The following is a 72,089-nucleotide window of genomic DNA, read 5'->3' as shown; positions in this document are numbered from 1 at the left end:
AAAATCTATACAATTCCACAATTTATTTACAATCCCACAAATATGCATAAAGGAATTGGAACAGTTGCAATAGTTAAGCACCAAGCAATTACCACACTCATGTGAGATAGAAAAGTTAATAGGTATTTTTTTTTTTTTTAACTTCATTTATCATATTAACTTTTACATTTTAAAGGTATGTGGGTGATAATTGCATAATACAATAGCTCACCTGATTTCAATCTGACAATCAGTGTAAAGGCAGCATATTCTTTGCAGCTTTGACAGAACTCCAATGGGCCACTTTGTTAACCGATCCAATTTTACAAGTTTATTAAGCCGTCATTTTGCTTTGAGTAAGCCTGGTTAAATCGTCATTAAATTTGATTGGATTAGTGTATTTCCCTAAGCCCAACTCATCTGCAGCCCAAGTTAAGTCGGCTAAGCCTGGTTAGTCTAAGCCCAATTTTACTTCATCATGCAGTGTTGTAAAAATGTATTTAAAAAAAAAAAAACAAAGGATACTTTTTACACATATACACTTAAATTTGGTTAGAGTATAATTTCTATCTTATATAAAATATAAAAAAAAGGTTTATCATATCATATATAGTACTAATTTTTTATTCTATTTTTTTATAATAATTGTACTCAAACTTTTTAATTGTTATAAAACTTATAATTGACACAAAATTATATCCACTCATGTTCCTTTTTTTTTTTTTTTATGTGTTGGTCATGACTCATGAACCCGATATTGCTCCATGCAGCCCTATATGAAGTCCCCCCCCCCCCCCTTCCACAACGTGACAACAAAACAATTATAATTGCTCTAGAAAAGTGAAAAAAAAAAAAAAAAAAACCAAGTATTATATTTGTTTATGTGCTTTAGGTTTAGTTAGCTAATTTCCTTAGGGAAAATTATGTCATGCAATGATAATATGCGTCGTCAACATCTTTCACAATGTAAACCCTACAATTACAATTTACGAGTGTAAAGTTGTGATTTCCAACTAACTTATGTTGGCTTTAATTCCGTACCAAATTTGATTGTAATTTCTTCAATTATTTTCCTTGTATGTATGTGGATTTATTTGTAAGGGATGAGTGTGAGAGACCGGTGAAGAGTCAAGCTTCAAAAGGTGAATCAATGGAAGTCGCAACTAGCTCGCGAGTAGTTCGCGAGAAGCAACCAATGAAAAGGTCACGTGTGAAGCACATGACTGGAAGCTGAAGAGTCATGCCAAGCTGTCAAGTTCGTGAGTGTTTCGCGAGAAGGGCCATCCTGCGAAGTACTCGTGAAACTTTTTGTTTGGCAAAAAGTTAAGTTACTTTACCAAATTCTTTACCCACACTATATATACCCTCGTTACCCACGAATTGTAAGGAGTGTTTTTCAAAGAGAAAATTCTAGTAAATACACTTGAGAATTAGAAATTGTTATACCCACAATCATCTACACATTCCCTTATGGTTTTCCTCAAATCCTACCTCTCCATCTGTAGATCATTGAGAGGTTGTTCGCCCAAACACTTACCACACCAATTCTGAATGTTAAGTGAGATTTTAGTGTTGTTGGGAAGTATTGGAAGGAGTCATTCGTTGGCGAATGCAATCAGGCTAAATTGCGGGATCCGAAAAGTTAGAGAAGACAAGACTCCAAGAAGTCCGTTGGTAGCAGGAGCTTGGAGGGCTCAAGTACATGGAGTAGACTAGGCTTAAAAGGTCTTTTGTTATTCGTGTACTCCAACTTTATTCTCTAGTGGATCTATTTCGACTTGGAGGGTCGCAGAGAGGTTTTTTGCCGAGTTCTTCGATTTTCTCTTTAATAACACGTCTTGATGTTATCTTGTGTTTACATCTCTTTTCCCTACTTTTTAAACTTTCATTTTATTGTTGATGATGGATGAATATGGCTTAGGGAAGTGTTATCAGTTCATTGCGCACATGTACTCTTCTTCCGCACTTTGTTTAAATTAGAGTAAAAACAACCTAACCATAATTTTTAATTGGAGGTTTGAACAAATTCTTGTATTTTAGCACAAATCCGAGCTTTCAACAAGTATATGAACCTTGTAGCATATGCAATGTTGAATGGATAATAACCATTGTTTGAGATACATTCCCCTTTGAGGCCCTAAGGTTATGTTCGGTTACAGTTTTTGTTTTCTATTTTCAAAAACTTGTTTTTGGAAATATAAAGAAAAGACAAATTTCTTGTATTTTTGAAATAAAAAACATGTTTGGTTAGTTGAAATTAAAAAAAAAAAAAAGTTTTTTGAAGAAAAAAATAAAAATACTAAATATGTTGTTACTAGAATTGAACTTTAATATTAATTCATTAAATGAGACAGATTCATTAAATTAAATGCATATTTTCATTGATTTTTGAAAATTAGAAATTGAAAACAGTCTTTTGCATGTTTTCAATTTCATTCACAAATTGAATTTTGAAAATAGTTTTTATTTTCTGTCAATTTTGGATTGCCAAACAAGTTTTTTAGTTTAAAAAATAAATAAAAAAATTGAAAATAAAAAATAAGGGGAAAAAACAGTTACTAAACATACCCTAATTTTTTGGTCTAGTTTCCATTGATCTGCAATTGCCTTGGTACCGTTGGAAAACTAGGTGACAGAGATGACACTATTTTTTATTTCCATGAGCTATAAATAAGCACAGTTAGATTTGATAATATTAGAGTCACATTATGGGGTAATTGACTGTCAACGATAGATCAACTTTTTGAAAATTGTATTGATGCTACTTGCAGCATATGTGAATCTTTTGTTAGTTTTGCAGTTTTAGAACTTATGTGGAGTCTCATGCAATGTACTTCATTCCATAGTGTGGTACCAGAGAGTGGTTCATTTTTAATGTTGACAAGTATATGTGTTCGTAAATACATGTATACATACATTAAGAAAAACTATTGTGTGTTGAGTTTTCACTAGAGTTTTCAAGTTTTCTGCTTTCCAATTTTTTTTTTTTTTTTTTTTTTTGAGTACTGAATGTCATGGGGGGTTCCACGTTTTTCTTCATTGAATCCAAAACTTTTGAGTTTTCCGTTGAGGAGGGGGGTTCTTTTTTCTCTTTACGGATTTTTGAGAGAGGTCATTCTTCAATGCGCTCTGTTTTTATGGGGAAGGAAAGTGCAAACCTTTTATTGCTCCACTTGGAGGATTTACTATCAAAGAAATCACCTGGTCAATATGCAAGAACGTTTAGAGATGGTAACATGGTGTTCATCCTTCAACTGGGGTCAAACGCACATGGTAAGTTTTTAATGGTATCTGAAATTCTGCATGGTTGACGGAAAGGTACTATTGTGATACCTGAAGGAAGGTTGGGAGGTGGCTGGCACTATTTTAGCATAAACCTGAGGAAGATTTTGAAACCAGCCTCTCTATTCAGCCAGGGTTCTTCGCAGAGAAATCAGGGTGCTATAGCGGTGGAGGCGGCGGTGGTGGGTGACAGCAATCATCTCCAAGGCGGTGCGAAAAACATAGGGAAACCAAACACAGGTGCTCCCATTACAGTTGTCTCATCTTCCTATGCGTCGGTGGTGGTGGGGCATCAGAAAAATACCACTGGCAGAGGGGTTGAAGGGAAGAAGAAATCTGCCTTGGGAGGGGTGAAGATTTTGTCAGAGAGGAAAGGCCGCAATTTCGGCAAGAAAAGGGTCCTAGGACGGAGGGAGCGGAGTTGGAGAGAAGCTTTGTGTCAAATCCAAGTTGTGCTTACCGTGTTTCACTGCAAGGCAAGTACCCTTGGTCGAAGGAGCTTCTCGGGGCGAAGGATATGTCAACGGGAAGGAAAGCTGAAACTCGATGGGATGAAATCGAACTTTCCTTGGACCTTTTTATGCGCTTGGAACGTGGGCTTGATGGGAAATGGGCTATTGTGTGGAGGTAAATGAAGTGGGCCCAACTTTAAAACCCTCAAAGCCCATTATTCATAACCTTATTCCACTCCCGGCCCCATCGTTCCGGTAAGCCAAGCCGAGAAGAGTATGGAGGCCATGCCAAACCCCGGGAACGTTAAACTCGGCCCACCCGAGCTGCAATCTTGAAGCCCACGCTCTGGGAGCCAGAGTTCAGGTGCCGATGGAGGTCCAGGTTCCGAGAGTGGGACAAGTGGGCTCGAGCTCATGGGATGAAGAGGTGAGGTCGGTGTCTGCTCGCGGTGATGACCCAGTGACCGGAAACGATGGAGATGCTTCTTGCAGCGCCGATAATGATATTATCGACGCCGGCAAGGCTCTGGCTGGGTTTTCGAGCCCCGACACCAAGATGCAGCATCGGCTTGGGTTTTGGGACTTGGGTGACACCGGGGACTTGATGGTTGGCTCGGATTTGGCACGGAATGGGCTGGGGATGTATAACGGATTGGTTCCTAGTTTAGACTTGGGTAAAGTGTTGGAGGTTGAGTTTGGGGAAGGGGATGCACATGCAGAAGTGGTGGATTCAGTTGGGGCTACTCAGTCAGAATTTGGGCTCTGTATTCTTCCTCGGGAGTCCAGTGGGGTGGTGGACAGTGGTTGTGGCAGTGGAGGGAATGAGAATTGTGTGTTGGAATGTGAACCTCTATCTCATTGGGTTCCTAACGATCTCAATGTGGGTTCGTTGACTCTGGATTCTGTAGAGGGAACACAAATGACTGAGGCTGGTCCCCCCTCGGATTGGGTATCCAAGTTGATGAGAAAATTCTGTAAAATGGTGGGCTTTCCTATTGTGAGACATGAAGCTCAATGTTTGGCCCTTTTTCGCATCCTGGAACAGGAGTGTCTCAAGGTGAAGGACGAAGAGGTGTCTAAGAGACCCGCTATTTCAGGGACACGAGGCCTCAGGGAGCTTAAGGGGCTGATTTCTTATGTCAATTATGAGGGTGCCACTGCTAGGAGTAAGTGCGGAGATGCTTTGGCAGTGACTCGGCTGCTAGTAGTTTTAAATGACACTACGACTACTTTCTTGGAACGTAAGGGGGGCTTAATAATCCCCGGAAGAGAGAGGTGTGTAAGAACCTTCTAAAAGAGTGGAAGTGCGATTTTGTGTGTATTCAAGAAACGAAAGTATCGTCTATTGATGGGGCATTTGTTCGGAGTTTATGGGGTAGTCCGTACATTGATTGGGCTGTTTTGGATCCTGTGCAGGCTTCAGGTGGGGTCTTGCTGATTTGGGATAAGAGGGTTGTTGAGAAGTTGGATGTTATTGTGGGTCAGTTTTCTGTCAGTGTATTATTGAGAGGTGTGGTGGATGATTTTGTTTGGGCTTGTACAGGTGTGTATGGCCCTAATGACAATGGTCAACGGCCTAATTTGTGGGGGGAGTTGTCTCAGGTGCGAGCCAGGTGGCCCGTGGCATGGTGCCTTGTAGGTGATTTTAATATTATCAAATACCCAAGTGAGAGACTTGGTTGTGAGACTTTCAGCCCTGCTATGCTCGCATTCTCTGATTTCATAGAGAATAATTCTTTAGTTGATTTACCTTTAGAGGGGGCTTCCTTCACTTGGTTTAGAGATTCCGGTCTTCCCTCTATGTCAAGAATTGACAGGGCCTTGGTTTCTCTTGATTGGGAGGAGCACTTTGAGAATGTATCCCAACGGGTGCTTCCTCGTGTTCTTTTTGACCACTGCCCTCTTCTGTTAGAAGCTGGTGTTGTTCGGCGTGGTCGTAGTGCCTTTAAATTTGAGAACATGTGGTTAAAGGATGAGGGTTTTGTGGATAGAGTTAAGCAGTGGTGGGATGGCTACAGTTTTGAGGGTTCTCCAAGTTTCATCTTGGCCCAAAAATTGAAGGCTCTAAAAGCAGACCTAAAAAAGTGGAACAGGGAGGAATTTGGTGATTTGGCTTTTAGAAAGAAGAATAAGCTAAGCGGGGCGATGGGGTTAGATGTGAGAGAGGAGCTAGTGGGTCTCTCAAATGAGGATCAGAGTCGGCGCATTCAACTCAAAGGAGACATAGAGCATCTGGCTTCTCTTGAGGAGACATCTTGGAGGCAAAAGTCTAGAGCCTTATTTGTGAAAGAGGGAGATAATAATACTCGGTTTTTTCATAGATTAGCAAATTCCCATAGAAATGCTAATCAGATTAAAAGGATGGAGGTGAATGGTATTCTTTATGAGGATGAGCACGACGTACGCTCTCAAATAGTCCGTTTTTACCAAGAGTTGTATAAGGAAACTGAGGTGGGGCGTCCTTCTATGGATGGGTTAGAGTTTGCTAGTATCGAAGAGGATGATCGAGTGTTATTAGAGAAGGAGTTTTCGAAGGAGGAAGTCTTCCAGGTATTAAAGGAGATGGAGGGGGATAAAGCCCCTAGTCCTGATGGCTTCACCATGGCCTTTTTTCAGAAATGTTGGAGTGTCGTGGAAAGGGATGTAATGGACTTTTTTGAAGATTTCTATAGACATTCTTCGTTTGAACGGTCTTTGAATGCTTCGTTTCTCACTTTAATTCCTAAGAAGTGTAGTGCCGTTAATATTAAAGACTTTCGTCCCATTAGTTTGGTTGGTAGTGTTTATAAGCTGTTATCCAAGGTGTTGGCTAATAGGATGCGGAGGGTTTTGGATAATCTCATCTCTGAGACTCAGAATTCGTTTGTTGGCGGAAGGCAAATTCTGGATTCAGTGCTTGTTGCAAATGAATGCTTGGATAGTAGGTTGAAGAGCAGAGTTCCGGGTGTGGTTTGCAAGCTGGATATTGAGAAAGCTTATGATCATGTGAACTGGGAGGCCCTGTTTTATTTGTTGGGCCGGATGGGTTTTGGGGTGAAATGGAGGGGGTGGATCAAGGCTTGCATTTCGTCTGTCCGTTTCTCTGTCCTAGTAAATGGGTCCCCTGAAGGTTTTTTTGGTAGCTCCCGTGGGTTGAGACAAGGGGATCCCCTATCTCCGTTATTGTTCCTTTTGATAATGGAGGTTTTAAGTAGACTTTTGAAGAAGACAGAGGAGTGTAATCTTATTCGGGGATTTCGGAGTGGGAGGGCTTGAACTCTGGCCGGGGTGAGTATTTCCCATCTTTTATTTGCGGATGACACCATCATATTTTGTGAGGCCTCGAGGGAGCAGGCATCCAATTAGGATGGTGTTGTCTTGTTTTCAAGCGTTTACGGGTTTGAAGGTCAATGTTGGGAAAAGCGAGATTGTCCCCGTTGGGGAGGTGAATAATCTAGATGCTTTGGCTAATGTGCTTCAGTGTAGAGTAGGCAGTTTGCCTATGAAATATTTGGGGATGCCTTTGGGATCTTCTTTTAAGTCTCCCTTGATCTGGAATCCTATTTTGGAAAAGATGGAGAAGAGGCTCTCTGGGTGGAAGCGTCTCTATTTATCTAAGGGTGGTAGGCTCATGTTATTAAAGAGTACTCTCTCAAGTCTCCCGACATACTTTGTATCTCTCTTTACTATTCCTAAAGCAGTGGCAACTAGATTGGAAAGTATTCAGAGGAATTTCCTTTGGGGGTCTTCTGAGGGGGGTTTTAAATATCCTTTGGTGGCTTGGGATAAGGTGTGTTTACCCGTTGAGATGGGTGGATTGGGGTTAAGAAAGGTGGTGTCGTTTAATCAAGCTTTATTAGGGAAGTGGCTGTGGAGATATGGCCATGAAGATACCCACCTGTGGCGTCGGGTTATCTCTTCAAAATATGGCGAGGATCAAAGAGGGTGGAGGTCTAGAGACTGCAGGAGGTCCCATGGGTGCGGCCTTTGGAGAAGCATTAACGAAGGTTGGGAGGACTTTTCTAAGCATCTTTCTTTTGTAGTGGGGCAAGGAACTCGTATCCGTTTTTGGCATGATAGGTGGATTGGTGACGATACCCTAAAAGTTCTCTATCCTGAGCTTTATGTGTGTTCAGCGGTCGAGATGCCCCGTATCTCTGAGGTTTTGTGGATTCCAGAAGGGGGTACTGTTAGAGTATGGAATTTTACGTTTTATAGAGCGTTTGAAGATTGGGAGTTGGCTGCTTCGTATTCTCTTCTCCGGCTTATCCAATCCCGCATTCCACAGGGTAGTAGGAGAGATACCCTTTACTGGCGGCTTAAAGGGGATGGCATGTTTGACACTCGGTCTTACTACCTCGCGATCCGAGGTGCTCCGAATTTTTGGCTTCCTTGGAAGGGGGTTTGGAAACCGAAGATCCCCAAGCGCGTGGCTTTCTTTCTGTGGTCTGCTGCTCATGGTCGGATCCTCACCTTGGACAACCTTATGCTTAAGGGTCGGCCTTTGGTTAATAGGTGTTGCTTATGTTGCAAGGATGGGGAGTTGGTTAACCATCTTCTTTTGCATTGTCCTGTTACCCATTCTCTTTGGTCTTGTATGCTTCAGACCTTTGGGATTCTTTGGGTTATGCCAGGGTCGGTGGCGGAGTTGATTCCTTGTTGGCATCAGTGGCATGGAAAGGATAAGTCGGACATATGGAATTTGGTTCCAGGGTGCTTAATGTGGATTGTGTGGTTGGAACGAAATCGTCGTTCCTTTGAAGACAAAGAGAAGACCTTGGTTGAGTTGAATCTATTATGCCAGCGTAGTCTCTTAGAGTGGTCTCGTTGTTGGGGGTTTTCTAATTGCTCTTCTCTCGCTGAGTTTTTGCCCTCCCTTAACTTTGTTTCCTAGTAGATTTTTCTTATTGTTCATCATCATGAACTCCTTGTATGATTTTCTTTCCTATATTTATAAAAGCTTCCGGATTACTTATCAAAAAAAAAAAAGAGTCACATTATGGACTCTGGTCAAAGAAACGCTTAATTTGAACACATGCTAGTACTTATTTCAAAAAAGAAAAGAAAAAGAACACATGCTGTAGTTATAGCCACACCAGAAAAGAGAAGAAAATTAGTATTTTTCACTTGTGAAATATTTTAAAATTAGTCTGTGTTTTTTTTATAGTAGGTGTTACATGCATATTCCGTGATATTCTTACCATGGCTACACACTCCAAATCTCAAAACTAGTTTAATATTAGGAACTTAGAATCCAACTTCGAGTTGATACTCCTTTACATCACAGAATGAGATGTTAAAGAGCCCTTTATTCTATTTGACTCCTTTGGAGAAAGTTAAATCTAAAGAGAAAGATAATCTGTTTAGAAAGAGTTGAAAGTTAAAGAGGATTTTATTCCGCTTCTTTAACTATATATTATTGAGTTGCTTTTAACGTTCTAAATATTAACTTGTCATTACCATTTCTCCACAAATTCCCTATAACAACATAGCAAGCATGTATGCTCTTTTGCCATGTTACCTTTTGAATTCTGGATTTTTCATTATAATGGTTCCAAATCCATGTTAACAAAAAACACGAGCCTAAATTCTAAATTTCTTGTTATAATGGTTCCAATTGGCTATTAAAAAAAAAAAGAGTCTGGCCAAGATTATTGTTACTACATTGGCAAAAAAGAAAAGGAGTCTGGCCATGTTCAGGGGCGGCCTGATGCATTTTGGGACCTAAGGCGAAAATTGATTATCTTATTTTAAATGCAAAATTTTTACTAATTAATTAATATGAACTTCGTAGAATTTTTTCTTTTTTTAGACATTTTATAGATAAAAAAATTTTGACAAAACTTTTCATACTTGTTGATATGACAAATTGATAGTGGTAAGTAAAAAAACAGTGTTAGTGGTAGACTTATTGCCCGTTTGGATACCACGTTTTCATTTTTTCGTTTTCTCTTTTTTTTTTTTTTTTTGGTTTAGCCGCTGTTGACTAATTAAATCGTGAACAGTGCACATGTGCACTGTTCACGGACCCACAAATTTTACTTTTTAGCAACTTTTTCATTAAAAATGGGTTCCACGGCACTATTCATACATTTAAAAATTATTTTACTACAGTGTTTTCAGTTTTCAGTTTCAACAAAATAAGTTCTATCCAAACGAATCCTTAAATGAGAACTAGTAAAAGTTTGCAACCTCAACTCTTATTATTATTCTTTTTTTTTTAGAAGATATCACTATAATTATTTTTTTTTCATCAATTACAACCTACTACTTAACATTAATTGTAAAAGTGTTGTGAAAAATATTGTGGACATTGCATTTTTCGCTTATTTTTATTTGTTTTTTATCTGGTAAAAAATATTATTTTATTTATTGATTATAACTAACCTTATTGGTTAAAATTTGAGGGCTTTTTTTTACTTTGGGCCTTACGCGACTGCTTTTCTTGCTCTAACATTCAGCCGGCACTGGCCATGTTAAGGGGGGCCATAGGGGCCTGGCCCCCTGGACCCAAATAATTTTTTTTCTACCCCTTCTCCTTCAAAATTATTAGCACACTAGCTCATTAGCCCATATTGCTAACTCATAATGATATAACTAATGTTTTAAATTAAATAAATTTATAAATTAAAAATTAGTAAATCTATAAATTGAGATTGCATAGATGATTGCACTATAATGTATTAAAAAACAATAATATTTTGTGTTTTTTGTCTTTGTTGATAGACGACTGTATCTAATTGTATTAAGAAACAATAATTTTATGTATTTATCTTTAATTGATAGTTTGTTAATATTATATAGATGCTTATTTGGATTTTTTCCTTTTACTTGTACTCCGACCCTGCCCCTCCCCCTATATAATACTAACATCATGTAGATGTTAGTATTATATAGATGCAATTGGTACATTATATTGTTTTAACAGAGGTATTGAAGATTTAAATCTCTTAAAGGCGTATGATGTTAATGAAATTATTTGAAAATTCAAAAGGAATGTCGTTCTAGAATGGGAACAAAAGTTGGACCAATTTGCTGTGGTGGGTTTTGAATTTGTGATGTGCTTTCTTTGCTTGAAATCATGTGGTTGGTTGTTGTATGAGTATGACACAGACGGGCACTACTCTCTGGAAAACAAACCTGAAGGAACTTTTTCAGAAAACTTACAAGGATTTGAGTGAGTTATAGAACTTAGTATAATTCTTCTGGTGGGTAATCCTCCTAAAAGATTCTCACAACCGAAACTGCTTAAGAGATTCTTACAAGAAAACGGGTTGAAACTTTGAAAGTGAATTAGTGCAAGTTGACAATTGATACCAGAAAAGCTTTCTTATTATTATGTCTTTTTCCCGAGTGAGGTTTGGTAATTGGTACTTTGGTTGGAGCTACTAAAGATAAAGCAAGTGTAGCAGGTTTCGGTCTCCTTTCCCTTTAATCTTTATACTGGAAAAGACATTAGCTTTTCTTAAAAATTCAGTTAACAAAAAGATATATCTAATAGTACTGATTCCATCCTTACAATGTGCTTTTGTTGCAGAGTTAACAATTAACCCAGGGCCGGCCGCTTAGGCCAATTAGGTTATTGCGTAGGCACCTTACTAGAAGGCCCCAAATTTGGGGGCATTTTTTTTTTTTTTATATAAATATTTTGGGGAGATAATATTTTAGTTTACATTTTTTTTTTCTTTATTAAGAAAACTCAAGGAATTGAGTAATGCTAGACATAGAGATAGGACAAATTTAAATAAGGATTTTGCTAATGTGTGCCCTAAGGGCACACAATAATTTATCATTTTAATTTTTTTTTTTCAGAAATTGAAAAAGTTTTAACAACTTTTTCAATTCTCGAGAAATTTTTTTCAAAAATGGATAGATTAACATGTGCCCTTAGGGCACACGTTAACCAGACCCTTTAAATAAATAGATTTTACAAATAGACGTGTTACTATTCACAAGAAATTCAAATAGGAAAATGTTAAAAAAATTATAAATTTTACTACATAACTTTTATTGTATTTAATTATTTTTATACAAAAAAAAAATTCTACTCTAGCCTAATTTAAATGAATACGTGTGTGAAACTTTCTTCTAGAGACTTAAATTTCGGTCATTGCCCCCTCCTACACCCCATAAGAACTTATACTTGTGGAGTGATTACTGTACTAAGGGTACGTGGTGGTCTCTATAACTTTTATAATTTGATGTGACAATGAATATGATAGGTAGATTTCAACAAACTATTGAATGCATTTTTTAATGAATATTTGTAATTAGTGATATATTTTTGTAATTCTCATGTTGTAAATTTTATAATATTTCTAGTATTTTTGTAAGCCTCATGTCATTGGTCATATTCATTACAACACCAGTTTGTATTAAAATTTGTTATAACTTTAGCATTTTCTATAAAAAAATCATATTAGAAAATAAAAAGAATGGATTTTTGAAAAATTATTATATAAAATGCTAGTTAAATATTATTTAAGTGATAACATAAATGCCTCATTTGAAGATTTCGTCTTAGGCCCCGAAACGCTTGGGCGGACCTTGCATTAACCAAAGCCAAACTACCTAACAACAGAGAATATATGTACCAAGCACAATTAGAGGACCCCAGGGATTGAAGACAGAATGAAAGAATAAAGAGGTGGTGGATGTTTTGATTGTCAATTGACTCAATTCAATTGTCATTCAGCAGTGGATACAATAATCATAATGGCACTAGTAAAAGTCCATAAAAAAAAAATCTTATTTTTCTAATGGCTGTGGTGTGAAAATAGTGGCAGGTTATTTAGGTGATGATGCCTTTGAATTCATATAAAATTGAGACCATTTTTTTTTTTTTTTTTGCTAGAGATATGAGAATTTGAAGCATGCTTAATTGTAAAAATATTAGTAACAGAACACATTTTTGTTAGTATTGCAGTTATGAGGCTATGAGCTAAGTCCATAGGGATGCAGTGGTAAATGTAACCATTTTTTATCCCTTTGGACTTTGGAGCATCTAATTGAGAGAGAGAGAGAGAGAGAGAGAGAGAGAGAGAGGTAGGGACAAGAGTAAAGGCAGAGATGCCTTTTGATAGTTATGATTGGCATTGACTCAGTTGTCCAAATGTCTTTGGAAAGTTCGCTTTTTCTGTCCCAATTGTGGGATTCGACGATTTCGGCTTTTCCAACCTCCAAAACCAAACGTATTAACCCTACTCTACTCTCTACTCTCTGCTCACACGGGCACACCCACCCAAACCCAACAATATCTCTAACTAATAGGACATTTTTTGTGGATTTAGGTTTTGCCTACTCGAGGCACTTCACTGCCTTTATTAGTCCCCCCCCTCCCCACTTGTGAGAAATGATGCGATTAACGTTTTGAAGACATCTTATGTGATTTGTCTACTTCTATCTTTCTAACTCGCTACACCTCATTCCATATGTCCTTTTCTGTAAAATTCATTCCCCTCCCTCCTTTTATATATATATATATATATATATATATATATATATATATATATATATATATATATATATACGCGCGCGCGTGCGCACACACACATAACCAAATAAATCTAGCGAAATAATAATGCCCTTTGGTACCTCATTTTAAAAAAAAAAAACATGTTTTTAAACAACATTACACATATTTTCATACACTTTTTTACCCACACGTATTTCTGCACATGTTTTCAAACAATAAAACACATGTTTTTAAGTGTATGTACTAAACACCCTATAAATTTCACAACTTTTTAAGTGACATTTTAATGATAGATAATAAAATTGTGTTAGTGGTAGCCATTTACAAAATCAATAATAATAGTATTACTCAAATATTATTCTCTCCTTGCAAAAAGCTACTTTCACATATAGAGCTCTATGAAGTGAGTTTTGAAAGTTGAAGCATTTTATTAACAATCTTTTGTGGGCCATTTTTTTCTTAATAATACTAATATTTGAATCATTTGGCTAAATAACATTCTTTCAAAATGATATTAAAATTTTTATTTTTTATTATTATTTGAACTCAGACTATTTAAGAGTCAAAAACCTAGTTAATCCCACCCATGTACTCACTCATCCCTCCCTTTCCAATCCACACTATCTCATTACCAAGCTCTAGCTCATTGCTCACCACCAAACTCTCTCCTTTTCCATCTTCACCCCTACCACTAAAAACTAAATGCCAAAAAAAAAAAAAAAAAAAAAAAAAAGCTAAGAGCGAGAATTTGGATTCTGCTAAAAAGGCAAACTTTTTGTGGGGAGTTTACCGCATTGGATAAAGAAGCATGAGGTCGCCAAGTTTTCATCAGGGCCGGCCCTAGGTCTAGCCCACTTAGGCCACCGCCTAAGGCCCCCTAATAGAGGAAGGCCCCAAATTTTGTGGCAAAAATTGATATATTTAAAAATAAAATTGGAGATATAGAAAAAAAAATAGTTTTATAATTTTCCTTTACTTTTAAGAAGTCCCAAAGAATTGAGTAATACTAGAGATAATACAACTTTAAATACATGGTTCTTACAAATAGAGTAATGCTATAAATTATTTTACATCATTTTTACAAACTGTTATTATGGCAAATTTTTTAGTGGTTCTCATCTGAGCCCACTGATAACATCACTTTTTTATTTATCTATAATCATTTACCACATCATTAGTTTGTAAAAAAATTTGTATCTCTTGCATTTTCTCTTACAAATATGTGTCACTAATCGTAAGAAATAATTCAAATAGGAAAATGTTAGAAATATTATTAATTTTACTTGAAAAATTTACAAATTGATATAACAATTAATATGATATGTGAACGTCAATAACCTATTAAATGCATTTTTGAATTATTTTTTGTGATTAATGATACATCTTTGTAAGCTTCATGTTGTAAAATTTATAATATTTCTAACATCATTCATTCAAATATTTGTTTATTATCTTCTTGAAGTGTCACTAATCGCATTAATTTCTACATTGTTTGAAATTTTTTTTTAGTAAAATTTGTTATAGTTTTAGCATTTTTCCAAAAAAAAGAAAGCATATTATAAAATAAAAGGACTAGATTTTTGTTATAAAAAAATTATGATATTAAATACTAGTTAATTTTTTTTTTTTAGAAAAAGTTATAACAAAAAGGCCCCATTTAAATATATCGCCTTAGGCCTCCAAATTTGTTGGGCCGTCCCTAGTTTTCATGTCCCATAAAGAACGTCATTCTCATAAAGTCTTAAGGTAAAACATGAAGAGTGAGAGACAAGATGCCAGTGTCATAGCCGGTTACTTGAGAGTGAGAGAGAGTAGGGGCGGCCCAACAAACCTTAAGGCGTAAGGCGATATATTTAAATGGGGTCTTTTGTTATTAATTAAATAATATTTAACTAGTTTTCAATATCATAATTTTTATATTACAAAAATGCATTTTTTTAGGACAAAGTTTAACTACAAAATTAGTTGTAGTTAAAACTTATAAACTCACTCAATAAAATAAATATTACAACATATTTTGAAAATCTAACCGTTGAATTGCATGTTCTTTACACTCTTAATACACATTTCAAATTTTGTGTCAATTGGATATTATTTACTATATGATCTATAAGCATATATTGTGTGCATAATTTTAAATTACAAAAACTTGCAATTTAAAAAATTTATTGATGACATAGCTATTGGTCTTTAATTTTCTTGAAAATTTTCAAGCATGGAGAAAATAAGAAAAAGATGTAATCCAATGGTGGATTTGTCAAAATTCACATCCAATAAAAAAAATATTAAGTAAGTTTGTAGCCTAAGGCTACGACTAATTTTGTAGCTAAACTTTGTCCTTCTTTTTATCTTTAATATATTTTTTTTGAAGAAATGCTAAAACTATAACAAATTTTACTAAAAAAAACTTACAAAAATTGTAGCAATGAATGTGATTACTGACATTTTAAGAAGATAATAAACAAGTATTTTAAATGAATGATGTTAGGGATATTATAAAGGCAAAAATGCAAAACTGACCCTCTAACTTTCAGTTTTTGTCATTTCAGTCCTCTAACTTTCAGCTTTGTCATTTCAGTCCTCTAAGTTTCAATTTTTGTCAATGTAGTCTTCCGTTAGAACTCAGTTATCTTTTTTTTTTTTTTTTTTTTTTTACATATATTTTTTAATAATTTTCATAGTTAAAAGAAAACTAAAAAAAAAGCTGTAACAAAAAAAAAATGTCGGAAATGGCCAAGCCGCGGCGTACTACGACGAGCTGAGTCGCAAAGGCCAAGGCGCCGCCAGGGTCAAACAAGGCCTCGGCTTTTCCTCCTCCTCTTCTTCTTCTGTCTCAGAGTCCAAGGCTCCACCGTCGAGAGGCTCGGCTTTGCCTTCCGCCTCCTTTTTCCTCAGCTCCTTCGTCAGAGCCTCCAGCCCCTCCCAAGCCTCCAAGCTTGAAAAGCAAGCTCAGCTCGAATCCATTCAAAACAAGCTCAAGAAGAAACCCACCTCAGATAAACACTCTATGGCTTCTGAGAAAACCGACAGAGACAGAGACAAAGATAGAGACAGGGATAGGGATAGGGACAGAGAAAGGAAGAGAAGGAGGAGCGTGTCGCTGCGAGAGAGGAGGAGATCGGAGAAGACCAGAAGTGAAGATAAAGAAAGGGAAAGGGAAAGGGATAGAGTTGATTTTTCTAAGTTGATTGAAGGCTATAACAAAATGGTAATGTTTTTCTTTCAATTCTGTCATTTGCGATCGCCATTTTTGACATTTTTTTTACAGTTTTTTTTTTTAGTTTTCTTTTAACTATGAAAATTATTATTAAAAAAAAAAGTCAAAACGGTGTAGTTTTGACTACTTAACAGAAAATGATAACTGAGTTCTAACAGAAGACTACATTGACAAAAATTGAAACTTAGAGGACTGAAATGACAAAGTTGAAAGTTAGAGAACTGAAATGACAAAAGTTGAAAGTTAAAGGGTCAGTTTTGCATTTTTGCCTATTATAAATTTTACAAGACGATACTTATAAAGATGTATCACTAAGTAATTTAAAAATACATTTAATAGATTGCTAACGTCTACAAATTATATTAATTGTCATATCAATTTGTACAAAGGTTTTAAAGTACAATTTATAGTATTTTCCTATCTAAATTATTTATTGTAATTAGTGACATATATTTGTAAACCCTATGTATATAAAGTTGTATTATCTCTAGCATTACTCAATTTTTTGTACTTCTTAAAAGTAAAAGAAAAATGTAAAACTAAGTTTTTTTTCCTATATCTCAAAAAAAAAATCAAAAAATTTTTTTTTTTCAATTTTTGCCCCAATATTTGGGGGTCTTTCTCTTGTAGGGGGCCTCTTCGATTGCCTAAGTTAGGGCCGGCGCTGAGAGAGAGATTCTATAAGACAGAGAGACAAGAAGAAGAGATGGATTCTGATAGCGAGAGAGATGAGAGGGAGAGTGATATTTAAGGAATTTTGTAAAGTTTCAATTGGATCCCGCCTCTTGAAGAGTCAAGATCTGTGCAAATCAATTCCCCCCCACACACACTCACACACGCACGCCTAAAATGCCACTCCGATTGTAGTCACATCAATAGATGTGGCAGGAAACTTGACTCTTCAATATTATTGAGCAAAAACGGTCTTCTGTTGTGTACACACTACACACTACACTAAGTATGAGCAAAATGAGGGAGAGAATGTGCCAATTGAGATGGTTTAATATTTTGTTTCTCAAAAAAAAAAAAAAGAGATGGTTTAATATATGAACCGACATTTTCAACTTTTTATTAACATGATACTTTAGCACTAATCAACACAAATTGCAGAACCTCTCCAAAAAAAAAAAAAAAACACAAATTGCAGATTGCATAGTAACGAATTATTTTACTAGCATTCATTCTTTCTAAGACCATCATTACTTAATTACAAATTTAATATCAAATTGTGGATATTGTCACATTGTTTTTAATGACTTTGGTCTCAAGGAGATCGAAGAGACTTGAAGTCATATGTGATTTCCTATCAAATTATGATACTATCCATTTTTTTTAAGTACTATAAATAATGCTATAATTTAGAGTTGCTATCATGTAGGCTTTTGTAATAACTGATAATATAATGAAAACAAAATTGTACTTTTGCTACTTTACAGTTTACACAAGAAGCCAATAACGTACAAACCTTATATGAAATGGACAACAATATTGTAAAAAACAACAAGATCAATGGTGCAAGTGGCTGCATTCAAAACTGATTTTAGAACATTACAAATTACAAGCTTCTTTTCGAATTGGATCAATTCAAATATTCAGTTTGTATTTAAATGGTGTACGATCTCTTGAAAAGTGTATATTTCAATGTAACTGTTTCAAAATAGGAACCTTCATATAAATTGTCACTTAGTCTGATTTTCAACTCTTCCTTGGCTACCCTGCAAATTCAGGCCAAATTTCCATAGAAACTATAAAAACATGTCAGGGCCTTATAGCATCTTTGGCATTGTTTAAGTTCCAGAATTGTTTTTTAGTACTGCATTTCTGTTTAAACGACATTTTCAGCTATTTAAAATCATAGACACATGGGCTTCTAACCTAACCTTGTGTTTATAAACTGACAATCTTTTGAGAGAAATCTTAGTAGCATGGAACTGTGTGAAATAGATCCTTGTTATAGGGGATGTTATTTTTTGTAATCCAAAAATAAAGAATGTAATTAATACAACCACTTAGTTTCATGGACTCGAAAAGTTTCATAGATCTATGAAGCATGTCTGTCAAGTTTATTTGAAAATGATAAACTTCACTTACTCTTAAGCCATATATTTTATGATGTACTCTTCTCGTTATTCTTACAATTTTGTCATTGAATGCTAACCACCTGACTTGTATAAAATTTTTGATAATAAGATAAAATAGAAGTTTCATTTGTTTATTTATTGGGACTGAAAATTTCAACCCCTGTGATGAAGCTATAAGAATCAGATGGGTCCAAAAAAAAACCCATTCTCGCTGTCTTATCTGAAGAACCCAGAAGAACGAACCATTTATATATTATAAATCTGAAAACTCGCATTAGTCTTGTTTAACAAAATGCCCATAATTTTTTTTTTTCTTTTTGGTTTTGGATTAAGACCATATTTTTACTACTGATACATATTATTTGCTAACGGTATGTTTGTATAAGTTGTTACAAAATAGTATTTTGAGTTTAACATGAGCATTTGTAAAAAATCTATAAAAAGTTACTATTGCAAAAAAGAATTTTGGATTTTAACAATTCGCTTTAAGACTCCCAAAACACTTAACCGTAGGACCTGTTAACACGTTCTTACTACTATTATAAGGTAAGTAATTCCTTTCTAGAGCCTAATAGACTTTTAAACACTCATGTGGTTAGACTAACCTATGGATTTTCTTGCAATCTCAATATAAAAGGTATCTATTAAACAATTGCTAAAGAAAAAGTTTTCAATAATCTCTCTCTCTCTCTCTCTCTCTCTCTCTCTCTTGTTGGTGTGGTGTGGCATTGAAAAGAAGCTTTTTTAGTGAGTAGGTGAGTGTCACGATTCACGACGAAAAGAAAGACTGGCCATCTTTTTCTTTTGTATTGGTATTGGAAAAGGTCATGCCATAGAAGCAATTATAGTATTTTTATATTGTGGATTCTTTGACAAACGTTAAGTCTCTTTGGATACTAGGACAATTTTTGGGTATCTCTTCAATTTCTTCAAAAAGAGATTTATAGAGACAAAGAGAAAACCCCACCCCCCCACGAAAGCCTCATTTCCTTTCAAGTATCCAATGTCTCCTTTATACCTCACCTTAGTCACCTTTCATCCCTTTTGAGGTGACCCCCTTTGTTAATGAATCATGGTGGAATATAATCCATTTTTGATTAGTGTTCTTTTACTCATTATTATTATTTCATAGTCTGCTTTGAATTGGATATATTATGATTTAACAAGTGGATTCCCTAATCAAAACAAATTAATCATGTTCATCTTTATATCCTTGTACTAGATACATATATTTGTCATGATACCAAATAGTTGATGGAAAAAAAGTTGATAAAGTAATGATTCTCATAAACATTGACGTTATAGTTTAAACGGCCATTAAGCTTTATTAGCAAGAAAAGAAATATATTGGATGTATGATAATAAATATTGGTCAAAAAGTGTCTTGAGTTGGATTAGGCATTTGTGAGACAGCTAATACTATATGAAACTTTTGCCAACATGGTTTTTATCACTGCCAATAACTACTAGTGACGCAAATTTCAGGTAAGGTCCTTATATTAATTGAAGGAATAATGGGGTGGTAGAGATTGATCCTGGTAAAGGCTGGAAATATTAGGTCTAGCAGCTGAAAATTTTGAATTGGGCAAGTTATCAAAGTTCTGCCATTTGATGAGTTAGAGTGTCTTTTACAAACAACAAGACGTGCCTGTTTGATATATTTATTTATTTTCAACTCATTTGGTTTATATATAACTTTTTAAAACCTTACATTAAACAAATATGTGATTAAATTGCATTGTCTAACTAGTAACTACTATTATTTATGATGATAGATTGAGGTATATTACAAATTATGTTTGTTGTGATTCTTTATAGTCACAAGGATATAAGCATATTGCCAAGAGTCTTGTAATTCAATTAATTGACATTTCCTAGTGTTTTTAATGGAAACATTTAAGGTTTAAACGAAGATACAAGTACATTAAATGCCCTTAAGGAAAAAAAAAACATAATCTTTTTATTGTATAAACAAAAGGACTATTGTTTAAATATATAGTTGTATTGATCAATAAACTACACAATTGAATTTAATTCTTATTGAATTTTTATTTTATTTTTTTGTAATTCATTGATACATGATTGAATTTAATTAAAAATCAGAAATTACAACCTCTAACACCCAAGTTTTGCAATTGTGCTTGTAAGTGCACAATTTGTACCCGGACCCAACCGCGTGATGGGTTCAGGCCCAAAAAGCCTTATACAATCAAATTTGTAGAGCGTGGGCTTGAAACCTAGGTTTTATGAATATTGGACAACAGATAGGTGGACTAGATTGCCGCTATCTACACAATCAATGGATAAAAATAATAGAAATTCTTCTCAGACGTAAGCCGATGATGACTTGTATTACCTTTCTTTCTTCAAACAATAGATTAAAATTAAAGATGATGTGTACAGTGCTTCCTTTCTCTCTTTTTTTGATCGATCCCTCGCTCTAATGCCTTTTTCATTCTTTTATATCACTCTTTTTCTTCCCTTCATCTTCCACGTGTAGCACAAATTACCTAATTAGATACTTGTCTTATCCGCCACCCTCTTGAAGTCTTCAAATAATAGCTGTTAAGCTGGTCACTACCGTTCAGAGGTCATTTTCCCATTAATACGGCCAGAGAGGTAGGTGTAGAGCCTTTAATGCAGTGGTAGTAGCTTTCTTCAAGATATTTCTCATTCGTTATTTCTCTCTATAGTTTTTTGTAGAATATATCTCCACCCAACAGACCTTTCGGAATTTCCTTTCAAACATCCTGATGCGTTGTACGATCTTCACCTTACCTGGCCGAGAAGATGCCCCTTCTCAGATAATCCCTATCAACCTTTCCAACAATAGTTTATTTGTGGGCTTCAAAGCCTTGCTCGGACAGATAAATACCCCCAAATCAGGCCCAAGCACAAAAGCGCATTTTGATAATCCTGCCCCTACCGTGCTTAAAGTACTTCAAGGCTTCAATCAGTTCTTCATCGAATGCCATACTATTTGTGTGTAGAAAAGTGGGTATGTACTATGTTCGGGAAACTAGACCCTGTACTTTGTGCTTGAAGTACTTCAAGCAAGTCTACATCAAATGCAGTACTATAGTGTGTTAGTATAAGGTTATGTTAGGGGGACTAGAGCCTATAGTATACTCTGAATAGCAGTATGGGACAAAGGTGGCCGGGTGGTCACCAACTCCCACTTGCTTCCCAACAAGATTAGAGAATGTGGAGACTCGGGTTGTTGTTATGTTATGTTTATTATCCAATACCAAATACTATATATATATATATTCACTCCAACAGTTACACCCCATGAATTTTCTTCCTCCCGTAACCATTTGTCTGTTTTATACCTTTGGTTGAGTGAAAATTGTCCCCTTCTGAACGTTTTGACATTTTGGGGTCTACCATTTCTAGCATAATTCTAAACTTTCTTCTTAAATAAAAAAGCACTCGAACTGATTTCCTTCTTTTAATGCAAAAAAAGTCCTCTCTTTCATTACAAAAGCTTAAAAGATTGTGGCTTTATATGGTCTCTTCAAAGAGAAGGCACACTCACTAGTCAAAAGGTTCTCTTTTTATTTTTTCTTTCTTCGTTCTTCCACTGGCCGTAGATTTGTGAGTTTTATGCAACCACTTCAGCTCTGCTATGTTCAGACTCTATTCTGTTATCAGCAAAATATGATCACTTTGTGATTACTTCCTAGAAGCCGTGTTTTGCTGAAAGAGTGAAAGAGCAAAAGAAGAGAAAGTGAAAGTTTTGGTGTCTTATTGGTGGTCTTTGGGAACCCCCATTTGGTCTTTAGCATTAGCTGGCCTGGTTGTTCTCTCATATACCCCATCTGGGCATTTACTTGTTTTGTTCTGGAGTGAAGTGGTAACTGTTCTTTGCTCTTGTTTTGCTGTTTAAGCTTTTCTTCTGTGAAATGCTTTTTGTTTTACCGAAATCACTGTTTGGGATGGTTTCAGAGATGGGGTTTGAGGGGAGTGGAGGTAGTAAACTACTGGGACTGAGAGTGACCCCAATGCACAAGCGTTCAAAGAGGTACCTATCTAACTGTTGGGTCATTTAATTCTTTTTGTTAGTTTGCGATCATTCTGCATATACACTTTCAAAATTTTGGTATGTTACTCAGGTGGGGTGCATTAACTGGAACGACTTCTGAGATGGGTTAGAGAGGACATTGGAAACTTGAGCTTTCCTTTCTGCTAAGTAGGAAACTTGAGCTTTAACAGCTATAGATATTAGTAATAGGAAACTTGAGCTTTAACAAAAGCCATGGTATATTACCCATTTGTGTTTTAAAAGTAATATGCCTGATGGCACATACCTAATCACCCTTTTTCTATTGGTTACTATATTCATAGTTTCTGTGAGTCGTCACTTTTAAAATGGCTAATTTCCTAACGACCATTTGGTTGAAATGGAAACCAATGGTTCAGAGCTTCAAGAAAGGGTAAAACTTGGGTGTTTTTTCAATTAAATCCTTGAATATGCACATTTAGGCATGTAATCTTTTGTTTCCCTGCTAATTTGTAGATTGTGATTCCCACTTGTTTTCTGTGTCCATTATTTTCTGCTAAGGTTTGTAAAGCAAGTTAATCAATCAGTAATAGCGAGTATTGAATGTAATTAGAAACTGGTTTGAGAGCGGCTTAGGGACAATGATAATTACACCGACCCCAATGGAAGGAAGGTTATTTTGTAGACTAGCAACGTATTTTGTAGCTTGGGGTTGTTCATGGGAAGAAAAATGTTTATGAAGTGGCCTATAATTGCTATGACAGATTTCAAATCCTGCCTTCTCCAATCTGTTTCTTTTGACTTTTTTGTGTACACTCTTGTGCTCTGACAGCTTTCCTGATAAGAAAAGAGTTGGGGGAGATAACGTGGATAGTTCCTTTGAAGCCTCAGACCGAATAAAGATGGTAAGATTGGTTACTCCTTTCATCCTTTAAGGAATCATCCACTTCATCTTATTATTTATTTGATTGTATTTCGCTCTGCATCTTAAGAGCCCATCCAGAACATTTGTAATCCTTAGTAATTGAGATATAGGGCCTTGTTGGGCTGAGTTGATACCTTATACTAAGCAAATGATCGTTTTTTTAATAGCTCTTATGCAGTGCTCTCTCAGTGAGTTTTACTTGTAGTAAATAAGTACACACGCAACTCTTGCATTTCTAATTTACTCCAATCTGGTTTCAGGATATGGGGCACTTAGAGGACCATATCAAAACCAATAAGAAGCAATCCCCCAAGGCTGAAGTTCAAAATTCTTTAAAGCAAGAGGTATGGAAGTGAATTTTTTCTTTTTAATAACCACGTTTTGAAGAATCACAAAGACTTAAATCTAATCCTTTTCCTCGGTCATGCCTCTATTCAGCCTATTGCAAATAGGCTCCATCTTTATAGCTGTGATTTCTACTAGTTACTCATTAATTTCAAAATATGTTGCTAGCAGATTCTACAACTTGAGAAGAGATTACAAGATCAATTTGAGGTCCGCCGGGCTTTGGAAAATGCAATGGGATATAGGCCTTCCTCTCAGGATAATACAACTGAAACAGTAGTGCCCAAGGTATACCTTCGTGCCTACATCTCCCAAACACTGATGTAGATTTGTTTTGGAGAGTAATTTATATAACTCTTCTTGCTAAAGAGGGTGTCCAATGCCCTTCGAACACCTAACTATTCCCTTGAGTGTGTGTAGTCATTTTGTCCTACAAACACCAAGTAATTATAGGGAGGGATCCCTTGGGGGTGGTCCCAAGATGCTGATTGTGGGTTTTGAACCCAGGACCTCATTGATCTAATGAGGCCTTAGGAACCACTAGGCCTTGGGGGTTTTGGAGAGTAAATTATTATGAACTACTTATACAGTTTAACTGCAGTTTCACCATTTATGTATTTTGTCTATAATGTAGTTGTAAATTTTATCTCAATATCTTAAGGTGTGGCTTTATCTCATTATATTTCTTAATCATTTTAACCAAAATTTCATTTACCAAAGAGACGGAAAACCAATACTGTGAACAGTCAATATCTATGGAGAATTCCCACTTTCTATTTTATTATTTGTTTTTGTTTTGTAATTATGACTTAGACATCATGTGTTATCTTATCCATAAAGGTACTTGTAACTAATGAATCATATGCTCCAATATTTTATTTTTATGGTTTAATGCTACTACTAATTGTCATAATTTTTTATGATGCCCTTGTATAACCCCAGTTAACCATGGAATCATGTATAATTCCTATATTAATTAGCCTCTGGTTTTGGTTTTCCTTTTGCTTAATAGCTGCATTTTCATTTTCATTCTGTAATTTAAAGCTACTTTTCGATGATTCCAGCCAGCCACAGAGTTAATCAAGGAAATTGCAGTGTTAGAGTTGGAAGTAGTGTATTTGGAGCAATATCTTCTCTCTCTGTACCGGAAAGCATTTGATCAACAAATAACTTCTGTATCTCCATCTTCCAAGGATGAAAGATTAAAATCACCTATAAATACTCCAAGAGCAAGGGTCCACAAAGCTTCCAGACCTGATATTACATCAAAGAGAGAAAGTTCAGTTGCACAAACTGGTTGTGAGTCGCTTGACAACCCATGGAAGGAATCCAATGGAATTGGTGGAGAGGAGAAGCTATTAGATTCTGGTGTTCATCGCTGTCACTCCTCACTATCTCAACGTTCAGTGTATTCGATTAGGACTTCACCTCCAGCTGATTCTTTGTCTAAGGCTTTACGTGCTTGTCATTCCCAACCTTTGTCCATAATGGAGGTAACTTGAGTCCCATCACATAACCATCTCTACTCTCTAGTTGGAGCTTGGCTCCCCCAGGACAGCCAATTGCATAGATCCACACTACATCAAAAGATGTGCTAAATTTTTTTATTTTTTATTTCCAGAAATATATCCTATTAATTTCAGTTTTCTTTTAACCCAGCTTTTTACGAAATAAAACGATGGAGACAAAATGTCACTAGTGCCTTGATGTGGAGGTGTAATTGGCAATAAACTTGCAACTGCAACAGAATTATAACACAAAATGTTTGAGGAATACATACATGAATTCCCATTCCTAAATTCATTCATATGTTCACAAATCTATATATTGCAATACGGAGACCTTCTCTGGATTATGACTTTCTGTTGTTTCTCTACAGTATGCTCAGAATACTTCGTCAAGTATAATCAGTCTGGCAGAGCATCTCGGTACCCGCATCTCTGATCATGTTCCAGAAACACCTAACAGGCTTTCTGAGGATATGATTAAGTGCATGTCAGCCATATATTGCAAGCTAGCAGACCCGCCTTTGACACATAATGGCCTGTCATCTCCCAATTCGTCTATGTCATCGATGAGTGCATTTTCTCCACAAGATCAGTGTGATATGTGGAGTCCAGGGTTCAGGAATAATTCTTCTTTTGATGTACGCTTAGATAATCCTTTCCATGTGGAAGGACTCAAGGAGTTCAGTGGACCATACAGCACAATGGTTGAAGTCCCTTGGATTTACAGAGATGGTCAGAAACTAGGTGATACTGAACATCTGCTACAAAATTTCAGGTGAACCTTATGAAATGTTTACTCAAGAAGATATCATACTCAAATGATGTTGAATTTCATTTGATAATGGAATCACTTAGATGTATTCCCTGCTCTCTTGCAATTTAATTATGGTCATGGAGTTGTTCTGTTACAGGTCCCTTATTTGTCGATTAGAAGAAGTAGATCCTAGGATGTTGAGTCATGAAGAGAAGCTAGCATTCTGGATTAACATACACAATGCGTTGGTGATGCATGTAATGATTCTTATCAGTAGATATATTAACTGTACAGTGTAAATTCCTGCCTATATCTTTATTTCTGATGCAAATGAAATTTAATCAGCCTTTTGCTTTCCAATAGGCATATTTGGCTTATGGGATTCCACAAAACAATGTAAAGAGAGTTTTTCTGCTCTTAAAGGTGGGATGTACCTCATTGTTCCTTTAGGAGAATGGTTAATGTTTTACGTGGTTATTTGTCTTCTTATACTTTTCCACTATCCAGGCAGCATATAACATTGGGGGTCACATCATCAGTGCAGACACTATACAGAGTTCTGTCCTAGGTTGCCGAATGTCTCGTCCTGGGCAGGTGTGCCTAAGCCTTTTCTTTTTTAAAAATGATCTCGGGGTTATATGAGATTAGCGTTGACATCTTTAGTAAAATTTATGCATTTAAAGTAATCTGAAACGATGTTGGGCTTGAATTCAATCACTGGCCTTGAAAGCGTTAGAACAATAGTTAAGTAATTAAATTCACTCTTTCCCATTAGCTTAAACTTTTGCTAAAAGTGGTATTTTAACATGGCGTTAGGGATAGTGATCCTTAGTTCTAATTCTTTCTCCACTCTACCTCCCATTTAAAGTTAAAAAATTCTACATGTTAGAATAATGATTTAAGTGATTAAATTTATCATTTTCTATTAGTCCATATCAGAAAGTTTTTCTTTGATAGACACAAGACCATCTTTTGCTGCATAGCAGAAATTTTTAAGCCTATCCTCTTATTTACTCTTACTCTTCTCAGTAGGAGGTCAAACTTATGATCCCCAAAGACACATTATCAAATTTTTTTTTGACTTAATTATCTAAATTAATTCTCACCAGAGACAACAAAGTTATTTTTTCCTTTTAGTTTGTTATTTACCTGGTGAGCCCCATCCAAATTCATGTTTATAGTGGGGCTGATAAAAGCTTGTTTCTGTCTATAGTGGCTTCGCTTGTTAATTTCTCCAAGGTCGAAATTCAAGCCTGGAGATGAACGGCAAGCATATGCAATTGACAATCCAGAACCCCTATTGCACTTTGCGCTCTGTTCGGGAAGCCATTCTGATCCGGCGGTACTTCTTTATTCTTTATCTGTTTTTAGCTTCATTTATTATCCCATTGCTGCTTAAAAACTCAGTGTAGAGACTCTGCATTAATATCTAATATTTCTTGAGAATGCTCTTCTGAAATGGTAGAACAGTCTTACCATTAAAAAAGAAAAATAGAAGAAGAAAAAAGAATTGATGAAAGTAATTACATTACAAGACTCATTTCCCTTTGACGGGGTAAATCCATTGAGACTTGCTATTACAGTTACATGCAATATCTTTTCTATTCATACTGCTTGACAGTATTATAGGAGACTAATATTCAGAGACCAGTTTAATTTATGGCTTTCTTCACTTTCCCAGTTTGTTAACTCAAGTCTTTGTTCTTCACATACGTTTTGTCTTGAAATTGAGTTCCTACAAAATGTAGGTGATACATATTCACTGCAGGAATTGGCTTCAAAAGAGTTTCATAACTTCATAAGAGTCAAGCAAGTTTGTTGTGTTTAATAAAGCTAAATGTGCTGATCCATTAAGTGAATTCCTAGCAGCCAAGTTATATATTGCAGTTGTAGGAAGCCAACGTTTTGGAGATATGATCAAATGCTTATGATGGAAGTCTTTCACTGTTCAGTTTTTCTTTAATATGCACTATAATGGAGCAAGAGGGCAATTTTGCTAATGCGGCTAGCAAGCAACAGAAGGAAGTGAAAAATAAAAATAAGTAAATTTAAAAATTTTATGGAGGAGGGATCCATCAGATTGGTGTAAAACTAGTAAAAACTAGTTTTTATAGGATTTGTAATTAGAAAAATCGGCTATTTGATTTCATGTCCTTGTTCTGTTCTATTTGCTAAAATGAAAATCCCTTTCAGATATTACTGAAAATTAATTTTATTTATACAAATTTATAGGAGTTTATAGATTGGATTGCAATTGACAATAGTCTGATTTGATATTTGAATTACATGATGGGTATGAAGAAAGTATTTGATCCAATAGAAGGTTTAGAACAAATATGAATCCTAAAAGAAAGTTATTTAGTGGTGTAAAACTAGGCAAGTTAGATGTAAATATAATTCCTAACTCATAAACAGCTCAAAGAAAGAAATTCAAACAGGATAAAAGATATAACCTTAAAAGAGTAACATGTCTTGGTACCTGATGGGATGTATTTTAATTCTTTTATTCTTTTGGTCTTGTTCAGGTTCGAGTGTACACACCCAAGAGAGTATTTCCAGAGCTGGAATCTGCAAAAGAAGAGTACATTCGAGCTACCTTTGGTGTACGTAAGGATCATATAATCCTTTTACCAAAAATCGTTCAGTCATTTGTGAAGGATTCCGATTTGTGTCCAGTTGGAGTGATGGAGATGATCCAACAGTCTTTGCCTGAATCTCTGAAGAAGAGTCTCAAGAAATGTCAGCTAGGAAAATCTCGCAAGAGCATCGAATACGTTCCTCACAACTTCACCTTCCGGTATTTAATATCTAAAGAGCTCGTAAAATGACTCTTTGCATTGGCCGCTACTTAATACTTGAGATAGATTGCATTGCTTCTAGGAGTTTTATACTAGGAGAGTCTATATTTTTCTTTTTGTACAAAGTAGGATATGAAGCCGGAAAAGGGAGGATAGGAGAGTGATCTCTGGCATTTTATACTCATATTATGTGATATCCATGTTGCTATGTTTCCCTACAGAAAGTATCTATTGTTGCTGTAGTGTTGTGAAAATTCAAGAATCTGCATTGAGCTATGTAAATAAATCTGTTGCAAAGGTTCATTCTCGATCTAGACTACTGTAATTCCTCTCTAACCATGATTGCTCTCTACTCTGCATTTTATAAAATTTTATTTATTTTAAAATATAGCCGTGATAATTAACTCACTTGACAGATTGGTGCATAAATTGTAAAATAGGTGCTTAAATGTACCTACATGTGACCACCCGCAAAAAAAAGGTGATTAATCGCCCACAATAAAGCTTTGCTTCACTTATATTGCTGACAGTGCCAGCCTTATTATGAGGACAATCTTTATTATGCATGGTGTTAGAAAACAGGAAACCTAACCAAGATTTAGGGGGGTGCCAATTACAAAAAAGATCAACGCATACAAAGCAAACACTAAGTAGTATTTATCCACTTTCTTAAGTCCAAAAGGAAGTTTATTCTCCATGGACTTAAGAAAAAGATTTGTTTTCCTTATTGAAGCAGTCCCTTCAGGACGATGAAGAAAGATGATTCAGATGACAAGTCCAATGCATCCTCCAAAGCCTCTTTTGCTAATGATGATAATCCCTATTATCCTAATGATGAGACTCTGTTTGGGCATGACCCAATTGCCACTCTAGATTTAGCTAGGTCTATTTCCTGCTTCAGCTCTATAATTGCAAAAATACTACTTTCTGTACATACCGACGAAATTGCTTGCTTACAACACTACTGTTGTTATATACCAACGAAATTGCTGAAAACATTGTTTACATCACTATTGTACACAAATACTAACAAAAACTTGTGGTGAATAGTAAAAAAGTCAAATTTACTATTTGCTATTCAAATAGTGCCTAATTTTCCCTATAAAAGGGCTGCTTCCCTTCAGTTATATTCGAAACTTAATTTTTAGCTTTCATATTCTCCCTAACTTCTCCTTACCTCCCCAGTTATCTAATCTTGTAATCTTCCTTCTTTCTTGCTTGAAAAAACTTGCTTATATCTCTATTTCTTGTAAGTGCCAACAATAGTGATGTAAGCAATGGCTTCAACAATTTCATGTGTGTGTGTATATATATATATATATATAAGTTTTTGTTATATTAAAAAATTTCATCAAGCCAGTTTTATATACTTCAAGATAAATATTTTCTTTCATTAAAAATCATGTGCAATATAACGCCTGTATTATTAAAACCTATTTCTTTCATTCAAGTTATGTAGATCAACAACCAATTTCTTTTATTCAAGTTTTAATGCATTTTCCTTTCAACCAAAAAAAAAAAAAAAATTCTACAAATTCTAAACTAATATAATAATTTAAACTTAATGTAACATGTTACATGTGTTCCATGGAATAGGAATGTACATTTTATTTTTAATATTCTCTATTTATATATATATATATATATATATATATATAAATTATAATTATGTAATTATAATTTTTTTTACTAAATTAAGTTTTTCATATATCACTATGTATTGTTATTGTTGAATCTAGAATACATTATATGTTACATTACATAATTTTTTTTTAAAAATACTTCAAATAACACATGTACTATTTAACTTACAATTTTTATATTATATTCTTATAAAATAATTATATTACGTTTTCCTATGCAATGCATGAGTTTACGACTAGTATAATAATAGTTTAAGAAAGCATAAAATTAATGTACATAAATAAATTAATTTTAGATTAATTAAATAATAAATGTTACTTTTATATGCCTTGACATATCCAATATAATGTAAGAGAACTACAATAATAACAATATACAAAATGAAAAAAAAAAATTTATGGATGACAAAGTAGGACATGTCCCAAAGTTTTAACCATAAAATCATAGCATATTTTTCTTCTAATGGGGAATAAAACATCCATGCATTTGTGTATCCCTAACTCTCTAGATACAAATTTCTCAAAATGTAAAAGAAAACAAATTCACTAAATACAAAATAAAAAAGAGTTTGTTTTTGAAAAGTGAAAGGATTTTTATTAAAGAGATATTTTATATAATATTGGAAACGTGTGGGGGAGTAAAAGGACCCAAGTGGGCATATGGGCCTTTGGACTGTAGCATGGAGGGCCGACCTGCTCCAGAGTTAAGAATTTGTTAACTCTGCGAATTGGCCCATACGCCGAAGGTCCGAGGATACAGCCGAGGACGAGCTTCTCCTTGGACAGATCCAAGAGAACTCAAAGCTTCATTATGAAGGTCAAGGCACAGCTCTGGAAAGACTAATGGTTAAAGGAGGAAACCCTGAATTTTAGAGGTACACCGGTGTTAGAAAAATACCAAAAGAAAAGGCTGCCACCACCACATTAAAGACTCTGCACCTACCTCCCTGGCCGCATTAATGGGGAAGTGACCCCTGAACAGTAGAACTGAAACTTCTGGTCACTATTCAAAGGTACTAAGAAAAGAAATATCTAGGGGGGAGGGGGTTGGAGCAACACGTGGATAAAGCATCAGGAAAAGAAGTATTTAAGGGGGATGAACGCCAGAGAAAAGGGGGGTCGGTAACAAAGAAAGAAATTAAGAATTGTAACTTCTAAGAGAGAAAGAGAAATAATACAGAAGTAGTCCTCGGCTTACGTCCGAGGAGGTCTATTTGCAATTATCATTTGTTATTTGCAAGTGTTTGTAACTTTTAGCCTGTTATCAAGTTCTCAGTATCTCTAACCTAGATTTCAAGCCCACACTTTACAAATTTTATTGTTTAAGGCTCATTGGGCCTGAGCCCGTAATTGTCTTTGGGTCCAGGTGTAATTGTGCACTTACAATTGGCGCCGTCTGTGGGAAATCTAGTCTAGAAGGAGTTGGGATACTATGGCAGGCCTGGGTTCTCACCATGCAGAGTCACAGGGATCACAACCGGAGGATCTTTTCGAGTGTCTTGAGCGTCGAAGGGATCGTGAGGAAAGTGTCCATACATAATACCCCGGGGCTAGCCATACTCATGGTAGGGGTAGTACCACCCATGAGGATGGTGCTAAAGCCATGCAGAAGGAGATTAATCGTTTGAAGAGGAAGCTACGCCGCGCTAGACGTATGTCTTCGCCGTCCTCATCTAATCCTTCCTCAGAGGAGGTCCGGGGAGGTAGCTACAGCTCAAGGCCATGCTCACCCCCCAGTACAATGTCCTCTGGTGAGGAGGACGACCAGCCATCTCGCAGACGCAAGAAACTTCCTTCTAGGGGCTTAGGGAACGATGCTATGAGTCGGGCGTTGCATCAACTTTCCAAATCTCCGTTTTCACGGAGGATTGAGAAAGGGAGGCTTCCCAAGAGGTTTACCCAGCCCACATTTACCATCTACAATGGCCGGACTGATCTAGTGGAGCACGTGAGTCACTTTAACCAGAGGATGGCGGTGCACTCTCACAACGAGACCCTGATGTGTAAAGTTTTCCCCTCTAGCTTGGGACCTGTTGCTATGAGGTGGTTCAACGGCCTTAAATCGGGGTCTATAGGTTCGTTTGGGGAGCTCACTAGAGCATTCGCTTTGCGGTTTATTACGTGTAGCAGAGTACCTCGGCCATTGGACTCGCTGCTATCCATGACCATGAGGGAAGGGGAGACGTTGAAAGCATATTCTGACCGGTACTGGGAAATGTTTAATGAAATAGATGGTGACTTTGATGAGGTGGCGCTCAATAATTTTAAGGTAGGTCTTCCTACTAATCACGACTTGAGAAAGTCTTTGACTAAAAAGCCCGTCTGCAGCGTACGTCGCCTCATGGACCGTATTGACGAGTACAAGAGAGTGAAGGAAGACCAGCAGCAAGGAAAGGGTAAGGAGAAGGTTATCCCGCAGGAGAGAAGGGATTTTAGGTCGGACAGGTACCACAACAACAAGCCGAGGAGAGATTATAGTGGTCAATCTGGCTCGGCAGCAACTCAGGCCGTAAACACTGTGTTTCGAGAACTAGTGCACCAATTACTGGAGAAATTTCGTAAGGAGCCCTTCTTCAGGTGGCCTAGTAAGATGGCAGGAGACCCTGCGAAGAGGAATCAGAACCTCTTTTGTCAGTACCATCAGGACGTGGGCCACACTACCGAGAACTGTCGGACCCTTTGGAACCACTTGGAGCAACTGGTCAGTGAAGAAAAACTAAAGCAGCACTTGTGTCAACCTGGTGGACAGGGCAGCCAATCTGGCTCGAACAATCAGAAGAATAATCCATCTCAGCCGGCATTGGGAACAATTAACGTTATTTTCGCTGCACCTGGCAGGACTGGCTCAGGTCCCACTAGGGTGATGGCGGTTTCCCATTCTCAGGCCCAGGAGGCAGGCTGCAGGCCGAAGAGGTTGAAGGTGACTTTACCCGTCTTGGAATTTTCGGAGGAGGATAAGGTTGGTACTATCCAACCCCATGATGATGCTCTTGTAGTTACTCTTAGGATAGGGAGTTATGATGTGAAGAGAGTGATGATTGATCAGGGCAGCGGTGCAGATATCATGTACCCTGATTTATTTAAGGGGCTAAGGTTGAAGCTAGAAGATCTCACTCCTTATGACTCGCCACTCATAAGTTTCGAAGGAAGAGCCGTTGTGCCGAAGGGATAGATTCGCTTGCCCGTTCAATCCGACTCAGAAACGGTTGAGGTGGATTTCATTGTGGTCGACGCGTACTCCCTATATACGGCCATCCTCGCCAGGCCATGGCTACACGCTCTAGGAGCCGTCTCCTCTACCTTACATGTTAAAGTTAAGTTCCCTTCTGGGGAATATGTTGAGGAAATCCTCGGCAGCCAAACGGTGGCCCGGCAATGCATATCGGCCACAGTGCTTCATCAGACAGAAGCCGAGTCATCAGCTTTGCCCATCCAAGAGTCATAGCAATTAACAGCTCCGGATGCACCTGGAGCGGTGACAGGAGAGGAGGCTGTTTGTGAGGAGTTAGAGAAGTTTTTGATAGCAGATGACCCAGAGAGGTTCTTGCAAGTTGGCATACGTTTGCCACACCAGGAGAAGATGGAGTTGTTGGAATTTCTGAAGGACAATATTGATGTTTTTGCGTGTGACCTTTATAAGGCTCCAGGCGTAGATCCGAGCTTCATTTGTCATCGTTTAAATGTCAACCCTGCCATTGTTCCGAGAAGGCAGCCACCTCGGCGTTCTTCCAAAGAACATTCCGAGGCTGTGAAGGAAAATGTGCTTAAACTCAAGAGGGCTGGGGCTATTAAAGAAGTTTTCTACCCCGAATGGTTGGTGCATACGGTTGTGGTTAAAAAGAAGAATGGAACGTGGAGAGTGTGTGTGGACTTCACAGATTTGAACAAGGCCTGCCCCAAGGATTCGTTCCCAATGCCGCGTATTGATCAACTGGTGGATGCCACTGTCGGACATCCTCGAATGAGTTTTTTGGATGCCTTCCAGGGTTACCATCAGATTCCATTAGCATTGGAGGATCAGGAGAAGACTGCTTTCATTACTCCAACAGGGAACTACCACTATAAGGTCATGCCATTTGGATTGAAGAATGCTGGGGCTACCTACCAAAGAATGATGACCAGAATGTTTGAACAGCAATTAGGGAAGACCATTGAGGTGTATGTAGATGATATGGTGGTGAAGAGCAAAACAATACCTTTACACGTCAAAGATCTAGCCGACACCTTCCAGGTGCTAAGAAAGTACAAGTTGCGTCTTAACGCCTCTAAGTGCTCTTTTGGCGTGGGATCTGAAAAGTTCCTGGGGTATATGATTACTCATAGAGGCATAGAGGTGAATCCAGCGCAGGTCAAGGCTATTCAGGATTTGCAGCCGCCTCGGAACCCAAAAGAGATCCAGAAATTGACCGGAATGATTGCTGCATTGAATAGGTTTATCTCTCGGTCAGCTGACCGATGCCGTCCTTTCTTCCAATTGTTGAATAAGTGGAAAGGGTTTCAATGGACCGAGGATTGCGTGTTAGCTTTCCAACAGCTTAAGCAATATCTTTCTCGGCCACCTATTTTGTCTCGCCCCGAGGCAGACGAGGTCTTGTTTGCTTATCTGGCAGTGGCCGTCCATGCGGTCAGCCTGGTCCTTATAAGGAATGAAAGCGGGGTGCAAAGACCGGTCTACTACGTTAGTAAGTCTTTGAATGAGGCCGAGATGCGCTATCTACTCTTGGAGAAAGCACTTCTGGCCATAGTTCATACCACGCGCAAGCTTCCTCATTATTTCCAGTCTCACACTGTGGTGGTTCTGACCCAATTGCCTCTCAAGGCGGTGTTACGCAGCGCCGATTACTCTGGTAGGGTAGCAAAGTGGGGAACCATTTTAGGAGCTTTTGACGTTAAATACAGGCCTCGCACCTCGGTGAAGGGGCAGGTCCTCGCTGACTTGGTGGCAGAGTTTACCGAACCATTGTTAGAAGAAACTCTGAAAGAGGCGCGCATGGATGAAAAATCAGTTGGTGTGATCACAGCCGCAGTACCTCCGACTTGGAAAGTGTATGTGGATGGGGCAGCTAATCAGAGAGGGTCTGGTGTTGGACTTGTCCTAATGTCCCCTGAGGGGATTGTCTTCGAAAAATCTTTGAGATTGGCGTTCTCGGCTACTAATAATAAGGCCGAGTATGAAGCAGTCTTGGTGGGCATGAAGATGGTACGTAGGATGGGTGGAAAGGAAATCCATGTGTTCTCGGACTCTCAGTTAGTAGTCGGCCAAGTCATGGGGACCATGGAGGCTAGAGACCCCAGAATGCAGGAATATTTGGCCCAGGTCAAGCGTCAGCAAGCTGAATTTGACTCCTTCGTCTTAGCTCACATTTCTAGGAGTGGAAACACCCATGCAGATTCTTTGGCTACGTTAGCGATGTCCTCGGCTCAGGGTTTGCCCAAGATTATCCTCGTGGAGGATTTGCTAGAGCCAACTCTTACCATTGTTAGCGCAGTTCGCATTCATCTGATAAGGCCTGGACCTAGTTGGATTGACTCGGTTATATCTTTTCTTAAGAATGACATCCTTCCTGAGGACAAATCTGAAGCAGATAAGATACGTCGAAAGGCGCCACGTTTCTGGTTGTCCGAGGACCAGAAACTGTATAAACGGTCCTTCTCAGGACCATACTTGTTGTGTGTGTATCCTGAATCAACGGAGGCACTTTTGGAAGAACTGCATGAAGGGATTTGTGGGAGCCACACCGGTTGAAGGTCCTTAGCCCACAGAGCTCTGACTCAGGGTTATTGGTGGCCCAATATGCAGAGGGAGGCTCATGACTATGCTCGAAAGTGTGATCAATGCCAGAGGTTCGCCCCTAATATTCATCAACCTGGAGGGGCTCTCAACCCTCTCTCCAGTCCTTGGCCTTTTGCACAATGGGGATTGGACATAGTGGGGCCATTTTCGAGCGCTGCAGGAAACAAAAGATGGCTTCTCGTGGGGACAGACTATTTCACTAAATGGGTTGAGGCCGAGCCCTTAGCAAATATCAGAGATGTTGATTCCAAGAAGTTTGTCTGGAAAAACATCGTCACTAGATTTGGTATACCACACACACTTATCTCAGACAATGGCGTTCAATTCGACAGCAAGGCTTTTAGGAAATATTGTGGTGATATGGGCATCATAAATAGATACTCCACCTTAGCTTATCCTCAGGGAAATAGGCAAGCCGAGGCCGTTAGCAAGGTCATAGTTAGTGGGCTGAAGAAAAGGTTGGACGATGCGAAGGGCAGATGGGTAGAAGAGCTCCTACATGTTCTGTGGACGTATCGGACTACACCACGCAGGTCCACGGGAGAAACGCCATTCTCTATGACTTATGGAGCCGAGGCGGTGATACCTCTGGAATCTGGTTTTCCCACCCTGAAGACGAGTTCTTTTAGCCCAGAGAATAACGACGTCCTCCTGGAGAAAGGCCTTGATTTACTTGAGGAATGACGCGAGGCAGCTATGGTCCAAATGACTTATTATCAACAGAAGCTTAAACGGGGATATGACGCCCACGTGAAGCTAAGGCCACTCGCACCTGGGGATCTTGTACTAAGAAAATTTGTGGGCACTTCTAAGAACCCAGCTTGGGGTAAGTTAGGACCAAACTGGGAAGGCCCCTATCGCATTGTTTCCGTAGCGGGCATAGGGTCATATCGGCTAGCCGACCTAGATGAAAGAATTGTACCACACCCATGGAATGTAAATAACCTTCGAAGGTATTATTATTAATAAAATGTGCTTTTGTTAGTTAGTAGTTCAAATTATAAATACTTCAGGGGCTTGCAATTACTATTCGTAAATGTCAAACAGAAACTTGGTTAAGTATGGTCCTCGGACCACAAACCTTGTGGAAATTGATATCTTGTTATTTGTTAAACAGAACCTTAGTTATGCCGGGTCCTCGAACCTCCTACTTTGGAAAAATTAACATTTGAAGTTACTATTATTAAGTGTCAAACAGAAACTTGGTTAAGTATGGTCCTCGGACCACAAACCTTGTGGAAATTGATATCTTGTCATTTTTTAAACAGAACCTTAGTTATGCCAGGTCCTCGGGCCTCCTACTTTGAGAAAATTAACATTTGAAGTTACTATTATTAAGTGTCAAATAGAAACTTGGTTAAGTATGGTCCTCGGACCACAAACCTTGTGGAAATTGATATCTTGTCATTTGTTAAACAGAACCTTAGTTATGCCAGGTCCTCGGACCTCCTACTTTGGAAAAATTAACATTTGAAGTTACTATTCGTAAGTGTCAAACAGAAACTTGGTTAAGTATGGTCCTCGGACCACAAACTTTGTGGAAATTGATATCTTGTCATTTGTTAAACAGAACCTTAGTTATGTCGGGTCCTCGGACCTCCTACTTTGGGAAAATTAACATTTGAAGTTACTATTATTAAGTGTCAAACAGAAACTTGGTTAAGTATGGTCCTCGGACCACAAACCTTGTGGAAATTGATATCTTGTCATTTGTTAAACAGAACCTTAGTTATGCCGGGTCCTCGGACCTCCTACTTTGGGAAAATTAACATTTGAAGTTACTATTCGTAAGTGTCAAACAGAAACTTGGTTAAGTATGGTCCTCAGACCACAAACCTTGTAGAAATTGATATCTTGTCATTTGTTAAATAGAACCTTAGTTATGCCGGGTCCTCGGACCTCCTACTTTGGGAAAATTAACATTTGAAGTTACTATTCTTAAGTGTCAAACATAAATTTGTTTAAGTATGGTCCTCGGATCACAAACCTTGTGAAAATTGATATCTCAGTTACTGTTCTTATTCTTATCACATGCTTTGTGGAAATCACTATTTTACTATTCGTTAACTTAGATTTTAAGTTCTATATCATTAAGTATTAAATAAATTTTTGCAAGGAATAACCCTTGGACCTGACATCCTACTGAGAGTAATACTTCACATTACAAAGGTTCAACCATCATATGGGTCTTTTAACTAAGGCATTGATTAATGACCAAACTAAGTTATACGGCTGTTTGGAAGTTATAGTTGTTTGATTGGTGGAGTTAGACTTACTTATTCTGTTCTCCCTTTAACTATTTATTAGTGAGAACTTTCATCAAAAGCACAAAAAGAATAAAGTAAAACAAATACAACATGAATGAAAGTTGAATAAAACTGTTCTTCATTAATCATATACAAAAAAAAGGGAGGAGTACAAAAATTTCTATCCTAGGCCTTAAGTTTGTGGAGGGGGGTCTTGGAGGGAGCTGCTACCAGCCTCGGTACTCTTCAGTTCCAGCTCAAAGGTGGACAAAACTTGCTTCCCTTTGTCTGTTGAAGGGATGAGGGGCTCCATGTCTTGAACTTGCTCCTTCTCGGCGCCATCACACTTGTCCTTCTCTTTATAGGAACCTTCAGGTTCTGTAGGATCAGGAACAAGTTCTTGCATCACAGGAGGAAGGGCAGGAGAGGCTGCTATAAGAGGGTCTTCTATCTCCTGTATGTCTAGGGGGAGCCAGATGTTCTCGGGCTTCCTCAGCTCGGAAACTGGAGGAACCCCTGCTGCATTCATGGCCTTTCCCCAGACCTGTTGACAGTACTCTCGGCATAATGCCGCGAAGGCCTCTGTCAACAGTTCTTGCGTTCTGGTCACCCCCTTCTGATAGCTGGCCTTCTTCGCAGCCTCCAGTGCTTGCTTGTGGGTGCGAGCCTCCTCCTTCATCAGCGTAAGCTCCTTCTCCAAGTCGGAGCGTACCTGTTGGGCTAGAGAGAGCTCGTTGTCCTTTTGACGAAGAAGCTTACGCTGCCCCTCCACTTGGGTCTCCATCGTTTTTAAGCTGGCCTCGGCGCCATCCCTTTCCCTTTTCAAGTCGGCCAACTGCGATGTGATCTTCCCGTTTTCTGCTAAGGCCTGGCCTAGGGATCTTTCTGTCTCCTGCCTTAGCTCTTGCTCCACTCCAACTCGCTTCTGATAGTCCTCCACAAACTTCTCGGCAGCGAAAACTTCTTGGATGGACTGCGAAAATGTCAGGAAGTTAAAAATGGTAAAGTATCTACAAATGAATCTAGAGTACAAGTGTCAGGTGGAACTTACCAGAGCTAGACCCCTTTTTAATGAAAGGAATAACTGAGGCTGACCCATTTTTTCCAAGTTTTCCATGTACTTGGGCAGCAGAAGAGGACGCTCTAGCACCTCGGCCAAGTGGTGGGAGTGGCCTTGCTGGACTGCCCTAATGCTGGAGTGGCAGGGAATTGGTGCGCCGTCTAGTCTCAGGTCAGGAGACCAGGTGGCCGGTGCTCGGCGCACTTCGGCCATGTCCCTGATTTCCCCGCTTTCGACTGAACGGGCCCGCCCTTTCCCCTTGTCCAGTTTCTGTTGCTGGGTCGGCGCTGGCAGTTGTTTTTGTTTCTTTGGCTTCTCACCACCAGCCCCCTCGGCCTCCCCCTTCCTTTTCTTCTTTGGATCTTCGGCCGGAGGCTAGGGGTTGGCTGAAGGAGGAGGAGGTGGTGGTAAAGCTGGGGGAACTTGGGACCCCCTCGTTCCCTTCTTTGCCACTCGTGCGCCTCTCGCGGTCATAAGGTCTTTCAGCTCGTCCATCTCTTCTTTAATGGAGCTGTCGTCTGGACGCGCTATCACTAGACCTTCGATCCCAGAGGCCTTGGCTGCTTATTCTTCCTCGTCAGAAAGAATAACGAACGGGTTTCCGCGAGGTCGTAGGGAGTCCTCGAACTGAAACTGTTCTATCTCCTCGTCCAACGTGTTCGAAGAAGACACTCGCTCCTCTGGGACAGCAATTGCCTGAGAGTGCACAGTGAGGGGGATTACCGCTATGGACTGTGTGTACAATACGGTGTGAGGGGCGTCAGGGATGTCGTGGTCGGCCAAAAAGTGCGGCCTGGCTACGTGAATCCTTCTTCGCCTCCGGTCACCCGCAATTATTGCGTTCTTGATCTCCTGGAAGTCCGAGGAGATAGGGTTGTACCCTAGAATCAGATGAGATGCCCTCACTTGTAAGTCTTCGCTGACGAACACCTCGGAGCGTAGCACTCGATTCAAATCGGCAACGTTGCAATGGCTTAAACGTGGGCGTACGAGTTGCTTATCTGCAAAGAAAGACATCCAAATAAACAAACATGGTCAGATTCGTAGAACATGTAATAAATTAAAGTTAGATGCTTAAGTAAATGCAAATGCACATTCCTAGATGATAGAGGGAGTTATAGGGTGGGAAGTTAAATCCTAAGGTGTCGCACCTGGATCTCCCCACTCAACTGGGCAGTGGGGGCCGTCGTGCCAGTTGCCTGAGACGATGAGGTAGTAATCCTTCATGCCTTTATTAGACTTGGGTAAACAAGAGATTAACCTAACTACGCTAGAACGGGATTTGATGTAATAACCTATATTTTTAAGTTTATGGCACTCGTACATGAAAACAACGTCGTGCCAGGTAAGGTTGAGACCCATCTGCTCGTTTAGAGCATCGACACTACCTAAGACTCTAAAAACGTTGGGAGCGCACTGATCGGGACACAACCGGTGGTTGCGGAGGTACTCCCTGGTTATGGGTTTCATTGGGAGGGTCATTCCACCTTCTACGAAGGTGACCATTGGGATAATGACCTCTCCGGTTTTCCTAGAACCGGCCACGGCTTCTGCCGGGCAGTATTTTAAACCTACGTCGCTGGGGATGTTATACTTAGCTCTAAAACCTTCTATCCTAGTGGCAGTATCAACTAGACACATAAACTTTCCCATTAGAAAGGAACGAAAGACTAAGTTCTAAGAGGGAAAACGGTTAGAAGGGGAGCCGAGGACAGGATCCGAGGAGAATGGGTTAAGGAAAAGGAATAATCACTTACAAATTTGAAGTTGTGCTAATTTCCACGGATTTGTGCAGACAAAAGGTGATTACTGATGTTTTGATGGGATTAGCTTCTGAAGAAATAAATGAAGGCGCAGGTTCCCGAAGCGTCACGACGTGCGGGAAGCGGCCTCGAAATTACATTTGTCCCGCCCAAATTTTCATGGAGTAACAAGGGCCGTTGGATGCTCATCTCACCGTTGAACGTGGGGGACAAGGCGTAACTTACGGTAATAAATGCGCACATTTTTTAAAATAAAACCGCCAAGTGGCATCTTCTGGAACGCGAAACGGTCTCCACACGTGCAATTATTTACAAAACGTGTGAGGTAAGTCCTCGTTGGATCAAAATCCTATTTTTCTCCTCGGATGATGAAAAATAGAGTTTTGAGGGGCTATTGTGGGGAGTAAAAGGACCCAAGTGGGCATATGGGCCTTTGGACTGTAGTATGGAGGGCTGACCTGCTCCAGAGTTAAGAATTTGTTAACTCTGCGAATTGGCCCATACGCCGAGGGTCCGAGGATACAGCCGAGGGCGAGCTTTTCCTCGGACAGATCCAAGAGAACTCAAAGCTTCATTATGAAGGTCAAGGCACAGCTCTGGAAAGACTAATGGTTAAAGGGGGAAACCTTAAATCTTCGAGGTACACCGGTGTTAGAAAAATACCAAAAGAAAAGGCTGCCACCACCACATTAAAGACTCTGCACCTACCTCCCTAGTCGCATTAATGGGGAAGTGACCCCTGAACAGTAGAACTGAAACTTCTGGTCACTATTCAAAGGTACTAAGAAAAGAAATATCTAAGGGGGAGGGGGTTGGAGCAACACGTGGATAAAGCATCAGAAAAAGAAGTATTTAAGGGGGATGAACGCTAGAGAAAGGGGGGGTCGGTAACAAAGAAAGAAATTAAGAATTGTAACTTCTAAGAGAGAAAGAGAAATAATACAGAAGTAGTCCTCGGCTTACGTCCGAGGAGGTCTATTTGCAATTATCATTTGTTATTTGCAAGTATTTGTAACTTTTATCCTGTTATCAAGTTTTCAGTACCTCTAACCTAGGTTTCAAGCCCACACTCTACAAATTTTATTATTTAAGGCTCATTGGGCCTGAGCCCGTAATTGTCTTTGGGTCCAGGTGCAATTGTGCACTTACAAAATGTATGTTTTAAATATTATTAAACTTAAGTGAGTTATAAATGGCAAAAAAATCGAATATCAAAAGAAAAAAAAAAAGAGTCATTAGTACTTTAAAAATGGGTGTTTGTAACTTTGTATAATTTTTTAAAATATGAAAAAAATTACTAAAATATTCACCTAATATATAAAAAAAATAGTTCTAAAATAGAAAGGGAAGGGGAGGGATTGAGACTACATTCACGAACTTGTTACGGTTTTATTATGATGGCTATCACAAGAGTTACAAAGATCATTAGCCTATTCATCATTCGATTCCTTACATTATATGTGTGGGGAATTACAATAATCTAAAAGTGTGTTCAAATATAAAAAATATCTCCAATGATTAATATCTACTATAATAGAGAGATCTATGTTGGCACACAAAAGTACGTGGCTGAAGTCGTGGGTGTGAACTATGTTCCCATCAATGATTTTGTTTAAAAACCATTGGTATCTGATGTCGGTCGCTTGAAAGAGTACGAATTGGATGTGATATCTGTATAGGATTTGATCATTTATGAGAGTGATATACATGGTGCAAATGTATAGAGAGGCCACCCACTAATGCGGATTTATGATGCTTCACAGATGAGAGTTAACATGTGGCCTAATTAGCATCGATGTGCTATGCTAATTTATATTTTTGTCACCTATTGTTATTTTACGATGAAGTGGGAGATGTTGGAATTAGAGGGGTGGAATCAAACTAGATTTCTTACTTTGTCTTTTAGGTCCGAGGTGAAAAAAAGTAAGAGGATAGAAATAATAGAAAAGTAGGATGATAGATTGTAGAAAAAAAATTTAGTTTTCTTTCATGTATTTGGTTGAGAGGATAGAAAAGTTGAGGGATAAAAGCTTTTTTATTTAGTTGAAAAAAAAAAAAAGATGATAGAAAATAAAGTTTATATAAATTTACCATTATGTCTCAATTTGGTAAATTAAAAAAAAATAATACATTACTTTTTTATTAAAAAAATATTTACAAATGATTACTTCATTTAAATAAATAAAAAAAGAGAATAAGAAGTTCATGTACCCAAAACTTTTTCCTCAAGAAAAAAAAAAAACCAAAACTGTTGAGAAAAGAAAGAATGAGCAAAAAGGAATTAAAAAAAGAAAAAAGAAAAAGAAAGGATAAGCATGAAAGGAAATTTTTTTTGAAGAAAAGATAAGTACTAAACAAAAAAACAAAACCAAGAAGGACAGAGAAGACAAATAAATAAAGAAGAAAAAGACAGAAAAGTTCTATATATATATATATATATATCGATATCGTGCTGGGACAATTTCGTCCAAAATATAGGAGCTGGTTTTCACTTGAGTTTTCCAACATCTTGTCCATTTTTTCTTCCTAGTTTTCTATCCTCCTTATGTCATCCCAATCAAACGGGCTCTTAGAGAAATTGTGATAACTTTTTATGTAGATTAGTTAAAATAAGTTAAAGAAAATTTCCATCTTAAATAAAAAAAGAAAAAGATAAATTAAGAAAAGTGTCAACCGAAATACACTGCAATACACTTCTAAATTTTGGCCTTTCGTTATGCGGCCTTCAACAATAAAATTTGGCCCTTAATGTTATATCACTCCTCCAATTACATTTCATTGCTTCAACACATCTCTTAAACCCAACCGACCTACGATATATGGCCATGAGCCCAGTGGGCCGTGGGCCTTGGCCCTAACACACTCCTAAGATACCCTTAAGCCCAAATCCAATAGTAAGCCCATTCAAATGGTCACCAGTTATACAGTGTTGAGCATGTATGGTTGGTTGGGGATCTACTTACTCGGAATAGCCTGTGACCTCGGCAGCTCAGTATTGCCTTAGGGAATATTGCTGCCGAGGAACCTTTTAGAGGCTGAAACCAATTCCAATGCCATTACCACTATTTCCAAGAAAGTATATTCCTTGTCAGGAATAATTAAATCGGGCCCCATCTACACGAGTGAAACTAAAAAGTAATCATGAGCACCCCACCAACCTCGAGCTATAAATATGAGAAGAGAATAGAGAGCAGGGGTTGGTCATTTTGAGCAAAAATACAGAGAGAGAGAGAGGAAAGGAGGAAATTCCACGGAGGGGACAGGTATAATAGGAAGGAGCTTGATAGGAATTACCCGTGGTAGGAAACCCATTTACCCACTATACAAGTAAGTTGTGAGCCCAATCTTAGGCCCAGTGCATCAAGGGAATTTTGGGCACGCACAATATATATGAAAGCTCTGTTGTAAAGAGCTATATAGTATTCAATAGCAAAACTAGTAATTGTATCTTTCGGCAATATGAAAGAGTGGATGACCACTTGAGAGATATATTAAATACATACCCTCATATTCATATCTATTGTTCTTGTCCCTTATTTCATTGATATTAATAATAGCTCTACATCGGTTTATATTTGTTGATGGTTACAACTCTTCTAAAGAGTGTAATTATCAACTATTTATGGAAAAGAGCTCTGTTGTAAAGAGCTATATAGTATTCAATAGCAAAACTAGCAATTGTATCTTTCGGCAATATGAAAGAGTGGATAACCACTTGAGAGATATATTAAATACATACCCTCATATTCATATCTATTGTTCTTGTCCCTTATTTCATTGATATTAATAATAGCTCTACATCGGTTTATATTTGTTGATGGTTACAACTCTTCTAAAGAGTGTAATTATCAACTATTATGAAAAAGAGCTCTGTTGTAAAGAGCTATATAGTATTCAATAGCAAAACTAGTAATTGTATTTTTCGGCAATATGAAAAAGTGGATGACCACTTGAGAGATATATTAAATACATACCCTCATATTCATATTTATTGTTCTTGTCCCTTATTTCATTGATATTAATAATAGCTCTACATCGGTTTATATTTGTTGATGGTTACAACTCTTCAAAAGAGCGTAATTATCAACTATTTATGAAAGTGTGTCTATAAATAGATCCCAAGTCTTTGAGGGCATTTCATCATTATTCCCTTTTATTAATAGAGAAACTCTCCATTTGATTTCTGGCCTCATGAATTCAATCATGGGAACACTTTTTCCTTTTTTGGTTGGGGATCACACCCTTGTTTTCAGTGACTGAATCCTGTGAAACCCAAGAAAAGGAAGGAAAAAAAAAAAATTGTTTGAGAGATATTTATTTTTTTTCAATATTTTTATTTGTAAGGTGGTAAGTTATGATTATAACATCACTTTTTATATAAGTCTATTAGTGACACAATAAATATTATACATCAATTGCAACAAAAGTAAGTTAACAATTGTGAAAAGGTGTAAAAAAAACAAATTGAATGTGCCACACCTGTTCAACAGAAAAATGAGGGTTGTTCTTGGCCCGTGAGGGTTTGTTCTAGATACATACAATTATTATCATATCATCTGCCCGTGTGTGATGGCCCGGCTACTGGATTCAATTATTATCTGTCTCTGTGTCTGATGGCTGGCAGTAGTGTAATGAGGACACCAGGGATTTTGTTTACATTTGTCGGTGAAGTTATATATGTACAACCCAATGTCAATTTGTCAATACTTAATAGGCTCATTTATAGTCACACAAGTTTGTGCACTAGTGTTGTATAACTCAAATTCATGAATAACAACATTTCCGCCATTTCATTCTGCTCAAATCATCGATCCAAACAAACACAGTGAAGAAAGATTTTTTGAGCAATTGTTATCAGTGCCAACAGATCAAAGATTTATTTGACATAACTAGAGGTTACAGAAAAGAACAAGAACAAAAAAAAAAAGGGTCTAAATTCTCTAATAAGGGCTCTCCCCTATGACATTCCCAGGAGGATCATAGAAACAAATGGTTAAACTAGAGGAGTCTGCACACGAAGCTTGAGCACAGCCCAACTGCAAAGACTTCTTCCACACCACTTGAGTGTAAACTCCACACCTGTGATCTGGCAAGCAAGAGTTGTCAGTGTGATTATAGTACTTCTTCTCTTCCACCCATGAATCAACCACCATGCGCGGTGTCACGGCTTGACCACTAGCCCACAACTGGTTTCCACCGTACTTGCTGCTACTCAAGTTTGCAAACTTGCAACCCATTTTGTTCCTTTGGTACCTCACAAGTCTGCTTGTGGCATTGGCTAGCTGCTCGCTCCAACTCAGAGGACCAACCCCAACTTCTGCTCTTGCTTGGTTATGTCCATCCAGGTACTCTTTGGCTGCTGCACTAGGCTGCTGTGAAGGTCCTGAACCTTGGGCTGAGCCTTGGCATATGGCTAGAGCCATGAGTACAACTACAAGCAAAGCATAGGCCATGTTTTTTTCGATCTAAAATTGTGGTTTATCAATGGTGGAGTACAATTATTTAAAGACATATGCTTGATGCATTGGCTAAGTAGGTGGATATGGGTCATGATAATTTTACTAGTTTGTCCTTGTTTTTAAGGTAATTCATTATGGGATGAAGGGTTATTTGGTCAAAATAGACATGGACATGGGAGTTGAGAATTAAAGAGTTGGGACAGTACTAACCCACATTTGGGGTGCGGATATTATGGGTTTTGGTGCTATTTTATTGATGAAATCGGTAGGATTTATTTTGTTCTGCATCAGAAGCACGTGATATTGTTGACTATTATCAATAAAAAAAGAGTCAGCCCCATGTGATGACATGCATTTATCATTTTTGCATGCACAAAATAATGCGTGCGAGCGTGGACCGAAAGGTTACTTTTTGTTTGTTTTACTTTTATGGTTCTTGCTGGACTAAAGGTCTTGGCTCTTTAAGTGTAACACATTAAAAATATAGTACTTTTGGGCCCAAAATGAGCTGAAATTTGGTCCGACCTTGTGGTTGCAATTGGCTCTGCCAGCGAGATTTCGCTGTAATAATATCATCACCTATATATGCAATGCTTGGGTGACTTTTTATTTTATTTTATTTTTTTAATTTCCTCCTCTTTTTTAAAAGTAAACTAGAAGTCTAGAATATAGTAGATCTTAGGCAGATGCCCAGGCGGAGAAAGATTTAATGCTTGAGTGGCTTTTGTTTAGGGAGAGTTTTAACATATGACGTCAACTCTTGATAATAGCTTTTTATTATTAGATCAAGACAACAACCAGTTTTTGGTATAGGTAGAAATTGAAATCCAAATATCTTATTTAACCATAAAAAATCTTACCAATTGAGTTAACTGGAATTCACGAGTGACTTTTGTTAATCCTTGATAAGTTTGAGGAAATAAGAGTTCTTTTCTTTGCATGGGGAAAAGAGTTAGACTTTAGGGTTTGGTGGAGAATTTATCAATATAACCATTAAAATTCTTTAATTGCTCAAGTTCATATTATGTAAAAATGGCATTTATGTAAATTAGTTAAAAGCGGTCAACTTGTCTTAACAAGAATAATTAATCGGATCATTTTAATTGGATTGCAATTGTTAAGGAAGTCAAACAGGAAGGGGCCTATTTATTAATTGTGTTGAGTTGACTCACTTTAATATGAATCCATTTACACCAAATACTAACCGGTAGAAAACTGTTTTTTTGTTTGTAAGTTGTGTTAAATATTACCATCCTTAAATTATAATTGACTATAAGGTTTGAGGCATGGTTGCCCTTAATCAAACGGGGAAAAGTGCCCAAATTTTTTTTTAATTAAACAATAATTTTTCGAAAGAACCTGGGGATTATATGAATCAAAAGAAGCAAATGGGCCCAGACTATCTTTCCCCTCTTGGTTGTATACATATATCCAAGAGGCCAAGACAGAGATAGCAATGAACCCTCCTGCAGAGAGAGACAAAGCCCAGCTGGCTACAAAATTTGGCTGCCTATGATAAATAAAATTAAAGATCTCAACGCACAAAAGTAACCGTTTGGTGTTAGCAATGAGGTCTTGAATTCATCAATGCAGATCTACCAAGTCCTCCTTCAGAGCTTTGATAATATTAAGTGGGTCTCCTTCAAAACACACACATACCTATGACCATTCAGCATGACCGAATTGAATTCTAGCCATGCAATTCTAGCTTCAGTCCATACGGGGTCACCAGGGGCTTCAATCTTTGTATGCATATGAAGCAAAACTCCATCAGCTTTACAAACACAAGTTGCATCAAAATTCCTTTGAAACCATCCTAGTTCGGCTGGGATCCACAGAAACTGCTTGGCAGGACTAGAGTTAACTATTTCCCAAGCTTTAAAAAGTACTTCATAGCTTCTATTGATCATGTATAGTTGTTTTAGATTTTGTAGAAAATGCCTCTATTGTTTTCATCGAGTCCCGATCCTTTGTATTAAGTAAAATGAAAAGATTCCATTTTATACTTCACAATACAGTACTATTACATTATTTAAAAATGGCACTAAATATATGTTAAAATTTAAAATATTTAATCAGGACTATGAAATCGACCCATTTCAAATGGAAGATGATCATGATCCATACAGATAGAACATTGAAATTGTACTACAAAAAGAAAAAAAAAAAAAAAGACAAAGCAAAAGGAAAAGGAAAATGAAAATACAATCGTGCAAACTCCCAATTCCAAGTATACTAATTGTGAATGTTTCTGCAGAAGCGCAAGTTGCAAATTTGAGGCGTGCCCATGTGGAAATTCAGATTGGGTGTACCGATGGATTTCGATTTGGGCAGTTTCTGGGGTAATCCATTAGGTATTGGGTACACATTCACAATCATCTCATTTCATATATACATTTCCTGCTACAAGGTGAAGTGAACCTTTGGTGTTAAACAGTATACAAACATGTGACTGTGGCTCAAATGTCATCAAGACAAGACTCAAGAGGTGTCCCACAACGTCGGTAGCCTACCAAATTCATTAGTTTGGAATTTGGATAGGCCCTTGATATTGAATATTAATAATGTTTTCAGAATCTAAACCCGTTGCTTATGCAAAAATTTGCAAGCTACACAATTACATCACATAAACAGATAAACCGCCTCTTTCATACAGACAAGTTCTCTATTGATTACTACCATGATTGGCGTGCAAGGTATATAGTTGCTATTGCATTACTAATTGCGCCTATTCTCAAATCTCACCCACATTGCAATTTCTAGTGTTTCCAATATAATGGTGCTTTTAATTTCTGAGTACCTACAGCAGCATAAATCCTAGAACTAGATACTCAGAATTGTTGCACTTGCACTATTGACTATAGTCACGTAAATTTTGGGTCTAATCCTCTTGGCCTTGCAGACACGTAACAAGTGTTTGACATGTATCCATATTTTTTAACGGATTTAATGCGCAAAAAACTATGGACCCAACTCACCCAAGGCACTAACTATCCTGTTTGCAATTAAAAAGTACTAAAAAAAACGCTGTAGCATACTGTATTATATAAAAGCAGCAGCAGGTGCACCAAATTTTATAGGAAATCCAACACTCCATCTAGCTATAGCTATACCTCCCTCACATTTCTATGGACTAGTAAAACTTTCTTCGGGGAAAGTAATGTGACTAAACAAATCAAATATGTTCGCTCGCTGACTCTCTAAACCAACCTTGGCAATGCCACATTCGTATTGACAATTAAAAATACAAAACAAAAGAGCGTTGATTTGAAGTACCTGGTTAAATTTTCTGGGAAAATGAAGAAGTTCTAAAAATAAGGAGTAAATGATTTGAGGAAAAGTCAAAAGTCAACGCCGTTGGCACGAAGAGAAGAGCTGGCTTTTATAGCGAAAGTACACAAGTCAGGGAGTGAGAGAGGCTGATGGGCCCGAGACAATGGCATGAGGAAGTAAATATGGCCTGGTTGTAGGTCCTCATCGTCGGGCACGTGGGGTGCGCACGTGCCAATGGACAAGGACTCGGAGCTGCAGAGGAAGCAGTTTGGGTTCTGGGAAGTGATTGCTTTGGCTTGGATTGGTTGCTTCAATTCTTGGACCCAACCATCCATGTCCATGTGAATCACCTTTGTCGTCTTGTTGGCCTTGGCCTTGGTGGATGATAGCTCATCCTCTTGTTTGTTGCAATCTGCTTGTACTTGTCCACCACTACTGCCTTTACTTGTCTTTGTTTTTGGAAATGAAGCACAGCCGCCTATGTTTATCACTGTGATTCTCAGCGGTGTGTGGCTGTGAGAGTTTTGAGAGTTTGAGGTTTTGGATAGAGTTGTGGTTTAGCTGGGTGTGGGGGGTCATTTTTTTTATTGAAATGAATTCTGTGGGTTCAATTAAGAGTCGTGTGGATTATGATCTTTACTGAGGGAGTTTATATTTGCCTAAATTTGTGGTCAAGCCTCTGGAACAGACTTGTTTGTACTTTTGGCCAATAGAAGGAATTTGTTGACAAAAGGAAGGAAAGAAAGATATAATTTTACAAGTTTAGAAATTAAGAAATTAAGATTCTTTAGGACACTCAATTGAATTGAATGAAGGCTGCAGTAGAAATAATAATCACGTAATGGAATAACTATTTTATCCATAAGTTTGGTTGTAAAGTATTATTTGTAATATGAAAAGATCTGAATATTTTTTTATAAAAAATATTAATTTTAAATGTGGTTACACCTATTAGTACTAAGAAATAAGTGTAATTTGGGTTCCAATTAACTCAATTGATAAAATCTTTGATAGTTGTATAAGAGATCTGGGGCAATCTCTACCTACATCAAAAACCAATTAGAGTCTTGGTTTGATAATAAAGAACTATAATCAGGAGTGGACGACGTAGGTTGAAACTCTTTTAACAAAAAAGGAATAAGTATAATAACTAATAACTATGAAGTTTTTATTATCTTATATTCAAATTCACCGAATTTGTTACATTATGAATTACTCCAATATTTATCAAAAGGAATATAGTGTGGCGGAAGCAGAAAATTTTTCAGGGGTCAAGTTAAATATAAAAAAAAAATTATTTAGAAACTATCCAAAACCCAAATAATTACACAATGTATATAACTTGTGTTTTGGACTAATTCAAAAGAATTGAGGGGTTAAAAGGCCTAAATTCTAAAATATGAGGGAGGCCAATAACTACATTTTTTCTATAATTTATAATTTTTTTATGATGTAAATAATATGTATTGTGGGGGGTTGGACTCAGAAGTCCTGTATTATCCCACCAAATCAAAGCCCAAAACACGACCCAAAGTCCATTAGAGGAGCTAAACTTGGTACATATAGAGCAAGTTAACTTTGAACCCTATCATAGTGGGCCCAACCTTGAGGTCGGGACGACAGGTTGAAGGGACAACCACCCGAGGAAGTTTTAAGTGGTCAGCTAAACACTAACCAGTCACGAGGGAAGTCAAGGTAAGTTGCAAACCTGGTGAGGTCGGTAACTAAGGAATAATAGTGCCATTGGGGAAATCGCTACCGAACACTATTTGGCATATGGAACAAGTTCCAAGGGAATCTTCTAAATTTGTGAGGATTCCTTGGGATTTTGATGAACATGTGAATACGTGTGAAGTGGAAAATAATGGTGATTACCCCACTAATAAGAGATTATAAAAGGTAGAAGAGGGGAAAAGGCAAGGGGTGGTTGGAAAAACAAGGAAGAGAGAGAGAGAGAGAGAGAGAGAGAGAGAGAGAGAGAGAGAGAGAGAGAGAGAGAGAGAGAGAGAGAGAGAGGAAACACTGGAGAGCTTAGGGAAACTAAGGAGGAGTTCTCGTATTAGGGTTAGGAGCAGACAAACCAAGTGAAGTTTAGGGTCCAATCAGTAGGATTAGGACATAGCCCACATATAAATAAATTGAGTCCCAAATATTGTCATCTAAGCAGTCTCTGGCGAATACATATATAATTGAAAATTGAAAAAGATAGGGGGTCTGGCCCCCCTAGCTTCGCCTATGGATATGGTCAATATTTGTTTAAATATTTATAATGTGATGAAATTTTTTATTGATTTATTTTGTTTAAATTATTTAACTTACATTAAAAATTTTAAAAATTTGTAACTGTATCTAAACCTAAAAAACAAGGTATCTTATTTATAATTTTAATCTTGACCAACAGACATTATAATCTAGTTGTAACTTTTATGGAGTTTTAAATTCTAAGTCCATATTTGGTAGTAGGAGAGAAAATATAAAAGAAATTTTTACAAATATATGGCCAAGACTTTTTCCCCCATGAATCAACACGTAGCCAAAGTTGGGTCTTCCTTTCCCCAATAACTTGGTAAACTAAATTATCAAGTTTGGAGAATGTCAATTCTTTTTGACTAAAAATGATGTTTTTGCATTTGTCTTCTTTGTTGTATTATATTCCCAAAATACCAAAACCGTGTTGCATGATGTGTACATCGTTACTTTGGGAGGACATGCATTTGTAACCAAAATATAATTGAGGACACCACACTCATGTGTTAAAAACCTAAGGCAACCACATTTTATATATAAATTGCGTAGAATTTCAACAATTAGATTTGGTTTTTTTTTTTTTTTCAAAGATAATTACAACATGCTGCTAACCCTACAACTTAAACCATTTCTCTCCTATCAAGCCTTTTGGCTAGATTTGGCCTTCTTTGCAACTGCTAGAAACTGAGTTTTGTAAATTTTGGGAGCACTATGTGACGTATGCCCCTACTTTTCAACCTTTTGAAGAAAATGCGATAAATCTTTTGAACCATTTTTAGGATTCACATCTTGAATAGCTCTTTTGTGCCGTTCTCTTTTTTATAATTGCGGGACAGATGGCCTAACTTTCTCATTTAGACATACACCACCGCCCAATGCAGTCTAGATCTGCTTCATCAATGACTGGGAGGACAAAAGGTTCTGTCACTTCTTCTGTTTCTGGTGTGGTTGTCCTCAGAGATCCTCACATATGTGATGCCCTCAAAGTCCAAGTTAGTAAAATAGTTTATTTTTATGAGAGGGATAATTAGTAAAATAGTAAACGTAGAAGATTGAAGTTTTTGTTGAGGATTACTTTTATGATAAATAGAAAAAACTATCAAAAATTAATTTTTTATTTTTCATAAATTTTTTTCTAAAATAATTTATTAATAAATATCCTTACAACATCATATATAAAAAGAAATTTTGAAAAGGGAGGTGGGATTGCACTCATGAGTTGTGACTTTGCAAACAGGAAAAGGGCAGTACACCATAGTTATTGGAAAAAAATTAAATAAATAAATAAACATTACTTTTAAGTTAGGTATTGTTAGCAAATACTCTTAGAGTATCTATTAACTTTTTCCTTTTAAATTATAGTTAAAAATTATAGTATTTTTATCATCGCTCAAAGTTGAATCCATCCCAATGACATGATGACACGAACATATTGATGATTATTGTTTTTTTGGGTTGGGTTGGGTTGGGTGGGGTGGGGGAGAACTGTACCAAGAGTACAAAACAATAAATTTTTGTAGGGGTGGGAAAGGTAATGGTACGTACAATTTTGGACTAAGGCCTAACCTCTAAAATTAAAAGCATGAAACGAAAAAGTTGACCTTTCAAAAATAGGACACATTCTAATTTTTAAATATAAATTAATAATGAAAAATAAAACTATCACATATTCAATATTAATATATGAAATGATTATTTCTTAATATATTTCTATTTAATCATCTGGGATATGTCAAAAGGGAATTCAATATTCTTTTAAAATACAACAACTATCTATGATTGATTTTGTACTAAGTGTCACATCAATTTCCCTTTCAAAGTAAAAATAAATAAATAAAGAATTTGCTAAACAATAATCTTTTATTTTGTTGTGAATCAAGCTTTGACAATATTTGTTACCGAAAATGCTTGTTTTATCGTTGTAATTAGAAACTGAAAAAGTAATATTATTAAGAAGTAGAAGTATTATGTAAAGGAAATAGTGTTAATTATGAAAGTTGAAAATTATATTCATTATAATTATACATACAATATTCTTCTTGGTGCAAAAGATAACAAGCACTCAAACAGTCCTTTAGGTGAAAATGTAACACATCACTCAAAACCCAAAGTTTCAAAACTTAAATTTGGGTTCCGAACATCAAACAAGCAAATTACAATACTAAACACATATAAGTTAATTGATTATTTTATATATAAAAATTTTGGGTATATATTCTGTGGGGAGTGTAACAGTCTCTACTCGGATCTAGAGCCCAAAAAGTCACTGGGCCATGGGAAAATAGTTGGGCCTAGTCTCTATGCTGAGGGGAATGCTCAAAGATTGATAATCCGTGAAGGAGGTGAAAGCTGGATCACCATACGTGTTTAGGACAAGGTGGAGTACCACGATTAGCCCATTACCGCGAGAAAGGGAAATTATTAGTTTATCCGAGTCTTGAAGCACGAATGATCAATGTGTGACCTCTGGAAGATACTAGTAACCACAGAAAACTTCTAGAATGTGCAAGAAGGAGGAAGATCTGTGCCTCCGCATTAATGAGGGGGTTTTACCTAACTTCTGCCGCATTAATGGCGCATAAGACAACTTGAACAGTACACGTAACCCCCAAGCCGTCAGAATCACAAGATAAGAAGGTGAGGAAACCGATAAAGTAAGGGAAAAATATCCCTCCTACTCTGGGTAAAAGCAAAATAGCTGGAAGGGTAAGAACAAGGGTTGAAGCTATAAAAGGGAAGGAGGCCAAAAGGAAAGGGGGATCCAAGGCAAAAGAGATAGATCTACCTGAGAAAAAGAAAGAGAGTAGAACACTAAGTATAACACCACGGGAATCAATGAAAAAACTATTTTCCCATGCATCTGTGGACATTTTGTAATGGTAGAAGTAGTAGTTTAATGGTCAAAGAAATTCACTGTTTGTGTTTCCCATTGTAGAGTGTCTTTTCCCCCTTTTTTTATAAATATTTTTGTTATGTGGATTCTTGTATAAGCTATTCGAAGAGTTTTCAACAGGAACTAATTTCAGTGTCCCTACATATTCTTTTAAATATATATGCTAAATTAAAAAAAAAAAAATCCAGTTAATGGTTGCTCTAGATATTTGTTAATAGAACAATTTAAAATAGTTTTAATACCACTTTTATGAAAAATATTTTAAAAAAAAAGCTGTCAAAAAATTAATTACGTGTTTATTTTTTCATAAATATATTTTAAAAATATTTTATAAATCAATGTCTTAGGACATCCCAATTAATAGAAATAATTATTAAGATTTTTTTTTTATAAAAGTAAATTATAAGGTTGGGGTCAAATTTTGTGTAATTGGTATTATATTTTTCAAATTGTCCACACTAACAATAAAAAAAAGGGTGAATGTACATTTGCTTGAAACAATTCCCCAATAACTATTTTAGCATGAATCGATCCAAAATAGGGACAGACCTAGGAGGGGGCTTAGGCCCCCCTGGCCCCCAAAAAAATATTTATCAGCTATATTTTGACTTTTTAAGGATTGGGCTTCTCTCTTCAAAAACTTTAGCATGTTTTAAAACCCAATTAACCCACCCAACAGTTAGAACCTAAACCAAATTCAGGAAAAAAAAAAAAACAACAAAAGATAAAGGGGTTTGGCTTACCTCTAGTACTTTTTTAATTAGAGGTCATCTTTTATTTTAAATACACAATGACAAGTGGTAGTGAGTTTTAATCTCTACATTTTATTTAATCTCCACATTTTATTTAATCAGTGGGTGATGTAACAGTTTCTCATTAAAACAAAAGGAGATTCTAGTTAAATAAAATACTTGAGGTATTTTAATTGGAGGTCTCCTTTTATTTTAAATACACAATGACAAATGGTAGTGAGTTTTAATCTCCACTATTTATTTAGTTAGTGGGTGATGTGACAGTTTCTCATAAAACAAAAGGAGATTCCAATTAAAAAAATACTGGAGGTAAGCCAAATCCAAGATAGGGAAAGTCGAGAGAGAGAGAGAGAGAGAGAGAAGAGAGAGAGAGAGAGACAGGGACTGGAGAAACTATAGAAAAAAGCGAGCCATGCCGTTTCTACCACAATAATCACCGGTCGGCCGCCTTGCCTATGACCCATTAACCCACCAGACTAGCCAATCTACCCGGTGACTAACTTAGAGTTCACGCACACCTCTGACACCGACCGCTGCTGCCTTTAGCTCCATCCCGAATTCAATCTCCTTCAAGTTCAAAACCTAACATTGATTTTGATTTGGTTTTCTCTCTCCACTTCATACGTTTTATAATGTTTGTAATTTGTGAATCTGTTATGTGATTGTGGGGTTTTTTAAGCTGGGGTTATTGTGAATTAAATTTAAATATGTGAATAAAGATTGTGTTTGGGAGTTTCCGTTTTATTTGTTTTTGTAGTGTTTGAGATAGTGAGAACTGAATTGAGTTGTGATTTTTGAATAAAATTAAATTATAAAGAGAGAGTTTGTAGAGTTATTTGGGACATTGACTGCGTGTAAAAATAAATAAAGGTAAGAAAAGTAGTGTATTATAAAATTGGGGGAGTGGATGATTAACAAAGATAAAGAGACACAAACAAATACATAATATGATAAAAGTGTCACACTAATGTAACAAAATAAAATTGTGACTTTGCTCATATTGCTAACTCATAATGCTATAAGTAATATTTTTAAATTAGATAATTTTATAATTGAAAACTAGTAAATCTATAAATTAAGAAATATTAAATTTATAATTAATGCATCATGCATATTACCAGGATTCTAGTTTTCGCCTTTACTTAGTAACAACAATTAGTGCTTTTGTGAAATAATATATGTAATATTTATTTGATTTGTAGATTATGGAAAAATCAACTACTTAGTAACTAATATATATATATATATATATATATATATATATTGCTTATATTTCGGCTCCCCTAATTCAAAATTCTTGGCCCGTCCTTGATCCAAAAGCAAATTGATTAGAAAATTCTGATAAATGATTGATTTATCTAGTGTCTAATATTAATGCATAATTAATTTCTATTGGATCAAAAATTTATGATGTTTAAAAAATTGTATATCTAATGTGACGTTCAACTTTTCTCTTTTAAAAAATATTCTAGTATCTAGGGCCCAAGGCTCACAATGTCACACATACCTCCGTCCCTGCATGCTGGGTATGGGAGTTGAGCCAATTCAATGAATCAATATAGACTGTAGTAGCAGCAGACATCGATGTGCTGAGGGTCCGATATGGGTGGAGTGACGGACCCTCAGCTTTTTTTAGTACCTTCCCTATGGACCAACGTTATCCCCAAAGCTTGGAAATGAGCCACCTTGATTTTTAATTTTTATTATTTATTTTTTCATGTTATCATTTTTGTTGACTCTCATAAGTCAAAAAGATGATCCTCAATCTACCTCTTATAATTTTTTCTACAAGTTCACACTTTTTTACTTCTCAAACTCTTTCAAAATTGATTCATAAATGTTCACACAAATTGATCAATAATGTAAATTAAATCCATGATATGAGTAAGGACACAATTTGTACCTAAGCTTGAGATAGGAAGGGAATAGGCCCAAAGAAGCCCAATACAATGAATTTGTAGAGAGTGAGTTTGAAATCTAGGTTTTAATGAGTTTGTACATCAATTGTAATAGGCCACGATGACTATAGAACAAAGGCGAAACAGTTTTATGTAAGGAAAATCGTCCTCGAACTCAATCCGAGGAGGCTGGTTCTTCTATATATCTCACTTAATGACAAATTACAAAATTTTTCTTTAGTCTATAGTGTTTTTCTCCCTTTCTTTTTCGATCCTTCATCCTGGGAGTCTCCTCTCCCTTTTATATCATCCTTCCTCCTCTTTCTACCCTCTCTGTATGAATCAGATTGTTGGCATGGATGCTTGTCCCATCAACACCTTCCTGAAGCCTTTGGAAGTAGCTGTAATGCTAAGCATTGCTGCTCAGGTATCACTTCCTCATTAATGAGGCTAGAGAATTAGCTTCAAAGCATTCAATGCGGTGGTAGCAGCTTTCTCTTTAGATATTTTAGGACTTCCCTTTCTCCTGCATTTCTGTGATGCTTATTCGTATCGATAGAATCTCCTGGAACGTTGCCCTGGATGGCAGACTATCCCTTCAGACCTCAGCTTTGCTCAGCCGAGGAGACACCTCTCTACGGACCATTGTAACTTGACTTCTTTCTTTATTCATCAAAGCTGATCTTCTTAACAACGCTTACCCCATCCTCGGACAATTAGGCGTCCTCGGACTGAGCTGCCGTCCCAATATACACATGGATACAAAATATTGCTGGGCCTAACACCCTTACAATAGCCCCTCGAGATTCTTCTTTTTGGCTCCTCGGGAGGAAAGAAGGATTTCGATGTCACTATAATCACTCAGTACTCATCATACATCATCTCTGACTGCGTATGTGCCTTTTTAACTACCCAAGGCACGCTCCTAACGCTTCGGCACACGAGACGCGCCCTCCTTAAATTTTTACAGCTCTATGCTTCCCATGTTCAACGGCGCGATGCAGATCCAACGACTGAGGATTTTGCTGGGAACCTGGTGGGAAATTTCCTGCTTGCAACTCTCTTCTGATATAAATACTGCCCAAATTAATCACTCATTTCACTTTAGCATTCATACACTAAACCTACACACTCACCCAATCTACTCGTGCCCTCACACCTTCCAAGAGCCAGTCCGAGGAGAGTTTTCTCTTTCGTGTAAGTCTTCATAAATCCTTTCATTATTTTTTTGTTTATCTACTTTTCTTTTCTTTGTGTTTTTTTCTCCTCGGCTCTTCTTTCCTCTCTTTATCTTCTTAGAACCTCCAAACCTCTCTTAGGAATGGGTAGATTCGCCTGTTTGGTAGACTCTAAAGAGAGGATAGAGAATTTTTAAGCCACATATAGGATCCCACCAGGAGTCTCAATTAGATACTGTAAGGAAGGGGAATGTCACGAGAAAATGCGGGAGGGAGAAGTAGTAATCCTAATAATCGCCTTTATAGAGGGATGGATGAGAATCCCCATGGGCACGGTCACTAGGGATTACCTTAGAGCTCACAGATTAGCTCTCACCCAGTGTGCCCCAAATATATTTAGAATTTTAGGCTGCGTAGATGCCTTTAATGAAAGAATTGGTTTAGGGCTTACCCACCATGATATCAACTAGATCTATAACCTTCATCACCTAAAAGGGCAGGGGTACTACCTAAAATCAAGGTTTCCTAAGGTTAGACTCATCTAATGCCTCCCTGATTCCAACAAAGGCCTAAACAAAGACTTCTTGATCGTATCAGGGGAGTGGTACGATGGCCTCCCCTGCCCGACGAGAGAAGGGCAACCAAGTGGGGCTTTAGGTTTAGGTTGATTATTTCAAAATCATTTCGTTCTCTTTTTCTTTTATTCATCTCATCTGGTGACCTCGGCTAGCTTCCTCTAGCCCAATCTTGCCACCTTCAAGAAGTTTCTTCTCTGCCAGACAATATGGGGATATAGCGCAAACCCAGGGGCAGCCTGATGGAAATGATGGAGTCCCAGGCTAGGAGTAAAGCGCCCGAGGCTACCAGCCAAGCTAAACACCCTCCTCCCCCTACTTCCTATGACACCCAGCAGGAAGCTGCAGACAAGAAGAGGAAAAGGGAACAAAGAGAGAAGGAAGTGGTAGAGGAAGGCAAGGATGTTAACTGAGCCTCAAAGAGGAGCTAAGGCAGCTAAGACTACCCAAACCAGGTCACAGACTGATGTGGCTCCTGGAGACAGAGGTCGTGACCTCCACACCACTGTACCAAATTGGAATCCACCCTTGATGTTGGATGGGTCCCCCCTCCCAGCAAACTCCTCCATTAGGGACCCCCAGCAAGGGAAGGCTGGGTACGTAGTAGATGCTGTAGAGCAGAATTTGCTACTACCCAATGATATAATCGAGCAAAGGACCCTGAGGACACATAAGGTGTTTCTAGGTCTGAAGAGAGACCTCGCAAAGGTAAGTTAAGTCTGACACTCATTATTCATTAATTTTTTTTGTTATTATTATTATTATTATTATTATTATTATTATATTTTACTTTGCATATTACGTATTTGTTGTGTTTCCTATGTAGGTTGTCCAAGCCGCTTTTAGGTCTGAGGAGCTGGTAGGCTACTTTCACCGGAAATACAAGAGTGCGGAAGGAAGGAGGATCGCTGTTGTTGAGGCCTTCAACGTTGCTGAGAAGAGCCTAAAGTAGTTGAAAATCCAACTTTCTCAATCCAAGAATAATAGAAAAAGCACAGAGGCTGCATTGGAGGGGGCAGAGAGGAAAGTCGAGACACAACACAAGCAGCTCCGCCAAGCTGAGCTTGACCTTGCTACTGCCAGGGAGCAAAATAAGTTACTAATGAAAAGGCTGGAGGAGGCTGAGAAGGCCAAGGACCAGGCTGAACAAGACGGCTACAATGTGGGGGTAGCTGAGACCGAGGAAGCCTTCAGGTCCAAGGTTATGGGGGTATGTAGAGTATACTGCCTCCAAGTGTGGAATGAGACCCTCAACTAGGCAGGGGTTGAGGCCTTCTCGGCACTCAAGAGGGCAGAAAACATATACTACCCTGCTGCAATCCGAACCCTAGGCCCCCTAGCCTCTCAGGATGATGCAACCCTACCATTGCCAGCCCTACTGAAGAGACTGTCTAAGGACCCTCCTCTTCCCAGTAATCCTCAAAAAGGGGGAGAGCAGACCAGTGCCCTTGACAAAGAGCAAGAAGCCCTTCTTGAGAAGACAAAGCCCTTGGACGCACCCAAGGATTCTTCCAAGGATGGGGTGGTTTCTTAGGGCCACGAATTGGTTCTGGCAACCCTCCCCATCCCTACCAAAGAAGATCCAAAGGGCAAAGGTGTGGCACCCTCAACAACAACTACCACTCAACTTGCCAAGACTCCCAAGGACAAGCTCGTAATAAAAATGGAGTCATGAGTTGTCGTTCTTTTTTTTCTTTCTTTCTTTTTTTTAAAGCTTGTAACACAAGTAGACCTTTTGTAAGCAAATTTCCTTCTTCTAAGGCACAGTTCAATGAAAACTATAAATTTTCCTTTCATAACTATTATACCTGTATTTTTCCATTGCATAGTTTTTATTTCATTTAACACTATTCAACACTCAACTAATATAACAATAAGATATAATCCCATTTGGTTATTTGTATAAGTGGTAGTACAACTATCACATCTTATTGGTTAGCAACAGAGTAGGTTAAATCTACTAAGTCTACAACATCATTAAAGCACACTCTTAACCTCGAAAATTATACACAACAACAAAATATTCATTCACCTCGGACTAAGTAAGTTTAAAGAACTTGGGAGAAGACAATCAGGTCCTGATTAGCCAGCAAAAACATTTGAAATACTTACAAATGTCTTAAGTGATGTTCATGAATGTCCATTTAGCATGGATGGTTCTATCTTAGACTTAAGTAAATAATGAGAAGTATTGGTTTACCTAAAGTATGTGGTCCAAGGAACTAGAAATAACTAAGGTTATGTTCAACACTTAAAAAAACAATTAAAAATATCAATTTACCCAAGGTATGTGGTCCGAGAATCCAGGCATGACCAATGTTCTGTTTGATACTTAGGAAAATGATGTTAAGTATTAATTTACCCAAAGAGATGGTCCGAGGAACCACACGTAACTAAGGTTCTATTTAATACTTAGAGAAATAGTTAAAAATATCAATTTACCTAAGGTATGTGGTTCGAGGAGCCAAGCATGACCAATATTCTGTTTGATACTTAAAAAAACAATTAAAAATATCAATTTACTCAAGGTATGTGGTCCGAGGATCCAGGCAAGACCAAGGTTTTGTTTGATACTTAGGAAAATGATATCAAGTATTGATTTACTCAAAGTAGATGGTTTGAGGATCCAAACATAATTAAGGTTCTGTTTAATACTTAGAGAAATAGTTGAAAATATAAATTTACCCAGGGTATGTGGTTCGAGGAGCCAAGCATGACCAATGTTCTGTTTAATACTTAGAAAAATTAGAAATGTAATGCATAGTGTAATAAACGATATATGACAGAAAAGACTTTTATTAATAATAATACATTCATAAGTTATTTACATTCCAAGGACGTGGTACAACATTTTCATCTAGATCTTCAAGATAATATGCCCCTATCCCAACCATCGAGGTGATGCAATATGACCCTTCCCAATTGGGCCCCAATTTTTCCCATGCTGGATTTTTTGCAATACCCAAAACCTTCCTTTATACCAAATCCCCTAGCGCTAGTGGTCTTAACTTCACATTTGAGTCATAACCTTGTTTGAGCTTGTGTTGATAATATGCCAATTGAACCATGGCGTTTTCCCTCCGTTCTTCAACCAAGTCCAAGCCCTTCTCTAACAACTTATCATTGTTGCTTGGAGTGAAAGAATTGGTCCTCAATGTTGGAAAACTGGTTTCGAGAGGAATTACAGTGTTAGCCCCATAAGTCATTGAAAATGGTGTCTCCCTTGTGGATCTGCAAGGGGTAGTTCGATATGTCCAAAGGATGTGTGGCAGTTTTTCCACTCATTTTCCCTTCGCATCATCCAACCTCTTCTTGAGCCCATTCACTATTACTTTATTGACAATCTAGGCCTGTCCATTCCCCTATGGATAAACTGAGGTGGAATATCTGTTCGTAATGCCCAAATCGCAACAATATTTTCTGAAGGCCTTACTATCAAACTGAAGGCTATTGTCTAAGATGAGGGTATAAGGAATTTCAAACCTGGTGACAATGTTTTTCCAAACGAATCTTTTTGCATCCAAGTCCATGATATTTGACAGTGGCTCTAATTCAACCCAGTTGGTGAAATATTCCATGTTGCCTTTGGGAAGGGTCCTACAATATCCAAGCCCCATTGAGCAAAAAGCCAAGGGTTGGATAGAGGATTAAGGATGCCCCCTAGCTGATGAATGTCCGGTGCAAACCTCTGATACTGGTTGCACTTTTTCACATACTTCTGTGCTTCCCTCTGCATATTTGGCCACCAGTATCCTTGGGTGAGTGCCCTGTGAGATCAGGATCTACCTCCTGTGTGACTGCTACAAATTCCTTCATGTAATTCTTCTAGAAGTAGCTCTGTTGCTTCAAGGTGTATACATTACAAGTAGGGTCCAGAAAAAGAACGTTTGTACATCTTTTAGTCCTCGGATAGCCAGAACCGAGGAGCCTTTATATGAATCTTATCCGCTTCAGACTTCTCCTCGGGTAAGATATCTTTCTTAAGGAATAGCACTATGGAGTCCATCCAACTAGGTCTTGCCCTGATCTGATGAACTCGGACTATGTCACCTCTGATCTTAGTAGGCTTGTACAGGTCTTTAACAAGGATAACCCGAGGTAAGCTCTACGCCGAGGATGTTGCAAGGGTAGCCAAGGAATCATCATGGGTATTCCTACTTCTGCGGACTTGCACTAAGGTGAAAGACTTAAATTTTAACTGTAAATGTTTCACCTGATTCAAGTATTCTTGCATTCTTGGATCTCTAGCTTCCAATTCCCCTTCCACTTGTCCAACAACCAATCTCGAGTCTGAGAACATCTCCATTGTTTTTCCTTCCACCTTCTGTACCATAGCCATCCCAGCCAATAGGGCCTCATACTCAGCTTCATTATTTGTGGCCGAGAAACTTAACCTTAAGGATTTTTCAAGAACGATCATCTCGGGAGAAACTATAACTAGTCCCACTCCTAATCCTCTTTGATTTGCCGCACCAGCAACATACACCTTCCAGGATGTAGGCTCTTGCAGGGAGATCATGCCAACTGATTTTTCATATGTTCTGCTTGTCTTCTTCTTCATCTACAGAAGATTCAGCAAATTTGGCCACTAAATCTGCAAGAACTTGACCCTTAACAGAGGTACGAGGTATGTACCTAATATCAAAGGCCTCTAAGATTGTACCCCACTTGGCAATCCTTCTAGTGTAATCAGCACTCCAAAGTAATGATTTGATTGGATTTTGGGTTAAGACAACAACTGTATGAGATTAGAAGTAGTGGGGGAGTTTACACGTAGCGTGCACCACTACTAAAATAGCCTTTTCCAATGGTAAGTAACGAATCTCTACCTCGTGCAACAACTTGCTCACGTAGTAAACTGGCCTCTGCACACCATTGTCAACTCGTACTAGCACCAAACTAACAGCATGAGAAGCCATAGCAATATAAGCAAACAAAACCTCATCCTCCTCGAGCCTGGACATAATAGGTGGCCGAGAAAGGTATTCTTTAAGTTAATGAAAGGCCAAGGCACATTCCTCTGTCTATTCAAATCCCTTCTACTTATTTATTAACTGGAAGAAAGGCCTACATCTGTCCGCAGACCGAGAGATGAATCGGTTCAAGGCAGCAGTCATTCTGGTTAATTTTTGAACTTCTTTAGGATTTCGAGGTGGCTGTAAATTGTTAATTGCCTTAACCTGATCAGGATTGACCTCAATTCCACGATGAATAACCATATAACCTAGAAATTTACTTGATCGCACGCCAAAGGAACATTTGGAAGCATTGAGGCGTAACTTGTGTTTCCTTAATATCTCAAAGATATTCCCCAGGTCTCCCACATGCTCAAACACCATCTTACACTTCACTACCATGTCATCTACATAAACCTCAATATTCTTACCTAGTTGTGGCTCGAACATCTTGGTCATCATCCTTTGACAGGTAGCCCCTGCATTCTTTAAACCAAAGGGCATTACTTTGTAGTGATAATTTCCTGTAGGAGTGACAAAGGTTGTTTTCTCCTGATCGTCTAAGGCCAGGGGTATCTGATGATATCCTTGGAAGGCATCCAGAAAACTTATCCGAGGATGCCCAACAATGGCATCTACCAATTGATCTATAAGAGGCATTGGAAAAGGGTCTTTGGGACAAACTTTGTTTAAATTTGTGAAGTCTACACATACTCGCCATTTCCCATTCTTCTTTTTCACTACCACTGCATTAGCCAACCATTCAGCATAAAATACCTCCTTAATAGCTCCTGCTTACTTGAGCTTGATCACCTCCTCCTTGACAGCCTCGAAATGCTCCTTAGATGATTGTCGAGGTGGTTGCTTCCTTGGTCTGACAGTTGGGCTGACATTCAAATGATAACAAATGAAGCTCGGATCCATTCTTAGGGCCTCATAAGCATTCCAAGCAAACACATCAATGTTTTCCCTAAGAAACATCATTAACTCGTCTTTCTCCCGAGGAGGCAATTGAGCTCCAACCTGAAAGTACTTCTCCTTATCATTACTTATAATAACCTTTTCTAACCCTTCACACTCTACTACCTCCATTGAATTTACAGATAACACCGGCTCCTTTGATTGCTACAAACTTTGCTCATTTGATGCCGAAGACTCTCCTTCAGCTTGATGCCTAATTGCGGCCACCAAGCATTGTCTAGCCATAGACTGGCTCCTTACTAGCTCTTCAACCTAGTCACTAGATGAATACTTCACCTTCAAGAGCAAGGTGGAGGAAACAGCCTCCATGGCATGAAGCCAAGGTCTCACCACTATGGCCGTGTAGGGAGAATACGCATCCATCACTATGGAGTTGACCTCCACCACCTTTGACCCAATTTGCACTGGTAGTTTAATTTGCCCTATTGGTATAACCACTTTTCCATCAAAACCTACTAGGGATGAATGATAATTAGTCAAATCCCTAGGTTTCAGCCCCAACCCCTTATACAAGTTAAGGTACATAATCTCTGCCCTAGTGCCTTGATCAACCAATACTCGCCTCACATCATATCCCCCTATCCTGAGGGTAACCACTAATGCATCATCATGTGGCTGCAAGGTACTAGCCTTATCCTCATCAGAGAAACTCAGCGTTGGTCTGACCACCATTCTACTCCTCTTGGGCTCAGGCTAGGATGCCCCCACAGGTGGCTGGGTTATAGACAATACCCTAGAGTGGTAAGAACCAACTCTTCTCGGGGCAGCAAGAATAACATTAATTGTACCTAGAGGTGGTTTTGAAGAAGCATCCCTCTGAGATCCTGATCTTGCCTGGCCCCTCTACTTGTTGGGATAATAAAGAAATTGCTTTAACTTGCCACTTCGGACTAGCTGCTCCAGGTGTCCCCATAGAGTTCGACAATCCTCGGTAGTATGTCCTCGCTCCTGGTGGTACTGACAATGAAGGCTTTGGTTGTGCCTTGTGGGGTCTCCTTCCATTTTATTTAGCCATTGAAAAAATGGTTCATTCTTGATTTTTTTTCCCAGATTTGATGCACTGGTTCTCGAAACAACACATTAACTGCTTGTGGTGCAGCAGTAGCCCCAGACTGCCCAGAAAAATCTGGCCGAGGACGATTATTGTTGAACTTATCCGACCTGAAGTCCCTCTTATCCTGAGAGACCACCTTTGCTTTGCCTTTACCTAACTGTTGGTCCTTCTCTACTCACATATACTTATCAACGCGGTCCATGAGCTAACGTACATTACTAACAAGTTTCCCTATTAACGATTTCCTCAGACTGTGCTTGGCAGGCAGGCCGACCTTAAAATTTCTTATGGCCATGTCATCAAAGAACCTGCCTCCAGACCGTCAAACCACCTCATTGACAAAGGTCCTAAACTAGATAGGAATACCTTGCACATCAAAGTCTCATTTTTGGAGTGCACAGCTATCCTCTGGTTGAAATGGCTCACATGCTCCATAAGGTCTGTTCGACCATTGTACATGGTGAATGTTGGCTGAGTGAATCGTTAAGGAAGCCTTCCTCTTTCAATTCTACGCGTGAAGGGTGATTTAGAAACCTGGTTCAATGCTCTACTCATAGTGTCATTCCCTAAGCCTCTGCAAGATGAATTCCTATTCCTGCAGTTACGAGGGTTGTCCTCCTCATACGAGAATAATTCACTAGGGGGAGTCCTTGACTTGGGCCTATAACTGCTATCCCCACCATCATCAGAAGAAGGGTTAGAAATGGAAGGAGTTCACTTCCTTCGCTCGTGATGTAACTTCCTCCTCAAATGATCAATCTCCAACTGCATGGCTCTAGCATTTTCTATATGAGAGACACGGTTCCCACCTCGTGATTGACTCCTGCTAGTATGGGTGGTGTGCAGACTCCCCTCTCAATCCGTTCAAGATTAAGGAAGTGATCTTGATGTTAAGATCCCATAGACTCAGCTTGGTGCGGACCTGATCCTACCATAACGTTAAACTCACTAAAACATAAGGTTCCCCATAGACGACGCCAATTGTAAGGATACAATTTGTACCTAAGCCCGAGATAGGAAGGGAATAGGCCCAAATGGCCTAATACAATGAATTTGTAGAGAGTGAGTTTGAAATCTAAGTTCTAATGAGTTTGTACATCAATTGTAATGGGCCAAGATGACTATAGAACAAAGGTGAAGCAGTTTTATGTAAGGAAAATCGTCAGTCCGAGGAGGCTGGTTCTTCTATATATCTCACTTAATGACAAATTACAAATATTGTTCTTTAATCTACAGTGTTTTTCTCCCTTTCTTTTTCGATCCTTCATCCTGGGAGTCTCCTCTCCCTTTTATATCATCCTTCCTCCTCTCTCTACCCTCCACATATGAATTAGATTGTTGGTCTGGATACTTGTCCCATTAGCACCTTTCTGAAACCTTTGTAAGTAACTGTAAGGCTAAACATTGCTGCTCAGGTATTACTTTTTCATTAATGCAGCTAGAAAGTTAGCTGCAGAGCATTCAATGCAGTGGTAACAACTTTCTCTTTATATATTTTAGGACTTCCCTCTCTCCTGCGTTTCTGTGATGCTTATCCATATAGATAGAATCTCCTAGAACATTGCCCTGGATGGCAGACCATCCCTTCAGACCTCGACTTCGTTCAGCCGAGGAGACACCTCTCTTTAGACCATTGTAACTTGACTTCTTTTTTTCTTCATCAAAGCTAACTTTCTTAACAACGCTTACCCCGTCCTCGGACAATTAGGCGTCCTCGGACTGGGCCGCCGGCCCAATATACACATGGATACAAAATATTGCTCGACCCAACACCCCTACAATATGTATTGTCCTGTAATATTACTAGTCTTGAGTCCCTACCTAAATAATTGTTCTAAGTTTGCCACCAAATGCATGAACATCACCTCCTCCCCAATTATCATGATATGTAAAATAAAAAATAAAAAAAAGTCCTTGTAATATTACTGTCACGCCTAAACCCAACTATAAAGATAGACAAGTGACAACCGCCGCACGCTTATAAAGTAAGCACCCTACAAGTGTGCAAGGTCTTCTTAGCAACTAAAATTTATCCTCAAAAAATTAAATCTAATAAATCCAAAATACCTCAACAATTTCTTTATGAATTGATTTCCAATAATTTAATAGGAACAAAATCCAAACCTCATGTACATAATGCCAATTGGCCAATGAATATAAAACTATTAGAAGACCCTCCAATCCCAAAATCACTACGCTTCTTTTCCTGCTCACAACACAACATCAAAACTCCCAAAACTTGCTGTTCTTCACAATCTAAAACTAGAGGGGGAAAAAGGGGTGAGCTGGCAATTCAATAAGTAACTAAAATCCTAATAAGTTCTATCAAGCAATAGATCTGTAAAGTAATAAGATGTAATATGAGTTTTCAAAAGTTATAGTTTACTATGGGTTTTCAAAAATATATATCATAGATGGTTTAGAAAGTAGTCAGTTTTCCATATATCAAAAGTTATAACTTATAATAGGTTCCAAAAATACATAAGCAGTTTAAATGACTCATAATAGTTCAAATACTCAAACGTAATTCATATTTTTAACAATCTTAAGATTATGGTCACGCTATATCCCCGTGACTGGGCATCAGAGTACCAATGAATAATCCACATTGGCTGGGTATTAGAGTACTAATGAATAACCCTCATTGGTTTGGGTATCAAAATACCAATGAATAACCCTCATTGGTTGGGTATTAGAGTACCAATGAATAACTCCCATTGGTTTGGGTATCAAAATCTATTCATAGTTAGACTGTCCATAATCATATATATGAAATCATAATTTCTAACAAAAATATATCTTATTCAAATACACACACACACGCGCGCGCATATATATATATAATCATATATTCAATATTCAAATATGTTTGTGATATTTCTATATTTTTTACTTTAAATCAATATAGCTAAAAAAAACAATTAAATAAAATAAATCTTATATTCAATGCTCATATATATATTTGTGAATTTTTTTTTTTTTTTACTTTGAATCAATATAGCTAAAAACAATTAAATAAAATACATCATATATTCAGTAATCAGATCTATTTGTGATAATTCTTTACTTGAAATCAATAATACAATAGAAATAAAATTGTAACAACTTGTAGATGCTTATTTTTTTTTAGAAGCCCAGCAGGAAGAAAAGCCTAAAGAGATGGGCAGAAGAGAGTGTGATGGAAATATCATTAAGCCCAAGTGGCAGGAATAATGGATCATGGGTCTATAAAGCAAACAAATGGACCCTAAAGAAGTAAATGGGCCTAAGAAGGTCCGGAAGAAAGAAATAGCAAACCCATGGGCAGTATAGATGCAGAAAAGTGAGAATGGGCCACAGCTGTCATAGCAGGCCCGAAGCAATGTAAGTAAAGAGAGTAAGGGGTAATGGAGAATCCATGAGCCCCAAAGATGAAGTATGAAGCACTTGGGTCAAGGAAGCCTAAGGAGTTAGTAAAAGCCTATGGGAAGCATAGAATTGGAAAGGGCCGAGGATGCCCCAAGAAAATAAACAGGCCAGGGATGTCCAAAGGGAAGTAAGCGGGACGCGGGAGCCTGCAAGTAGTAAAAGGCCCATTAAGTTTATCTAGCCATCAGAGAAGGAATGAACAGTAAAGCTCGAGGAAGCCCAACAACCTTGGGTCAAGTAGACTTCGCGGCAGGCATAACAGAATGATGCGGTAGGAAACAAATAACAAGGCTGAGAATAGAAGCATGGAACAGCCCACAATCAGGCAAAGGCCCAGCCTCTAAAGAAGCAAGCTATAAATGAGAAGTCAGGGAAAGCAGCCCACGTCATAAGAAATCAAAGATGAACAGCAGACTTGGCAGATGGACCTTCAAACCGCTACAAACACATGAGCAGCGGGCAGAATTTGGACGAGCATGGAGGTAAGACACACGCAAGGCCCAGACACCACCAGCCTGTACCAAACCAATACAGGAGGTGGTGAGGTCATGGGTCAGAGGTAAGAGGGCATGGTCTGGCGGTGGGAGGGGGGGGGGAACCCATTTTTGTGTTTCCTGCTTAAGCTCTTTTGGAGGCATTGTCCTATTGGGATGACATACCACCCAAAAGAGGCAAAGCTGAGTTGGAACCACTAGTTGCATGCCATGAGGGACGGAGAGAAGGAGAGTACTTATACTGTGGCTGGTAGGAATGCCACGACAAGCAAACAAACAAACAAAAGAGCCTTCTTTGTCTAGTGAGGTGGAGTGGCGCGGCTAGCACAGGTAAGTGGCGCTGGCTGGGTGACTGGCCAGTCAGTAATGGTCGGCAAAGACACCCGCACCAGACAAAAATGGCTATGGGCTAAAATGGTAAAAGCCCGCCATGGCTGGCACTATATATGGAGCCTTTGTTGTGCACGGCAAGTGGGGAGAGCAACCTCTGGGAGGATAATCGCTAAAATTAAAAAGACAATAAGAGTAAAAATCAAGGGAAAAGAGAGAAAGAATTAGAGATAATAGAAAGAAGAGTAAAAACGAAGAGAAAAAATTAGAGAGAATAGAAAGAAGAGTAAAAACGAAGAGAAAGAAAGGAAAGAACTAAGGAATAAAGAGAAGAGTAAAAGAAAAACAGAGAGAATAGAGTGGTAGGCATGCACCGAATAGGTCAATCTCTCTCTCCCTATCCATCCCATGTTCTCTGGTAACGGAGAAGGACCTCACTAAACATAAGTCATATAGGCCCGCCCCTTCAAAGCAGTTAATTTCTCCTTCAGAGAGATTAGTCGCGTTGAAGAGGTGATTCCCCTTCTTGACTTAGACTTGGCAATGTAACTTGATACGGTAGACTGACATCTATTTCTTTTAATAAGCTTATTGTTGTTCATTCAATACCTACCCTTCTGTTGTTATTTCATAAAACGGGTGTTCCTTATCAAAGTCCATTATTCACTTTTGTCTGAATCATAAAGGAATTTCCATTATTGTCTTTATTGTATCTGTCTGCCGTAGTTAATGTAACAGTTCTATCTGCCATGGGCATGTGATCAAAGCCTGATTAACAGGGGTATCATTTGTGCACAAGCCGGACCAACAAAGGTTGCTCTTGGACCGGTCCCAACTCTCTGATCTAGAAATCTTTAGGCCTAGTGTAGCAGCAGGTGGTCCAGCTCGACATTTGCAAAAAAAGGCCCACAAACAACTGTAAATAATTTTCAGTAGTTAAAATACGCAAAATAAAACCAATTAGGATAAAATAACTTACCTTGACTAGTTTACCACAAAGAACTTCTCCCTAACACTTTCTCTAAAATCCTTAGATCTCACCTAACAATTTATAAGCACAATTTACTCAATAATCAAATAATTTAAGAAAGACTTATAATGGTACCCGACTAGAAAAAGACTATTAAAAGTATCCCATAATTATTTGCTTATCTCACACCAAAATTCCACCTATCATAATACTCTTCTATATATATTCATTCTGCCACCATTAATGCCTTGAAAGAAAAGGCTAGTGCTATTTCACTCTAAGAAGGACAACGTGGGCCATCCTTCCAAGTACTGCACA

At 37.9% G+C, this 72,089-nt stretch overlaps 3 protein-coding genes and 1 long non-coding RNA gene across 5 annotated transcripts; 1 reads left to right on the top strand and 3 right to left on the bottom strand.

Annotated features, from left to right (window-relative positions):
* The first annotated feature begins 21,975 nt into the window (after positions 1 to 21,975).
* Positions 21,976 to 29,147, top strand: LOC142623602 (uncharacterized). Of its 2 annotated transcripts, XM_075797041.1 has the most exons (12): positions 21,976 to 22,321; positions 22,414 to 22,489; positions 23,301 to 23,373; positions 23,654 to 23,737; positions 23,910 to 24,026; positions 24,803 to 25,231; positions 25,618 to 26,021; positions 26,158 to 26,257; positions 26,364 to 26,423; positions 26,508 to 26,594; positions 27,214 to 27,342; positions 28,526 to 29,147. In XM_075797041.1, the coding sequence occupies exons 2-12, from the start codon at positions 22,416 to 22,418 to the stop codon at positions 28,826 to 28,828; spliced, it is 1,860 nt and encodes a 619-aa protein (XP_075653156.1). In that variant the 5' UTR covers positions 21,976 to 22,321; positions 22,414 to 22,415; the 3' UTR covers positions 28,829 to 29,147. The 2 variants fall into 2 exon arrangements, with proteins under 2 accessions (XP_075653156.1, XP_075653157.1); XM_075797042.1 differs by lacking the exons at positions 21,976 to 22,321; positions 22,414 to 22,489 and adding an exon at positions 22,783 to 22,901.
* A 17,008-nt stretch (positions 29,148 to 46,155) lies between these two features.
* Positions 46,156 to 46,799, bottom strand: LOC142623844 (STS14 protein). The gene has a single exon (XM_075797318.1). The coding sequence runs from the start codon at positions 46,755 to 46,757 to the stop codon at positions 46,245 to 46,247; it is 513 nt and encodes a 170-aa protein (XP_075653433.1). The 5' UTR covers positions 46,758 to 46,799; the 3' UTR covers positions 46,156 to 46,244.
* Positions 46,800 to 48,740: 1,941 nt separating this feature from the next.
* LOC142625897 (uncharacterized) lies at positions 48,741 to 50,747 on the bottom strand. The gene is made up of 2 exons (XR_012842421.1): positions 50,040 to 50,747; positions 48,741 to 49,163 (listed from the first exon to the last, which is right to left on the bottom strand). It is a non-coding gene; the product is annotated as an uncharacterized LOC142625897 (long non-coding RNA).
* A 15,020-nt stretch (positions 50,748 to 65,767) lies between these two features.
* LOC142625422 (uncharacterized) lies at positions 65,768 to 66,187 on the bottom strand. Its single transcript, XM_075799084.1, has one exon. It carries the CDS (start codon positions 66,185 to 66,187, stop codon positions 65,768 to 65,770), a length of 420 nt encoding a protein of 139 aa, XP_075655199.1.
* Positions 66,188 to 72,089: the final 5,902 nt, after the last annotated feature.

The sequence above is a fragment of the Castanea sativa genome, chromosome 2 (genome assembly GCF_040712315.1).
Source record: "Castanea sativa cultivar Marrone di Chiusa Pesio chromosome 2, ASM4071231v1".
Classification (NCBI taxonomy): Eukaryota; Viridiplantae; Streptophyta; class Magnoliopsida; order Fagales; family Fagaceae; genus Castanea; species Castanea sativa.
The sequence above is the reverse complement of the archived record's forward strand: the minus strand, read 5'-3'. Positions and strand labels throughout refer to the sequence as shown.

What these genes read in the sequence shown, in the direction of transcription:
- LOC142623602 (XM_075797041.1), top strand. Translation starts at nt 22,416, where the DNA reads ATGGGGTTTGAGGGGAGTGGAGGTAGTAAACTACTGGGACTGAGAGTG. An exon ending in AAAATTCTTTAAAGCAAGAG is followed by an intron (nt 23,738 to 23,909) that starts GTATGGAAGTGA and finishes TGTTGCTAGCAG; the next exon opens with ATTCTACAACTTGAGAAGAG. An exon ending in AACCTTTGTCCATAATGGAG is followed by an intron (nt 25,232 to 25,617) that starts GTAACTTGAGTC and finishes GTTTCTCTACAG; the next exon opens with TATGCTCAGAATACTTCGTC.
- LOC142623844 (XM_075797318.1), bottom strand. Translation starts at nt 46,757, where the DNA reads ATGGCCTATGCTTTGCTTGTAGTTGTACTCATGGCTCTAGCCATATGC.
- LOC142625422 (XM_075799084.1), bottom strand. Translation starts at nt 66,187, where the DNA reads ATGGTGGTCAGACCAACGCTGAGTTTCTCTGATGAGGATAAGGCTAGT.